The sequence below is a fragment of the Mchenga conophoros genome, linkage group LG4 (genome assembly GCF_057382185.1).
Source record: "Mchenga conophoros isolate Kocher_MC1m ecotype Shallow Benthic linkage group LG4, M_conophoros_male_GT1.1, whole genome shotgun sequence".
NCBI classification, from domain to species: domain Eukaryota; kingdom Metazoa; phylum Chordata; class Actinopteri; order Cichliformes; family Cichlidae; genus Mchenga; species Mchenga conophoros.
The window spans coordinates 21,805,245-21,877,333 of record NC_140529.1 but is presented as its reverse complement, the minus strand read 5'-3'; the positions used below and the strand labels follow the sequence as shown (position 1 = coordinate 21,877,333).

The 72,089-nt window shown below is 41.9% G+C and overlaps 2 protein-coding genes across 3 annotated transcripts in view; one reads left to right on the top strand and one right to left on the bottom strand.

Moving 5' to 3' along the window:
- The window catches only part of dhps (deoxyhypusine synthase), an 8,139-nt gene extending 2,672 nt beyond the window's left edge, over window positions 1-5,467 (top strand). Inside the window, exons 2-10 of the mRNA XM_085270968.1 lie at window positions 55-254; window positions 867-1,016; window positions 1,102-1,223; window positions 1,928-2,024; window positions 2,153-2,239; window positions 2,332-2,437; window positions 2,518-2,621; window positions 2,979-3,104; window positions 4,816-5,467. Of these exons, the coding sequence (XP_085127094.1) occupies window positions 60-254; window positions 867-1,016; window positions 1,102-1,223; window positions 1,928-2,024; window positions 2,153-2,239; window positions 2,332-2,437; window positions 2,518-2,621; window positions 2,979-3,104; window positions 4,816-4,911 (1,083 nt within the window). The 5' untranslated portion in view covers window positions 55-59 and the 3' untranslated portion in view covers window positions 4,912-5,467. The remainder of the gene's footprint in view (window positions 1-54; window positions 255-866; window positions 1,017-1,101; window positions 1,224-1,927; window positions 2,025-2,152; window positions 2,240-2,331; window positions 2,438-2,517; window positions 2,622-2,978; window positions 3,105-4,815) is intronic.
- Window positions 5,468-30,125: 24,658 nt separating this feature from the next.
- On the bottom strand, window positions 30,126-69,100 carry LOC146576003 (Na(+)/H(+) exchange regulatory cofactor NHE-RF2). Of its 2 annotated transcripts, none has more exons than XM_085270965.1 (6): window positions 68,414-69,100; window positions 67,091-67,387; window positions 41,822-42,043; window positions 35,671-35,824; window positions 34,067-34,191; window positions 30,126-33,966 (listed from the first exon to the last, which is right to left on the bottom strand). In XM_085270965.1, exons 1-6 carry the CDS (start codon window positions 68,858-68,860, stop codon window positions 33,802-33,804), a joined length of 1,410 nt encoding a protein of 469 aa, XP_085127091.1. In that variant the 5' UTR covers window positions 68,861-69,100; the 3' UTR covers window positions 30,126-33,801. The 2 variants fall into 2 exon arrangements, with proteins under 2 accessions (XP_085127091.1, XP_085127092.1); XM_085270966.1 differs by having other exon boundaries at window positions 34,073-34,191.
- Window positions 69,101-72,089: the final 2,989 nt, after the last annotated feature.

Here is a 72,089-nt window from a genome sequence, read left to right as displayed (position 1 = left end):
GCCCACCTCTGTGGAAATCTCAAAGAGCCTCTGTTTGGTGATTGTCTTTTGCAGAAAAGATGGCAGACCAGGCCCCCTCAGTTGCCATGGAGGCTGTCCTGAAGCCTAGCTGCGATCTCCCCGAGGACATGCCGAAAATCAGAGGTTACGACTTCAACCAGGGAGTCGATCTCCATGCGGTGCTGAAGTCCTACCTCACCACGGGCTTCCAGGCCAGCAGCTTAGCCCTGGCTATCCAGGAGATCAACACCATGGTGAGAGGACAGCCTTTGGGGGGGTTATTAACTTTCAGTAAACGACTACAAGGTGTCTGGACCCACACGTTCTCCTGTCTTATAGTAGTTTTGGTTTTGCTTGCCCAGGTTATGCTATGTGCATCTTTTGGCATTTCTTCTTCCACTGTAGTACAAGAGGAGTCCTATTGATGGGAATCATAGGGATCATATTGATATGAATATGTCACTATTTTAAAAAAACAAAACAAAGAACCCTAAAAGCTTTTAACTTCCTGGAGTCTTGGTCCACTGATACTGAGAGACTTTTACTCGCCCTCCTCATTCAAAAAACTTATCAGTCACTCCAGACTGGGCCCATGTGTCACACCCACAATCCAACCTGACTTTTCTCCTGCGTTCTGTTTACCTCAAAACTTGGAGATGGAGTGTAAAATTACAAATTTGTTGACTTTGATGAAGTTGACATTGAGCCAGCGGTGGTTTTGGAGCCAGCGGTGGTTTTGGAGCCAGCTGCTCGACGCTGTTGTGTTTGGCCTCACTTGTAAGGTGTGGTTGTTGCCACAGTGATCCACGTTGTATGTTTGCAATATCTGTTTATCTGTTGTTCAGCAATGATTTTGACCACCACAGATCGAGAAGCGTCTTGAACCAGTGGAGGAAGGGGAAGGAAATGAGTCGGAAACCCCAAAGTCAGGCTGCACCATCTTCCTGGGGTACACCTCCAACCTCATCAGCTCCGGAGTCAGAGAAAGCATCCGCTATTTGGCGCAGCACAAAATGGTACAAAATGACACGTCTTATGTAACGATCCACATAAGCTCTAAATCAGTCACCCGGTTTCTCAGAATCTGTTCCTCTGCGTCAGGTGGATGTTATTGTAACCACAGCAGGAGGCGTGGAGGAGGATTTGATCAAGTGCCTGGCTCACACCTACCTGGGAGACTTCAGCCTCCCTGGCAAGGAGCTCCGCCTGAGAGGCATCAACAGGTTTGTTAGCGCTGCTGTGGTTTATCTGTAAGCTAACATGTAAAATAAAAATATTAATAGTAAAATATAAAACTGTTTGTCGTGGCCACCCTTCAGCTTCTGTTTTAGCTCATCCCCCTGGCTTTCTTCTGTTTGACTTCCCCTTTTGAAACTTTTTTTAAACGGTGTAGATGAACAGCATATAAGGCAAAGCAATAATAGGTCCACTTTAAAGAAAACATGCTTATTCGCCTTAGAATCAATGCCACTGCACAGAGAGGAAGCAGTGCCAGTAAACCAAATGGATTGGACTGGTGCTTATATAACGCATGATATAATCCCACCTTTCCACAAGCCTCATTCACCCAGACACACACACACACACACACACACATACATACATACATACATACATACATACATGCAGTCCTTTTATCGATGCCTAAGCACTAATATCTACCAATCACACACTCACACTCTGATCACCCCAATGGATGCACTGAAGGCAACTCGGGGTACAGTTTCTTACCCAAGGACACAGTGTTTGACCTCATAGTCGTGGACAAGTTTCTTATTCTCTATGCTTTCATCACAAATGGCACATGTTGTGTTGGTGCAAGGATTTGACAGGCAGGTGCTGATCTGTGACCTTGGTTCACATAGACAAACCTGCTGATGTATTGATTTTGTCCTTGTCCGTCTCCCTCTGTCTTCACTGGCTGTAGAATTGGTAATCTGGTGGTGCCCAACGATAACTACTGTAAATTTGAAGACTGGCTGATGCCCATCCTGGACCAGATGTTGCTGGAGCAGAACACAGAGGTGAGTCGCTCCCTGCACCCCAAAGCCTACTGCAACAATAGTTGTTAGTCTTATGCACTTTTAGGTTTAATATGTAATATACAACTTTATAAAGAATTAGGAATAATAAGAAGTTTCTGTGATTCCAGGGCACCCGCTGGACTCCCTCCAAAATGATCCACCGACTTGGAAAGGAGATAAATAATACAGAGTCTGTCTACTACTGGGCATACAAGGTGGTTATGCACCTCGTATTCTCACTTGCTTTGCTTACTTTGAACTGTCTGTGCTGTTTGGTGGCTAAATGTGCTGTTGTGTTGCATTTCAGAATAACATCCCGGTGTTCAGCCCCGCTCTGACAGACGGCTCTCTGGGCGACATGATCTACTTCCACTCGTATAAGAACCCCGGCTTGATTCTGGACATCGTAGAAGGTTTGTAGCGGCGCCGATGTTGCTGACTAAAACGCAGGTTTTTAGTCGTTTCGTGTTGCTAATGCGCGCTTTATTTTCAGATATTCGCAGGTTGAACAGCCAGGCAGTTTTCGCCAAGAGGACTGGGATGATCATCCTGGGAGGGGGGCTGGTCAAACATCATATATCCAATGCAAATCTTATGGTAACTAAATTCTTTTATCTTTGGCTTGAACTTTTTTTTTTTTTTTTTTTCTTTTCTTTAGCTTGAACTTTTCTCACTTCTGAAAAAGTTTGATAAATTAGGTTATACCTAAGAGGTTCTACTTGAGTACAAATCTGAGGAACGTGGGCTGTCTGAGTATTTCCACTGTAGCTGCTTTAACAGTTACAGCCTGCAGTTACTTCAGATTCACTGTGATTTTCTACCTGTAAGTTGCTGTGACAATTTCATAAGAAATTGTTCTTATTTCGAGAAATATTAACAAGTTTAAACGAGTAAAGCAAACTTCCTCACAAACCTAATCAGAATCCTGTTTTGACACTCTCTCTTTCCTGCCAGAGAAATGGAGCGGACTACGTGGTGTATGTGAACACGGGGCAGGAGTTTGATGGCTCCGACTCCGGGGCCAGACCGGACGAGGCTGTATCTTGGGGCAAGATCAGAACAGATGCCAAACCTGTTAAGGTGATGATAAATGTCAACTTTACCTCCTGTTTTTACGTCAGATGGTCTTTATTCACATCAGATTTTGAGATGTCTTTGGGGGATTTTTTTTGGTGGGGTTTTTTATTTTTTTAAGCACACAAGTCTAAGGGTGTCAGTTTCAGAGGTGTTTTAAGAACTGAAAACGCCTTTGAAGACTTTTAAGAGTGCGGTACATAACACCCATACGCTTGCTGTACTGGACACATCAGCTCCATGCACTTATGGGATCATTCAGGCATCACGGAGATGTTGGTTGGTTGGGTTAGGGCAGACCTTCCCAAAGTGTGGGGCCCATGGCAGGGGGGGCGCGGTATGAAAGGGGGGGGACAAAGCAGGCGCCTACAGAAACGCAAAGCAGGAGATGAAGCATCGCTGAATATGTTTCCAAACCAACTTCATTCTAAGCCAAAGACTAGAAAATATGGTGAAGCATACGTTTTTCTTGTAAAACAAAGGGGGGCCTAGCAAAAAAAGTTTGGGAACCACTGGGTTAGAGTTGGTTGGTTAGCAGGGTTGAGATCGTATAACTGCGGGCCAGACTGATCCAAACATTTCTGTTTTCATGACTACTGAGTAATGTCTGAGAAGCTAAGCTAGTATATTAAATTACTGGGTTTTTACCTGTAGCTGTCAAAGGTTGATGGGGTATTATCAGGGGGTTTGTGAACACGGGATTTTCAAATTCATACTGTAAGTGCAGTAAGTTTGGATCTCAGTGACCTGAACCTCAAGGTCAGAGCTCGTCTTTTCTGAAAATCACCTTGAACTTTTACATTTACACCATAGGTGCTATTAAGAGGCTGGGGGGAGGTACTGGGAGCCACCAGCATTTTAATTTTTAATTCTTTTTTTTTGTCATGCTTAATATAGAGTCACGGACACTTTATTAGATAAGCCTTGGTTCTGCTGGTTTGGACCCCTTTTACCTTCAAAACTGTGTTAATTCTCCAAGGTGCTGGAAACTATCCTCACAGATTTTGATCCATATTGACAGGATAGCATCACACATTTCTGCAGATTTGTCGGCTTTCTGACGAGACTTTGCTGTTTCACCACATCCCAAAGCCGTTCCGCTGGTTTGAGATCTGGTGACTGTGGTCTGGTGATTTGAGTACAGTGAACTCATTGTCCTGTTCCGAAAACCAGTTTGAGATCACTCTCTTGTATGTAAATCCCAGTAGTTCAGCAGTGTATGAATAGATGTGCAAATTGAAGTGGTCAGTGAGTTTTTAATAACAAAGAATTTCTCTGTTTGATCTGAGCGACTTGCGTTTTTATTGCTTTCATTGTTCCATGTTTGGAGAGTTCCTTCTTTTCCAGTGAAATGTGTTTTAGGGGCATTCAAAGTGTTTAGATATATTTTCATACTGGACCAGAAATGGCAGCGAGGTAACAAAGCAGAGCAACAGATTCTTCGCACACAACGAAGGAACGAGAACAAGTCAAACAGAACGGGGGAAAATGGTGTCAATGGTGGTGCAACTAGGAGATGTGTTCCTCATTTTGGCCTCAAGGTGGCAGCGTCTGTACAGTGTTTGTACTCAGAGTGCATCCAAGGCACTGAAAAGCATAACTAGGAAAACTGTCTGGTTTCACTTTAGTGAAAAACAATAATACAGCATCATTGTTTAAAAAATATGATTTTTATCATAATAGAAAAGTGATCAGCGGCTCTGTTCTTGGTTCTCAGGTGTACGCCGATGCCTCTCTGGTCTTCCCTCTGATTGTGGCCGAGACCTTCGCTCAACACGTCGACAAGCTGGCCGCCGGCAAGAAAACGGATTAATTGGCTGCTCTGTTTAAAAACGACTGTCTTTGCTCCTCTGGTTTACGCCTTTTGTTTGTCAAATTGAACACTTCAGCCTGATCCTGGGTCAGCTTCAAGACCGTGTACTGTCATACATACAGTGCTGTAACTGAACGACTTATTGAATGGGAAACGGTGGTGATGCTTTCCTGTTTTAATGCTTTCCAGTATTTACTTGTTTGAACAAGTACAGCATTTCTATTTCTTACTGTTCAGAAAGCTGAAATGTCATAGATATCATGCTAATGCATGCACCAAAGAGACGATTATGTCTATAATGTAACTGGTTTTAGCGTGTGTGTGTGTGTGTGTGTGTGTGTGTGTGTGTGTGTGTGTGTGTGTGTGTGTGTGTGTGTGTGTGTGTGTGTGTGTGTGTGTGTGTGTATAGTTTTAATTTATTTCATTTTAGTTGTGGCGTCACACATACACCGGTCGATAATTCTTATTTTCTATTATATTAAGCAAACCTTTACTTTCTCGTCATGGTTACAGGATGAAAGATGTCCCTGTATGTCTTAATAAACCATGAACTCATCAGTTCTGTCTCTGTTTTAAAATAGGTTTATTGCACTTTTACAGAGACTTTGTGCAGTAGTCCTGTGAGAAAAGGCTGCGGAGGACCTGTCATATGACACTAAATTTCACATGACTCGATCCTTGTTGCATAAAAAGTTTGCAGAAAGAGTTTGAAGTGGCTCAGGAGCATTTCATCCAGGAACACAGAGGTGGCTATTAAGCATTGATTAGAGGTCACTTTATTAGGTACTCAAGCAATAAATGAATAAAGAAGCTCTGATTGTTAAACTTTCACATTTACATCTCTGTAAAGGCACAGATCTGAATTACTTTCCTCGTGTTTACAAGATTGACTTGAAACAATTCAAACTTACATTTGCATACCTATGAATAGAAGATATTCTGATATCCGAAACCTCTGTGACCTCGGGGCTAAAATGCATAATTAAAACCTCCATTAAAGTGAGGGAAGCGAACATTAACGGTGTCATTAAAGCTGTCTTTATGGCAGCAATACTCCATTTATAGCCTGCGGGGCCAAATCGGGCATGCCATAGTGTGCCAGCTGGCCTGCAGACTATTTTCTAATTTACTTAATATTAATAATTTAAAAGGTTTTTAGCTCTGTTTGATGCACAGACTCTAAAATGTAACTATTCACACCTGAAGAACAGCTGTTTGAATGCAGTAAAATATGCAGTTATAGGCCTGGTGTCAGTGGCCTTTTATGACCTTATAGACCTTTAAATGCTTAACAATTTATTTTCCTGATAAATATGATTGGCCCCTGGCCTGCTGTAATATTCCTTAATAGTTGTGGTGGGTTGTGTGAGACTAGAGCAGTGCTTTTAATCAAATAAACCTTCAACTTTATGACCCTCCCCCCTTTTTTTGTAGTTATGAGATTCAAAAATCCTTCATCAAACTGTTTCCAAACTGAGCAAATAAAACAAATTCTGCGCTCTGTTGGTTCGGGCAGAATTTAAGGTTTCAAGGAGAGGAAAAAAAACAAAAAACAAAGAAAATTGAAATCTGGCTCGACTTGCTCAGCGAGCGGCAAATGCTTGAATAAAGTCTGTTGAGCGAGTCTAATGGCTTTGATGCGGCTTGCGAGATCCTACCTTCAAATCCCTCAAGCGGCACGTGCACGTGGGGTTGTTTTCTCACGCGCATGCAGATGCAGCACAGTTTTCTTCCACCCGTTGGAGGTGGGACTCCCTGGCCCCTTTTCTTTGTGCCGTCAGCCGAATAAGCCGCGTAATCAAGTATCAAGGATAAAGACGTTTCCCTTCGAAATACATCAGTTTACTACTGTGGGAATGGATATTTCCTGCAGCTAATCAGTGCTCTCACATCCTCTGCACAGAGCTGCTTTTACACCAGGATGTGTGTAACATGTTCGCTGAAGCTATTTTAAAATTATTTATTTATATTATGGAGTTGTTAAAGTGTCAGTACTTTTAATGTGTTTGTGACCTTTTAATTTTTGGAGCTGAAGAAGTGGACTTGGACACGGGGTAAGGTCAGCTTTCCCAAAAACCTCAGCTCCATATGCTCTCAGAAACACACGCACACACATTAACTGGGTGTTCCTGTTCTGGTACAAGCTGCTTTTCCATTCAGGCCTTCTATCTTTTCCTATTGGTGGTGGCACTGTGTGTGTAAGTGTGTGTTTACCCAGGGCTTGACAGTTACAATTTCTTTCTTTTTTTTCTTTAAAGGCAGCGGTGTATGGATTTTTATCCCTATAGAAACCCGTGTTTGCTCTGCGCTTAGCTGAAAGATTACAGAGTCTGAGTGGGCTGAAAAAAGAAAAAACTGAGTAGAGACCCTGTCTGTGTGTATCTGTGTGTGTGGATGAGCTGTAGTCACGCTATGATAATATTGTGTGGCGTCTGCACAGAGCAGACAGTGTTTTCCTCCCCCTTTCTCCTCCTGCTCTGAGGAACAATCAGCATACTGTGTGATGTGCAGGGCCGCAGCAGTCATAATGGCAATTATGTCTTCTTCCAGCCAGATTGGCAGCTTTTTTATGGTGAGAACCAAAGAGCCAGACTGGGAGGGAGAGAGAGAGAGGGAGAGGGAGCACTGACCTGCTGCACAGCTGCAGGGTGGGGTGGATCAGTGAGGAGTGAAAGGGGAAAAGAAAAGTAATATGCAGCCATTTACATATTTACATTGGTTTCTGAGTAAAGTCGTGTCCAAGTGTATGCAAGAGCCAATTCCCATTGCTTTGTTTCTTTATTTTCACCGTTTTGGGTCTCTTTAAACTGTGTCCTCCCCCCCTTTTTTTTTCAAGTGTCCGGTCACCATATTTCCAGATAAGAGAAGGGAAGTGCTGATAAAAATGTCTGTCTGAGTCACCTTCAGTTAGCTCAACTAGCTGCTTTGCAGACTTTTTCCACATTAATTTGCCCCGAGCTTTGCTTCTCAGACCGAATCCAACCTGCAAAAGGTCCAAAAACCATCCCCTCTTTGGAATATAACACTTTTCCCTCGCTGTCTTTTAACCTCCGCCAAGGATGTATGCTTGCAGGATTACTCAAAGAGTTATGGAGTTTGGGCTCGGCCCAGATTAGAAGTAATTACCTTTTGATGTCTATCCGGATCTGTATGCAGGAATTTTTGAAAGGAGAGAGGAAGATTATCATCGTGTCTTCACAAGTAGATGTAAAATACAAAGATATCCTTCTGGATTCAGGGAGTTGAATAACGCATGACGCAGAGTGTGTTTTCACCTTGTTAATGTTTTTTTTTTTCTTACGTGTGACTGAATGGGAAAAATATGATATACACAAGACACTTTATACATGGAAAAACATATCATTGGATCATTTATTTAAAAAACAAAAAATATAAATAATTCACTTTACCACTTTACCAAATTAAATGGACTAAAATCTGATTTCACTACCAATTAATCATTAAACTAGCCTACTGAAAGTTTAAGCTAGCAGTAAGGTAGCTTTAGCAGAGCAAATAATATATGTATATATTAATATAATGTTTATGTATAACAGGCCTATAGTTCGGTTAACTTTCTAGAAAGATTCCCTCAGTTACTTTAAATCCCCGAACAGAAAAAACTCCTTTAAAAAAAAGCATGAAACCAAACCTGTGGCCTACATACGAGGGAGTATTCTGCACGTTGTTGCAAAGCCGCGGCGTCCTCGCTCCACCCATGTTTACCTGTTTGTTGTTGCCACGGGAACACCATCTCGGCAGCCTATTGGTCCACCCGGAGAGGTATCGGCAGGTGAAGGAGTGCAGCTGCGTGGGCGTGCTGAGGGAGCGAGAAAGGGGCGGCTGATAGCGACGGAAAGATAAACATTGCGATAGGGAGGGCAATAAATGTATGGAAAGGGGGGTGGAGCTGTGATAAATGGACGGACAGAGGTGAAGGTGGAAGTGGTGGAGACGGAGGGGGAGGAGGAGGGGGGGGGGGGGGGCACTGCACACACCTCGCTTGCTTTCTCAGAAACAGGAAGTCGTCAGTTGAACCGCCGTCTCCTCCAGTGACGCAGCTGGCTGAGTTTGATGACGGCCATGTGTCTGCGTTGCTCTGGCAACCGCTTGGACAAGGACAAACATCCGGATGTCATGTGTCTGTTGCTGCACCGTCATCGTTCTTCATCAGATTTGTTGTAGCAAGAAAAACCGCATTATCAACCCAGGTATCAGGACGGGCTTTGGTTTGAGCTTTCTAGTAGTCAGTTCCTTTACATCCAAATACTAATAGTGCACTATACTGCATATATATATATATATATATATATATATATATATATATATATATATATATATATATATATATATGTATGTATGTATGTATGGGAGTCGTGCACTGTTCCATTTAGTAGTTTCTAAGCTCTTATTTACTGCACTCAAACATAAGGCCTGGGGGCCAGAAATGGCCCAGCAAAGACTCCATTGTGGCCCAAATGACCATTTTGGAAAATGCAAGGGAGGACATGAATTTTGGTCCTTTTGGTCCTTTAACTGTATTTTCTTTTCTTTTCTTTCTTTCTTTCTTTCTTTTTTTTTTTTTACAGCTCCTCAACTGATAAATACCTAACCTTGGGTTATTCATGTTACACAAACATAATTAAAGCTAAACAGCTAAACAATTAAATGATAGAAAAGTTCCAGTTTTCCAGTTATTTGTTTGTTTGTTTTTAGAATGGGTTCGTGGTAAACAAAAAATACATAAATAAAAATGTGTACTTTATAATCACAGGATAGTCTGAGCAATGCCATTTTCAGTAACTCTACACATTTATTTCTTACAGAAAGATCCACGCTCACAGGTTTCTTTTGTTTTCAACAGCAGCATCTTTCTATTATGTACAAAAACCGAGACGTGTTATTGAAATTGCACATCTTTTCCTCATCTCACAGTTGTGTAGTTTAGTTTCTTTACACTGACAGAAAATAGGAGTTTGACTGATCCGACACGCTTAAGATCAAAGTAGTGAGTTTGTCATGCCTGCTCTAAATGATTACAAATTGTGTTTAATAGTATTGATGTTCTCTAAAGCTGCCGCCGTGAAACATCTTTCATGTCTGCGTGGAAAAATAACCCATAGTAACGCCGTGTTTTGAAAAGTGCCATATAAATAAAGTTAATATTAATAGCTGGTTAACATTTTCATGCACATTTGTTAAGTGTCTCTTTTGTTATTTAAAAAAAAGTATAATTTGTAAAGAAATTTGATAGGAGAGCAATAATAAATTTAACAATGTGGAAGAGTAATTAAAGGGGTACAAATTGAGAGAAACTGATATAGAAGTGAACTGATTTCTATTTAATAAAAATACTCTAGCAATACTTTAGTACTTTATTAAAAGCACCCTTTTGCTCATTTATAGTAAGACCACTTTTTATACCTTGTTTAAGGCAAAGCTCAGGAAAGGTTGAAAGCTAGCTCAAGTTAAAAATGTACAAAAAAAACTTAACCCTGCAATACAGTCATGTTTGTCACACTTCCTGCTGTATTTTTGTGTAGGCTTTCGGTGGGTGTTTTTACAAGTATTTTTATAAAATGTCTATGGGCTGAGGATGTGGTCAAAACGGTGTGAAAGAGCAACAACAAATAAATGCCTAACAGCACTGAAATAAACCTGGACTCTGCATGGAGAAGATGCATGAGGGTTTTTATATCTCTTACAGGCTCTTGTTAAAATTACCAAGGTGTAACTGCATTTAGCTAAATGAATGAATTCTGACATGTCCATGAATGAGGTAAGGGTGATGATTAAACAGTTAAAAAAAAGAGAGATGTGAAACCTTTACACTCATAGCTCTCACTGTACTTTTTTCACTTTCAGGTCGCTGTGGAAACAAAAAGTACATCCTAACTAAAGCACAAATGAAAAAATGGAAAACAGTGTAAGACTTTCCTTTGTCCTCTTCTCATAACCATTGTTTATATATATATATATATTTTTTATGGTTTTTGTGTAGAAATGTCCATTTCCCCCCCCCCCTTCTCCACATTAGTGCTTGTTTTCTTTATAATGTGGACACGGATTGATGAATTATGAGTGTAGTTTTGAGTTAGAATAGTGATGAATTTTGCACTTTTTCTTTATTTTGAAAGTTGAAACTGCTGCCTGTCAATTTCTTGATTTTGCCCCCCCCACACACACACACACAGACACACACAGACACAAATCTTTCAGTTGTGTGGTAAGCGTGACAGACTGTGCGAAATCCGTAGGAAGTAAAAGCTTATTGTTGCGTAATGGCACAGAAAGCTCTTTGGATTTAAGCAATATGAATTTCTGCACACAATAGAAACATAGCCTACAAATTAAGTTCACCGCCACACAAAAAACCAGAGCCGAGTGATTTCATTCGCTCTCTGGTTTCACAGGCGAACGTAAGCAGGCGCGGTGTAACTTTTACCTGCTGATTGGTGGCCATTTGCCGCATATCTGATTTCCTGCTTGCGACCTCAGCGTAGATAAGAAAGACAAAGAAAGTGATGGAGAGCAAGTGAGAGACGCAAAGGTTAAAGAGGTTTATTTGATAGGTGAAGGAATGAGTCACAGAACACAAATGCACAGGTCTTCTTTTTTTTCCAAAACAAGTTTTATTTTTCCAAAAAAGATTCAAATATACTTAAACAGACTTAATTAATTGATATATTTTTTCATTTTCATAGATCACGGTACAAAAAACAAAGAAAGAAACCCTAAAAATACAGTTTAAAAAATTTCTAACATTTATAATACATTATAAGCTTTTATGGTTATATGCTTTTAAAGGTCTGTGTATGTCATGAAAAAGAGCTGCATAACTAAAGTAAACACGCTGGTGTTAATGTTGTTATTAAACTGACATTAAAGTGTGTGTGTGTGTTTGTGTGTGTGTGAGAGAGAAAGAGTGTGGAAATGAGAACAGTCCCCTGTTCCTGCTGAACTGAGCCAGCCGACGTCACACACTGATTATCAGCACAGCAGGCACAGGAGACCGACCCAGCGGGGGGGGTGAGGAGGAGGGGACAGAGGTGGTCACACACACATAAACACAGACACACAACAACGAGCCAAACAGACACTGATGCTCATGCAGAAATCAACAGGTAGAAGTGAAACTAAACACACACACACACACACACACACACACACACACACACACACACACACACACACACACACACACACACACACACACACCAGAGAGAGCCTGGCAGCCAGCAATACACCCGACGACACAAGATGACATATTGCCCGCCCAACAGGAACGGGAGCAGCCTTCGACACTAATGAGACGCCTGACATTTATCAGGCTCTGACACACTGAGACCGAACAATTTCGGCTAATTCACCAGATTAGCTGTTTTTGCCAGGCACTCGCTCATAATGGAGTGCGATACCTGTTCCCATGCATCCCACTCAGCCACATCACAGTGCCGACTCGTAACACTACTGAGTCATCCATGGAGTACTCCCGCACGCGCGTGCACACACACAGCCTCCGACACATGTTGTCAATTTAGCAACGATCAGGAAAGCTCGTAAAAATAAAGTCAAAGGATCAATCTGGCTGTTGAGGAGTAGGACGTATTTGCCTCGTTACCGGCAACGTGATGCTTTCTAGTAGCGGGCAGTGGATCGATTCAAATATTGATAGTATCGATACCAATACTGGTGTTGGTATCAGATGGATACTAGCACAATTGGACCGATACTCTTCTATCCTTATGTTCAGTACGTAGCACATTTAAAGGACAGAAGCTGATCCAGAGTGCTTTAGAGACAGCCACATGAAACGCTGATTTGTTGTACTGAGTAATTATTGTGGTAATTCATCTCATAAGTCATGACACACTCCCCTACATAAGCTGCATTTATCAGTTAAAAGTAGCAGCATTGATAATTCTGGCTCTGTATTTTGGTATCGGATCGATACCAAAATTTGCAGTATGGCACAGCATTTGCTGTCATTTAGGTGAAATTGGCTTTTTTGACACTTCCTTTGATGGGTGCCGGGTTTGTGTGGCAGACTTCCTGAAAAGCTTCCTTTAAGGAAAAATAGACTCACTGAGTTTGCTGCTCAAGTTTCTATAAACCGCTTGAGTTGTTGTTGGGTTCAAGTGCCAAAGAAGGTCACAGGTTCTTAAGTAAATCATCGAACAGGCGGCTAGATCCACATTTTATATAAAAAAGCAGATTTTTGTTGGGAGGATATAGTCATGGGACGAGATCATGCTCATGTGAAGCCTGGTGTTGATGTGGAGAGTGGTGTTTTTGATGCAGTGCGGCCCCTCCCTGACCTTTACTCCTCTCCCTTGTCCCCTGCAGGCTGCAGCCCTGTGGCGGCAGAACTTAACCACTGTGAACATGGCAGACACTCACTGTTCACATGTGGGTTAAGTCCTGCTGCCGCACAGCCAGGCTTCGACGGGCATCTGTTTGTGACACAGAAAGGAGACGTTTCTATGTGTGTATGCAAATGAGTGACTGTGTATGAGTTGGCAAATTGGCGCGCGTGCGACGAAGAGGCTGCTTTCTTCGTGTCAGCCATTGGAAATCCCTGGCAATGTGATTCAGTCCTCTAGTTTAAAAAAAATCACTCTGCCAGGAATTCCCCTGGCCAACAGATAGAGCTGGACGGTCTGTGGTGGAAAGAAGACTTCAAAGCATGCGCAGTAATAAATACCACAATAAGACTTGAGCATCACTGTCACCTTTTTAAGCAGCAGCTCCCTTCTTCTTTAACCCCCCCAATACACATAGAGAGCAGTCTGGCTCTGTCACATGTTTGTCATTCGCAGGTCAGTCACTGCATTTTCTCAACCCTGTGTGCACTGTACGTGGTCCTTGTCAACTCCCAGACTTCCCGTGGCCTCTTATAAAAATAGCTTTTCAATGACAGAATGGAGAATTAGGTTAGAAGGAAGTGGCCACTCGAATGGCACTGCCTTTAACAGACGCTTACCCTGCACCCTTTATCTGTGCCCCTTGTGAACAGGGGAAAACCAAAGACAAAACAAAATGAGAAAAAGAGCACTGGAGCATGTTTCCTCTGCTGCTAAGTTACAGCAAAATCTCTTAAGAAATTGTTAGGGATTTTCATGTTGCATAGAGAACCTTTGCTTTTATACATTGTGAAAACATAAAGTCTGATCCTGCGTATTCCTTAAAAGAAAAAAAAAGGAGAAGAAGAGAAGCACACACAGCCATCCCGCCCCGGAGCACAACATAATGCTGTGAATTCCTTTTGGTTGAATTTCACTTGTCTCCAGTCTCCAGATCCCGGCTGATCCGCTCATTTTGCCGCCCTCCTTTGAGTTGCTCTTATTTTCAGCAGCTTGAATATTTTGCTGTGTACAAGGTATGAGTCAGTGGGAACTCCAGACTCTAAATAAGCTTTAGCTGGCTGTCTGTTGTCGCTTTGGGGCAGTGGCCGGGAAATGTTATCACTAAAGCGGGCACCTCTGTTTCACAAATCTAGTGTTTAGACAGAGCTTCCATAAATAGAACGCAAACTTTTTCCAGCCCAGTTGTGAGCATCGTTTTGAGCTAAAAGCAGCATCTCATGTGGAAGCTTTCCAGTTTTCACCAGGCCAAAGTGAGGTTCAGTGTTTGGGTGCTACTGGGAAGAAAACAGAATAGCATTGTCTGTTCTCGCTAACTTTCAAAATCAACTTTTTTGACTCTACAGTAAACTAAAGTGTACATTTACATTGCCTTCGGGACAGTTTTTTTAATCGCTCGGTTAACAGAAAACCAAAATGTCAACATAAAAATGTACCCAGTGCGGCCCGTTTTAGATCCCAGTTGTACGTCTTCTTAATTTCCTTTCTGTTTTACGAGTTGCGCTTTTTAAAGCCTAGGCCGGTCTCCACACGGTCACAACAAGATGCTGTCAAGAAAGAAGGTAAATTAAGGTCTTGGCATCCATCAAAGACACGACAACTGCTCCCTTTACCTCCTACCCGCCTTTAACCTTAAACCCTTTATACCGCCATCTCTTTTCATCCTGGTGTGTTATTTTCTCTGCCTTTTCATCGTTTCCATCGGTTTCTCGCTCCCCCCCCCCACTCGAACCCGCAGCCCGTTAATGTCCATGAGCTCATTCCTTCCCCTGTAATGACGGCATTCTGGTTGACGCACGCTGTCCAACACCTCACCTCAAACACTCTCTGCGAGGATCTCACATTCGCCTTGTTTTTTTGTTTTTTTTGGGGGGAGGATACAGGCGGCCCTCCTGCTACTGGCTTCTCATACTGGATGTTTATTATCATTAGAAATAACAAGTATGTGGCATATAGGCTGCATCTTACTGGTAGCTCGCAACCGTGGCAACTTGTTGCACCTCGACGGAGGCGTAGGGTTGGAAAATGAGCATCACCGAGTGACGCCTGCCAGCAGATGTACTCTAGTGAAATTAAAGTGTTTTTAGAGAGCATGTCTTCGTGGATTATGGCCTCATGTGTGGGTTCTTTGATGGTTTCGTGGTGTGTATGTGTGTTTATTGTTCATGCACACGACGTATGGCGGCCCAAGTGCAGACGTGGCCACTGGCTGTTTTCTCAGATCGTCGGCTCGAGTTCAGAATTGACATTGCCGTTTACACAAGGGCACACAGTTAAGTGGAAAAGCCTCTGCTGGGACAGCTGGATCTCAAACCCTTGTTGTTTCAACACATATCTTCTCTCTGTCCGTGTCCTTGTGTGCGCATTGCACAGAAATGCACACACGCTCCGCAGGCCAAGCGCAATCTACCAAACTCTCCACACACACACGCAATATGTTCACTATCACTGAGCAAACACAGTGATGTCAGTGGCAAACGTGTGGTTCGCGTAAGCTGGTTTTCACTCTTTCTCATAAACTGTGAATAGTAAAAATACCAAGCTGACATCATTCGCACCTCCAGGCTGTGGACCGCTTAACAGAACAAACAGTGAGCAGTACGATTCCCAGGCTCGTGCATGTCATTAAGAATTGTTTCTCAAAGCCGAGCATTTATGTTTCCACTGATTTTCACAGGGGCCAGATGAAGCTGTTTCCAGCCACAGCTTCATCTTTCTCTGTAAATGCTATAAGTTCAAGACATGAAGTCACAATTGTTACAGTAACATGTTAATTCCCTTCTTACGGTGTAAATTTGCCACGTCTGCTTTCCATAATTGCTATCTTCTCTGTTGCGCCTATTAAACTCACTCCTGGGAAGAAAAGGTGGAAAAGCCTAAAAACGGTTAAATGATGAGGAGCGAGCAGCTGACACATCAAAAGAAAAAAAAGTAACCAGATTCAAGGCTGCATTTTTAATCCGCCAGAAAATCAACCACAGGATCAACAAAACTGCAGTCGAAACGGCAAAGCCCGCCAACTAAAACACAACGCAGCACCACACCTTAACTTGCTTTCTACCAGACAGGGTCTGTCTGGGTATGTGTGCGCATGTGATTGTATTTGTTTCATGTTACGTGCGAGGGTGTAATCATTGCTGAGGCTGTGACATTTAGTGACATTCAAACAAGAGCCCAGGCCTCTACTATGGGCCTTCTATGTTGCAGTTTTCCCAAATTAAAGGCGACCGTTCATTGGCTGGCCTGGAATCAATGGAACGCGCCACATGTGGGACATTAGTCTGAGAAGTAAAAAAGAAGTATTTCCAACTCCTTTTTTTTTTTAAAGGGAAAAGCTCAAAGTCTCTTTGGGCTGTAAAGCTAGCCTCAGCAGTGAAGAGCCCAGCCCAAGCCCGTGGTCCACTCCCTGTAGCCCAGTGCGTGTAATCCTATCCTCAGCCTGATTCATTGCCAAACACCCTTACCACCACCACCAGCCCTGTACTTAGAGTACAGCTGCCCTGCTGCCACTGAACCACACATGCACAAGTGGATGCTGAAGCTGCACACACACACACACACACACACACTTTTATTCCACTACGCCACGGTTTCCTGAGCCTGGGCCCATTCCTACAGATTGCTGCCGGGCACACCCACCCACTCAAACCACCCCACCAAAGCCAAGGCTTGAGGGTTAGATCCCCACATTCTTCTGCTCCTCCCATCCTTTCTCACCATCCATCCATCACCCCATTTTTCCACCTTCTCAAAGCAGAAGGCAAAATAACAACACATTTGACCCGTGCCTTCTCTTTCCCATGTCATTTGGCATGGAGGTTATCTGAAGTCACAGCCAGACGCATACGGAGCAAAGTGATAGACGCCACTGTCGGGGCTAAATTAATACCACTTTATCTTATCCTTCTTCTTTAGGTCAACCTCACTTTTACCTCCTTCAGTTCCATTTTTGCCTTCCGCTACTCAGTTTGGTCTATACCAACACCCCCGACACACACACACACACACACACACCAGACAGGACGGCAAACAGGAAGACAGAGAGCCAGCCCTGAAATGCAGCTCAAAGTGGGTTAGCTACAGTAGCCACTGGATTCCCTTCCTTTCATGGAGGTTTGGGAGCTCGCAGACTTACGGGGCCCCTGAACAATGAGAGGAATGTTTGAGCGGCTCCGGCCTTGCTTCAACACTGCCATTACGCCTCTCAGGCTTTTTATTACCTCACTTAGCGCTCCGTGCTGCCAGCAACACCCCAAGGAGAGGCACACAGACTGACAGACATGACGACAGGCAGATGACACACATGGGCAGACAGATGACAAACATACTGTATAAGCAGAAAGCTGTATGGAAACAGGTGGAGGCGAAACAATTATGCCTGAAATCACTCAAACGGGGGGGTGGTACATAACCTTTAAATTAACAAGCGAGTTAGGCAGCGAGGAATGAAACCATCCCATTCAATGGCACTGTATTCATCTGACCTTTGTAATGGAGCCGGTCCACAGTGGCAGACCTCATAACGGGGCAATATTCCAGTGCCAACAACACAGTACATTTGAACAGCAGGCAGACTTTTACTCCGACTCTGTGTGAACGTCCCGTCCTGATCAACAGGTTGCAGGAACTGCTGAATTGCCCCTCTGTGGAAGACCAGAGGTTTAAAAAAAAAAAAAAAAGTCAGAGGAAGGTACACAGTGTTCATGGATCATAAAGTCATAAAAGTAATAATCATGTCCTGAGAAGAGGCAAACCCACTGCTGTACCTACCTGAGACAACAGTTTTTACTCCTTTTCCTCTCCCTCTTGTTCTTCACGCTCTTCAATGTCACACTCTAAAAGTTGACCTTCACAGTCCCCATCCCATCTCCCGTCTCTCTCGCAATGTCTCCGCGTCTCCCACTCTTTGTCCTTTTTTCCTTGTCAGTCCGTTCCTGCTTTGGCCGTGCAGACAGGAGTGTGTGTGAACGCGAGTGTGTCTGGGAGCCAGACGGGGTGAGAGTAAGCAAGTAGGCGGGCTCAGCCTAGCAGAGGGGATTCCTTTATGACGATGTCAGAGGAGAGGAACACTCCCCTTCTCTCTCTCTCTCTCCTCTCCTCCCCCCTTTGCCTCCCTACCTCTCCTCCCCTGTGCATGGCCGAAGCTGCTGGTAGAACACAGGAAAGGGGGCAGGGAGATAATTGGCTGCACAGCTGCTAATAAATGAGCAAGGGCTGTTTGTGTCAGTAGCAGACAGGAAGAAGCTAAATGTACACTGAGACGAGTTTGCTACTTTTGCCCATTTATGTCAATTTAGGAAAAAAGAGTGCATGTCTATACTCATCCCCATATAAGCAGATATTAACCATATTAACCGAAAAAAAGAAATTAAATATAAAGAAATAAAAGAAAGTTAAACGTGACATTAATGAGGTTAGACACACTTGTTAAAAAGTCTTTAAACTGAGTGTTTAAAAGTCAGATCAAAGCCGTGCATGTTGTGGATTTCAGATCAGAGACGTCAAAGCTGAAAAAGTGTCTGTTGAGGTCATAAAACTATTAACCCTGAGGCACTAAACAGATTTTATGGAGGATCACAGCAATCTTAGCAAATGGCAAAACATGGCTGATATTTTTCCCTCCCCTACACGCTCCATTTGGTACATAAAGATCAAACTGAGAGAGATCTTTGGATCAATTACGCCACGTCAGATAATCAATAAAGCATTGAAAAACGACTTAAATCACTCATGCTGGCTTACAATCTGTTTAAAATCATTGTCTTTGTAACTTTCGGGTCTTTGGAAGCGTTTGATTTTCATCTCCACCTGTCAAGCGTAGGACCCCCACCCCACCCAACCAACCCTCCAGGCAACACTGGGGCAGTAACATGAGCTTCTGAGAGGGGCTATTAGAAGCTTTACAACTTCCCCTGAAGCCTTTGGGTGTGTGTGCGTGAGAGTAGCAAAGTCCTGTACAGAGAGCCACGCCCCTGTGCGAGATCAGACGTCACACATTCCACACACACATACGCGTCTCTAGGCAACGCATACACTCAAGCTTAGCGAAATGACTGTGCCAGTAAGACACGTGACCGCCTGCGACACATCGTTTCTCTTCGGATGGGATAATGTTTTGTTTGCGGACCTCAGTTTCTATGTTGTCTTCGTAAGGGGATTTACAGCTTTGCACAAGAGCCAAAAGGTTTTAATGAGGGCCTTAACTTTTGATTGATAGCTATCAAAGATTACATACGGGTATGTGTAAACTTGTGTTGATGATGATGATGGAGCTCTATCTTTTTCTTCTCCTTTCCTACTCTTCTTATAAAATGATGACCTGCTTGCGTCAAGCAAGCAAAAAACCCCCAAAAAACGACCTCTCTGAGGTGGTGAACTGAGAGATGAATATTGTTAACGTGCTCTTTTAAGCGATGAGTTTCATCTTTATTTTGTGGTCTAAACCACTATGCGTGCCGTGCACACTCCTCTTTTGCTTTGCTTCACAGGCACGGCAATGAGCGCTGCCACACGCAAACCAAATACTGTAATGACTGAGATAACACAGAATTGAAACAGAGATGTGCCACTCTTAAGTTCAGGCTGGTAGCACTTCTTTCAGTCTGTCTAAAATATGAACAGAACAGAGGAAAGATATGAAACCGATGCTCTCTCAAAGCTTTTGCACACATTAATGAGAACACTCTGGTGCGTAACGTTCTCGAGCTTTTCCTGCTGACGGTGAGGATTGTGGTATTTGGAAAACGATGCGTCTTCTCCACTCCAAGGCCATACTCTGTACTTTATGGTTCTGGGAAATGGAATCCAACATTTGTACATGTTTGCATATGTCTATATTTCAACATATATCAGTCCATTTTCGAAAGATAACTGTGGCCGAGGTGGTGTGAATTCCCATTTCTGTTTTTTGTACAGTTGGAGATTACATGTTGCAAAAAAAAAAAACCTAACTTCACTGTGGCCTGGAGAAATCCTGTGAGGGTTGTGGGCACTTCTGTGGAGTCATGGTTGAGCTGTGTCATTTTTAGTTATAGTAGTCACTGAATAGTAGTTCATTGAAAAATATTCTCCACACTTTGGTTTGCTTTGGTGTCCCAGCTCAGGGGACTCAACATGGGACATGTAACATGTAACATGGGACTCAAAACATGTATTTCTGTGTGTGTTCTTGGACGGCTTGTGTGTTTTTCATATTTTTTGGCGCATTCAGTAAGCCTCTATAAAAATCACTTTTTTTTTATTGCGGATGAACAGTGTGTACTTGTGTTGATGGGTCACAGCGGACGTTCAGCTGAGCGATCATCTTCACCGGTGAGTCAGACGACAGGAAGCGACTCTAATCTGGGCCGCGGGGTCTGGGAAAAAGAAAAAAAATCAACATCCATTTGGTTGTCATGGTGAATTAGATCCAATTATGCAACAGGCAGCGGAAAATGGTTTTGGAGAGACAGATATTCAGGAGACTTGGGAGAAAAAGCCGCTTGCCGTGCCAGCTGATCTGAGAGGTATCAGCGTTACCCTTATTTAACCAGACACATTGGCTAAGGGCACATTCCTGTGAACGGCAGCAGGTTCTGCAGAAAGAGATACGCATTCACAGATTTGTTTAAGTTTTAAAACTATTCTTCTGTTCTTGGAAACTGGGCCCTGCAAATGCTTTCCCCAAGGGCATCACGACCTTGACTTTATTGCCTTTGCATGTCAAGAGCCAGCCCAAGGATTTGAAACAATCCATCCTCCCTTCACTACATGAAATAATACTTTTGTTGAGTCCTTTTTAAATCTGCCTAAACAATGCTGTCATCAAGTATAAGACAAACGACTTTCTGCCCTCTGAACAGAGATTATAAGAAGATCATATTGATATACTTTACCATAGTGATTAGCCTCTTCCAGATATTGCTTGTTGCAACAAACATTGCAATCTGATGACTGATTTTAATGATTAGCGTACCCAAGCCTAAATGTCATTCAGCCTGCCTTATTGGTGCCAAAGCCCCCCAGGCCTTTTAAATCAGTCGCTCTACCCTTGTTTTTGTTACTGCAGAACAAATAACACTGCAACGTTGCATTAAGATTTTCAAGAAAATTTTACTCCAATAAAAATGAGCGCATCTGTAAAACCTAATTGCCTCAAGTGTTTTCTGTTACGTGATTAGTAATCATAGCTTTGTCCTTTCTCCTGTATGTCCTTCAATCCTCAGTCTACCTCTTCTTCTTCTCTAACTCTGCCCAGCTTGAAGAAAAGTTGTGGCGATAAAGCTGACTGGTAATGCGAGCTAGCTGCTGGCACAGTTTTCCACAGCAGCTTTCTTTAAAACAGTGCCAACATTGCTAGTAGTAGGGCTTGCTAGAAGAGCAATGACGGCAAGCTCTCTCTCTCTCTCATGGAGCTCAGATTTTAGCCTGCTAACATACTCTCAAACAGCATAAACACAAATATTAGACGTGCCAAACATCTGCAAATTATCACTTGAGAGCATGGTAGTGTGCTACCATTATCAATTAAGTTAACAAGCAGAAGAAGGAGAAGGAGAAGCGGGTACTGTGAAGTAAGACTAAACCTACTCATTGAAAAAAAAGGTTTCTTTACCTTCCAAAGCTGTACCAAATCACTTGTCTTGATGCTTACATTTGCTATGTTGCTATATTCCCATTGCAAATACGGCTAGCATGAACCCCGCGGTGTATGAATAACTTTCACAAAGCTGAGTGTGGAAAACTGGTGTCTGTAGGTACACCCACCTGTACCTTTCACTACAATAATGAGTAGATGTGCCTCCCACTTTACAGTTAAAGCAATTATTACCTTTACTGTGTGCATGTGTCAGCACAACAACAACACAGCTGGCTGTTGATTGGCTACTTCTGGCTTATGCAGGTAATAAAAATGATAGTTGTTTTGCAGCTCCATGCTGGATTTTTACATTTGCGGTACTGCATGTAAGTGCACAAACATCTGTATCTGAGTTAAACAAGGAGTATGTGATTTTTGGAGTCGAAGAGGAGTACACAGCGGAGCGCTTTCCCCTTGCAGAGGTTAAGGGAGCATGCACTTCAAAGACTGTTTTTAACATTTTTCCTTTCACGTCAATAAAACAGTCTGGTACACTGTGAAATGCGTATAAATAGATATATTGCTTGGATCTGCAGCAGTATTGGCGTAGTTGCTAGAGAACCAGCAACCTGTCAGCTGATAGGTGGCCTCCTTAATCAACCTGTCAACTCTTTTTTTTGCTCTCATCATCATCATCATCATCATCATCATCTCCACCCTGAATTAGCGCCATTATGCATTTTCCTCCCATTCCTGGCCTCTTTTTTTTCTCTTTTTTTTTTTCCCCCATCCAACCCTGACCCAGTCCTGGGACATTTGAGGTCATAGCTTTTCTACACCTCATCCATGCTGGACCAATTCGCTGGAAACTGGTCCAGTACTCGGTCATAAAGTCCATGAACACACCAGCACATCTAAGCTGAGCTCAAAACAGTCAGTTAAGAGGCTCCGAATGTATCCACTTGACTTTGACTGGTCTGTCCTGATTTTCTCTTTCCTATGCTCTCTCTTTCTCTGTCTCTCTCTCTCCCTACTACCTCTCTGGTATTTATGTATTGGTAGTTGCCCTGGAGACAGGACACACAAACACTGTGGCGGTAGACAGGAAGTGCTGTGGAACCACAATGGCGTCACTGCGGCTCTGCGCTCGCTCTCCTCTCCTCCCCTCCTCTCTCTCCCTCTGTCTGCCTCAGCCAGCATGCATGCTATTATCCTTAGCAGAGCTATACACAGAGACCACACTTCTCTTTCTCTCCCGTCTCTCTCATTTCTCTCATTATTATTAGCATTGCTTTTTCAGCTGTCTCCCGCTCTCCCTTCAACTTTATACCACATTAGCTACCTCAGTATTTGGAAAATTGCTGTCTGATTTGCGGTGTCTGGTATGCCTTGGTGTTAGTTGATGTGCTGAAAAGCTGTTGGGCTGTTTTAAATATCTCGACCTGCCCGACTACAGGCAGGCAGGTCGAGAAACTTACTCCCGTGCTTTAAAAAACTGGGTCAAGAATGCGTGTGTTTACTGTGTGTTTTGGAGCTTGTGAGAGGACTCCAGGACGTGCGGGTTCAAGAGTGAAAAACATAAGTGAACGCCTGAAAGCGACTTACAGAGGCGGTGGCCTGCTTGCGTACTGTAAAGTGTTTCGTATACGGTGAAGAGGCAGATATGAGAAGGGCAGTGGCACAGAGAGTACAAAGGGAATGTGTGTGGTCTTATTGCAGACTCTTACATCAGGCAGGCCTTAGTGTACAGTGCACATCCCTCCTGTTCTCCCTCTGTCTTTTTACACACCCTGCCTCTAAATATACTCCTCTGGAAAAACCCCTTGAGAAGATACCGCCCTCTTCCACTCAGTGTGCTAAAAATACGCTGCCAAGACCACCTTTACAACCCCCTGCCTTCTGTGCTTGCCTTTCTTTTGGCCCTCTCCCTCCCCCCCTCCTTCGACTGCTGCTGTCCCTCTTGCTCATTGTCGTCTCTTTACTCAACACCAGTTCATTAACTTACCTAACTTTCTTGTGTGCTGTGATTTCTTTTTGCCCCTTTCTCCTGTTCTTTCTACTTCCCCATACTTTTCTGTGTGGCCCCCTTTCTGATAGACATCCATCCATCCATGCACCCAGCCAACCCCTCTGGGTTCAGCTTCTGGTGTCAAAACTCAGTCGACAGTTGAATTCTCAGGACACATAAACAGAGAAGAAGAAACAGAGGTGAATTTTATTGAAGTGAGCTCATAGCATGGGAGTGAGCGACAGAGCAAAACAAGTTGAAGGGAGAAGGAAAGATTAAATGCAGATATGGTTGAATGACCTATTTGTCGGTGGGGCCATGAAGATGGAAAACAATATTAGTGCTGGCCACAGCCACAATCATAGCTTTGGTTTCATTTATGATTAAAACACCATAAAGCATAGAAAGAGGAAGAAATTAATAAAAATCCCAAACAAACTGAAACTGCTGTATTAGACGTGTCCTAAAACGATTCAATTCAGCTTAATTTATATTGCACCAAATCCCAACAGATCACCTGAAGGCGTTTTAAAGGCCCTACAATAATACAGAGAAAAACCCAAACTTAAAAAAACCCACCCTATGAGCAAGCACTTGGGAACAGTGGGAGGGAGATAAGGCATAAGACATGCTGTGGAAGAGAGCCAGAGATTAATAATAACTAATGATTAAATGCAGAGTGGTCCATAAACAGACAGAGTTAAAAGAGGTGAGTAGTGAAGAAACACTGAATCATGGGAAGCCCCCAGCAGCCAGGACTATTGCACCGTAACTAAGGGAGGATTCAGTGTCACACGATCCAGCTGTAACTATATGCTTATTCAAAAAGGAAAGTTTTAAGCCCAATCTTAAAAGCAGAGAGGGTTTCTGGCTCCAAACTAGGTGCTGGTTCCACAGAACAAGGCCCTGAAAACTGAAGGCTCTTCCTCCCATACTACTTTAAAATACTAAGGAACCACAAATAAATCAGCAGAGTGAGAACGAAATGCTATAATCGGGTTATAACATCCTATGAGTCATTTTATATGATTTCATGATTTCTTGTTTGATTAAGTCAGCTCGATCGTGTCAATATTAGCTGACAAAAACATAGACTGATAACCTGTGAAACCAAGAGGTGACCTTTGAGCAGCCTCAGAAGAGAAACCAGGGCCCCAAAAACTCACAGGGGAATTTCTGCGACTCTTACTTTGAGTGTGACTACCAGAACTTTAATCAACCGTTAACAGGACAAGCCGCCACAGAGACTTGATTGAGAAAATCAAGACAGAAATAACGAAAGCCCACTGTGGCTGCAAAAAGGAGGAAGCCGAAACTGCTTCAAGGCAGGAATAATTATAGAGAATAAAGTAAACCTGTGAACCTTCCTCATGGATGTGCTGTTCCTTCTCTGTATGAGGAACTGATGAAATGTGGCGTACTGTATGTGTAACGCATAATTTTTCAGCGCAGGAGAGAGGAAGCCTGTCTGTAGCAACGGGGTTGTTTCTGTTCCTCTGCTCAACCGTTGACATCATCTGGAGTGACACACACGGGCCGACTGGCTTCCTCCGTCTCATTAATCACTTGTGCGTTAACAGGCGTGCACATTCTCCTGCGCCCTTTCACAGCTCCACAACACATTTTACCCTCCCTCGTTAGCTCCCAGATACCCTGCCCACTCAGCAGTGACCTCTGACCCCCACCCTTTCTACAAGTACAGCACTTACATTTTACGTTCTCCACCTGCTGCTCACCTGCAATAGAAGCACAGGAAATTAATTTTAAACATACGTGAGAATATAGTTTAGGCTTTGCTGTTTTTTGACCTTCTTGTACTCACACTATATTTCCCAAAATATTCCCCCACATTAAAATCATTGAAGTCAGGTGTTCCAGTCACTTCCGTGGCTGTCTGAGTGCATTGTGCAAAGTGTAAAGCTTCGTTGAGGGAGGATTATGGTGTGGAGATATTTTTCAGGAGTTGGGCTCAGCCCCTTAGTTCCAGTGAAAAGAACCTTTAATGCTCCAGCATACCAAGACATTTTGGACAATTTCATGCTCACAACTTTGTGGGAACAGTTTGGGGATGGCCCCTTCTTCTTCCAACATGACTGCGCACCAATACACAAAGCTTTGTGTATTGGTGTGAGTCTGGTGTAGAAGAACTTGACTGGCCTGCACGGAGTCCTGACCTCAACCCAAAAGAACACCATTGGGTTGAAGTAGAGCCGAGTCGATGAGCCAGCATCAGTGTCTGAACTCACAAATATGCTTCTGAAAGAATGGTGAAAAATTCCCATAAACACACTCCTTAAATTGTTGAAAGCTTTCCCAGAAGAGTTGAAGCTGTTATAGCTCCAGAGGGCTGAAATCATATTAAGCCCTATGAATTAAGAATGGGATGTCACTCAAGCTCATATGCGTGTGAAGGCAGATGAGTGAATACTTTTGACAATATTGTGTACATTGTGAAAAAATGAAAAACCCCATGGCAGTTGGAGGACAGTTGAAATATCTAGTGCCTTATCTCTGCTGTTATAAAGCTGACATGACAGGTTATCAACACGAGCTCTGATAGAGTGCTTCGAGCTGAACTTCAGTCAAAGACTAGAGCAGAGAGAAAGAAGGGAAAAGTTGCATTTTTTTCCCTCCCTTCACCCGGTTTGTTTTAAAGAGTTTAAATGATCACACATGTTCCTTTTAAATACTACTAAATGCAGTCATTCATTCACTATTTACACAAAAGCTCCAGTAGTATATCACACCATTAAAAGTCGGGGAACTGAACTGAGAGGACAAAAAAAGCCCGTGAGTGGAAGATGGTAGTCAGCTTTGTGAAGCAACTAGGTCTTCCAGTGTGTGAACGTTTATGACAGCTTATAAACACGCGCACACATCAGTGCAGAAAGAAGAAAAAAAAAAGAGATCTGTGTGCGTTTGTGTGCGGTCTACTTTCTGTTACTCAGCAGGGGTCAATAGTAGTCAAAACACACATTTTATACGGGGGTGAGCCACGCTCTGCTACTGCCTACACAAACACCTTCTTTGTGTAAATAATTTTTAGTCACGTTTACCACCCAAAGGACCATACGGCTATAAAAAATCGCAACAGGCCGTGGGAACGTCGACTGGTCGCAGAGGACAGAAGATGATGAAACACGGGTTTAATCACTCATTTTCATTACACGACGAGATCTGAAGTCAAAAGCTTTGCTAAACGTGTCGCTTTTTTCAGTTTGTTAGGAAAAAATAATAAAAGTGTACATTGACCTGCAGATTATGCAAAGTTTGTTGTGCATAACCAGGTGGCCTTCCTCGGTGTGTAGCCGTGAGACAATAAATGGGTGGTTTAGCAAGTTAAGCCAAGGTGTGCACAAACTGGGTGTGTCTGTATGTGTGTTTCCGCTGCCTCCGCCCATGTGAAGGGTGCTCTGGGGAGAGGTTATGTGCCTGCAGCTCATGCCCTTTGGCTTTTAGTTATTTATTTTTTTGCTTCTCTCCACTTTTGTGCACTCTTCTATCCTCGTTCTCCTCGTATTTTCTTCATTTACCTGGACCCGCTTGTAGCTTTTTATCAATTTTTTTATTTTCTTTCTCTTGATTATTTCTGGATTTGAGCAATTTATTCGTCTCGTTCCCCTCTCTTTTTTCTTTTCTTTTTTTTTGCCTTCTCAGTCTCCTTCTCTGTGCATGTAGCTGTCCTTATTTGGCTTCTCTCTGAGTGAGTGGGAGTGTATGAATGTGACTGTGTGTGTGTGTGTGTTTCCTCCTGACTGTGACTCACTGCTTGTCTGACTCACGAGCGCTAACAAAAACACAGTTGCCATGGGAACGCACCCTCCACCCCTCCCTTCCATCTCTCTCTCTCTCTGTGCACCTCCCTGTCAGTCTCTGGTTTCTCTCTCTCCTTGCAGGCATCCCGGGCAGCCCTGGCACTGTGAAATGGTTGGCATAGTTGGGTGGGATGATGGTGGCACTAAGGTGCATGCAAACAGGATCAAAGGACACACACACACACACACACACACACACACACACACACACACACACACACACACACACACACTGAACAGAATATAAACTAAGGGTGGAAAAGAACAGGCTGCAAATAGGTGAAAATAACTGTTTACACTGAGGTATTACAGTGCAGGAGAACAGAAAACTAGGGTGCAAGACAGGCAATCATCTATCATCAGTAGTAGGTAAAAATGCTTGCATCGGCTAAACAGAAAGTGCCCACCTGTGGCTCTATTCTCTGCTTCTGTTCTCCTGCTTCTTTTTCCTTTCTTTTTTTTTACTGTTCTGAAATTGCAGAGTGCTTTGAACGGCGCCTGTCCTTTGATGTGCTGGCGTCACTGCTCGGCCTTGCCATAACCTCCAGGGAGTTTGATAATGTGCCCACGTGTAGCACTGCCTTTTCACAAAGATCAGGTAGGGCACTGGATGTACTAGCAGACTGAAGCAAGTAAGGTTTGGCCTACTTCCTGGATTCCTAAATCCTGGTTGTGCCCCCTAGTGGACTACCCTTTATTTATTTTTTCTTTTTCATTATAAAGGGAATTTACATACACCCACAATAATATACAGTGACTGGACGCTTTATTACTGTTCAACTGCTTGTTAATGTAAATATCTAATTATATGGCAGCAACTCAATGCATTTATATGTGTATACATAGTCAGGAGGAACTGCTGAGGTTAAAATTGAGCTTCAGAATTAAGAAGATAGGTGATTTAAGTAACTTTGAATATTGGTGCCAGACAGGCTTTCTAAGTAGATCAGAAACTGCCGATCTACTGGGATTCCCCAACACAAGCATCTCTAGGGTTTAAATGGTCTAAATAAAAAAGAGAAAATATCCAGTTCCCTGGATGAAAATGCCTTGCTTATGTCATTGTTCATATCAAGCTGATAGGAAAGCAACAGTAACTCAAATAGCCACTCATCACAACTGATGTACGCAGAAGAGCATCTTTGAACACACAACAGATGGGCTAAAGCAGCAGAAGATCAAACTAGGGGCTGTTTTTGTTGGCCAAGAACAGGAAAGTCTGGAAAGTCTGTAAAAATGTTGGATGGTCAGATGAGCCTCAAATTCTGCTTTGATTATAGAATTTGGCATAAACAGCATCAAAGCATGAATCCATCCTGCCTTGTAAAGTGGTTCAGTCTGCTGCTGGTGATATAATTGTGTGGGGGATATTTTCTTACTAAACTTTGAGTGTCTCAGTACCAATTGATCATCTTTTAAATGCCATGCTGCCATGTCCATCCCTTTAGGACCACAGTTTACCATCCTCTGGTGGCTCCTTCCTGTGAGCTAATGCTCCGTGTTATAAAGCTCAAGTCTCTAATTGGTTTCATGAACACGATAATGAGTTCACTGCACTCAAATGGTCTCCACAGTCACCAGATCTCAATTGAGCATCGCTGGGATGTGGTGGAATGGTCGGATCTACATTAGTAGATTAGTAGCTGGGAAATCTGCTGCTACTTTGTGACGCTACCATGTTATTATGAACCAAAATCTCTGAGCATCTTGTTGAATCTATGCTAAGAAGAATTAAGAGACTTCTGAAGGCAAAAGGGGATCCAACTCCGTACTACCAAGGTGTACCTAATGCAGTGGCTGTGACTGTTTATGTTGAAGTTTGAGTGTTGCATGTATTACCAAACTTTTTACATATAAAGCCAAGATTAGAGAAAAGCCAAATGTGATTTATATTAGTTTTGTTATTTCATATACAATTAATATTCTCGTGTCCCTCCAGATTTATTTTGGGGGTCCAGACCTCCAGGTTCTGAACTGTTGCAATACCCTAAAAAAGGCTATTTCTCACTAATACAAAAAGTAGCTTATCATGAACCTGTGCTTTGCTTACGTGGCGAAATAGTCATAGAAGAAGACTTTGTGGGGAATGAGTGAAGAAAGAGCGAAAACAATTACAGCCAAAGGTCGTTCTCTTCAAGGCAGACGATAGCGGTGCACACAAAAGCCTCAAATTCGCCATGCACGCTCACATGTGCACGCAAGCGCACTTTTGACCTCGGTTTCACCTTTGTCAGCCCAAAGAGCTCAAAGCAGCTGGGTGGAGGAGAATTCTGACAACACGCTGAAACTGAAACTGTATGCCCACATAATCCTGGGCCACAGAGGGTCGAGTGGGTTCAGGGGGAAAGAGAGGAATGAGGAGCAAATGAGAGATACTGTGACTATAAAAAAAAACACCAATAGAGAGAAGAAATGTTTCAGTGATACAACGTAGGTCAAAACAAAGCTCAAATCCATCTTAGAGAGAGTGATGGAAACACCATTGTCACACTTTATTGAAAAAAAAATGCAACCTGCCACATATACCGTATTCTTTTACTGTACAAACATGAGCCGCAATAACAAGAGACTGCTTTGCTGATTGTCAGAACATACAGAGCGAGCCCTACAGCGCACACAGACAGACACTGAAGATGAATCATGACACTGTGTGGAAAGACTGTGGTCGTGAATGAGAACAGAAATCCACTTGCTGTCATACATTATATCAATATTGGTTGGATTATGGCATGTATAACTCCTCTCCACACACATTGTGCACCCAACGTGTGTGAGCATGTGTATGACAGCTGTCCCTGTATGTGTAATAATCCTCGGTAAGCTCCATGGCTCCCACAGTCTCTTCCACTAGATCCTCCAGAGCATCTCTGACCTCAATGTGTGCTTCTCTGACACTCCCTACAACCTACAATACACCACACAAACTGCTCAAGCTGTAGGTGAGAGATACCATGACTCCAACTACTGTCTTCTTGCAGTGGTCAAGCAGGGCTGTCACTTACAGAATACATACATACAGATATTTAGCTTCATATGCAATCTCTACGAGTGTACTTGCATGGATCCTCTTATATTGAAAAGCTGAACATTAAATAGTTCAATGTTATGGTAAATACGCATACTTTTAGTTTTTGTATTGTGAGAGGATAGATGCCATTCTGTTGTTTGTAAGTAAAATAGAAAGCTATAGGGAGTAGCTGGCTAACTTAGCTTAGCACAAATACATTAACAGCTAGCCTAGTGATGTGCAGTTAAAGAGATAAAAACAAAAGCGTTTTGGCTCTCATCTTTTGTCCAGTTTGTCTCAAAAGCTCATTAAAAAGAAAACATATCATTAAAATAGACCACACAAGTTAATTAGTGGGCTTTCTAGGTGAATTTGTTCCTTCCGGACACAGTTGCTTTATATCTGGCCGGAAGCAGGAAAATGTACAGAGTTGCGCAACAGACTTGAGCCACCCTTCATTTTTTCACATTTTGTTTTCATAGACCCAATTTTCTTGTAATTTTTCTCTCTTCTTTTGAAATTGGCTGCTTTTTCAATCATTTTCAGTCCAGTCTTTGTACCTTCTTTTTTTTGTTAAGCACTTAAAACTGACCTATGACTCATTCAAGCTTAAAAAAGGCATCTAACTCAAGGGATAAACCAATCTTGTATGTAGACATGACAGACAACTTAGCAAAGAACCAGTTTAAAATGATATCTTTAGACACTTTGTTACTTTCAACCTATCGAGAAAAAAAAGAAAAGAAGAAAGAAATGACAAGAAAGCTATCCAGTCGTTAAGTGATGACGTGATGAATCCTACTTCCGGGCCTAAAGTAGTCTGCGTTTAATATGGCTTTTGTGTTGTTAACATGTTTAATGTTTTGTATTTTCTTCTATTTAATCTCAAAAAGCTCCTAAAACAGTCAGTGATCACTGTTGGGATCCCTCGGCTTTTATTACCGCTAATTATTTATCTAAGCTCAGTTTTTAAAACCTTACGATGTAACTACAGCCCAGCCCATGCAGCAGTATATGAATGACTAACTTTGTATTGTGGATGGATTATCTCAGTTGTTCTCCTGGCTGAAGTTTGGTCCGTTTACAGCATCCTGCCATGTGATTACATTTGTTCCTGACCACCGAGAACACTCACGTTAACTTTTATCGAGTGGACAAACGTTAGTGTGTGCTCACATAGCTGTGTCGCTAGCGGTCACGTAGCACATCATTATATACCAGCTAGCCAAACTTCAGTAACCCTACAAACGTCACTGCTGTTTAGTTTTCTGTCTTCATTTATGTTGGAAGTGATAACAGAGCTGTACGTTTTAATTTGTTTCCAAAGTCCCGCAGTCAGGACATGCTATATTGTATTTAGATGGAAGCTAGCGAGCTAACTTCCTGCTAATTTCTACTCCGTTAAATTTCATAAATTCCGTTTTCATGGATGCTTGGATGATAAACTCAATGTTACACCTGGTAGAGCAGAACGCTGATCATTTTATTACAGATGAAAGACTTTAGACAGTTTTTCAACTCTCAGTGATGCCATAGTGATCATTTGACTTTGGGACCTGCAGCGAAGTTTGAGCCCAGTGACGTCAGACTTAAAGACCGGATTAAAAGAATTCAGGCTATGTTGAAAAATAAAGGTGGTCATACAAAATACTGACTTACAATCTCATCAGAATTTTTGCCTTACATACTGTATTTACAAGTATATTTGCATGTTTTGTTAAATCACTGCATACATTTCCTATTTTCCTAGCAAAATGTAGAAAAAAATGAAAGGTGGCTCAGGGGTTTCTCCCAGCACTGTCACAAAATATTGACCTTCCTTGAGCACAAATCAACTTGATAAACTTCACATTTACAAGACAATACTATAGTTAATACTGACTGATTATTAGCACGTGGCCAGCAATTACATTTCCCTTCCAAAGCTACTTATAAAATGATGCTGAGCTTCATACCTTCATATTTAACAACTTACCTTTGAATCAAAGTCCAACAAAACATAACTAGCTCATAAAGTGTAGGCCACTTCACATTAAATCTGAATAATGCTGTCTAATACAAATACATCTTCAAATTATCTAAAGTTTATTTTCTCCACTTCATCTGAATTATTTAATGTTTCTGGGACATTTTAAGATGATGAATGAAGTCTGGATAAACATCTATTCCGTTTAGTGTCAAAAGGGGGTATCTATTCATGGTGTAAGTTCGCCCCCTGCTGTACACATCGAGCCTTCAATAACAACAACAAAACTCATCCCTCACACTATTTCCCCTGAGAAACTCCCTCACTTTTCATGCCTATTATTTCCTTCAATAACACAATTAATAATAGTGGTGCCTCCCTTTGTTATGCAAGTGTGCACTGGAGCACTTTGTAAATAGAGGTTAGTGGTGATACACTTATTACGACTAATGGTTAAATAACAAGTAGGGGATTCGTAAATCAAAGTAATCGACTCAAAGTAAAGGTACGAATACACGTAGGATACACTATGCTCAACTATCATTTTCTTTATCAGTGGTTACAATCAAACATGGGATCAATGGGCTGAAGGTGGAGGGTCTCAACTCTTTCACAGTGATCTTCTGTCAAACTTTGGGCTTCTTATGACTTCTGTGGGACAAAATCCCCACATTATCCACAATCATTCATGTCACAGTGTCCTCAAAAATCTCTCAAACGCAGTCCACGATAATGGGATACTGTTTAATCATAGTCGCTTATACTTTTTAAATATAAAAATAGCTGTCAAAAAGAGTCTCTAGGAGTAGGGAGAATGGGATAATCAAGTAAAGACAAAGGCAAATTTGTGAATATTTGACTGCACTTTCCCCAAGGACAGCAGTACATGTAAGGACAAAGTTCCCTTCTGAGCATATTTTTTGCAGTCACAAAGTCATATAGCACTTCCTTTATGCTGGACTTGAACGAAAAGGAACTATTAAGTCACTTAAGAAGTAAAATCCTTCGAACAGTTCTGTCACATTAAATCCCAGGATGAAAATATCTTCTGTTTGAAGGGTTATTTTGGTTCTTTGTCTAAGAAGAAGAGAATCTGTATATCAAGAGGATAAGTCTCCCATTCAGGGATCTGCATAAATCTCTGTCCTTTGTCGTGTCCTTAGAGCAGAATGTCTCAGAAATTGCTGAAGAGCTCATGCTTCTTCGTCCAGTCCATCTGCGGGGCCTTCCTCTTTTCTTTACCACGGACCTTCCTCTTTTCTTCTGCCGCCGTAGCACTGAGACTCAGGCCCATCTCGGCAAAGGGGTCAGACAGCTGGCCACCTTCATCATCTGCCAGCTAGAAATGATGAGACAGACAGATGCAAACAAAGGATTAGGGTAGAGGCTTTTATGTGGAGGTACAAAGCCCAAACATGTCACTGTGCACGAATGCTCACATCCACCTGCGTGCTGTTGCCCTGGCTGCTGAGGTCAGAATGCGTGGACCGGATGGACTGAGTGGTAGAGCTGCCATTGATCTGAGGACTGGGGGAGCCATTGGATATGGATGGACCGTCATAGTCTGCGAAAACATTCACATATGAAGGAAGTGTTTTCCAAGCCCACGGCTTATTTGACATAGTGCTTGTCTTTACTTTTGTCATTATTTGATAATAATTGTTCAAAAAAAAAATAACTTTACATAGGAAGATACCCCAAATTATTTGTTTGTGTATGCTAGACTTTTTAGTCAGTGCTAAGCAGATGACCTGAACAAATTAAAGCCAAATTAGTCTGGCTGTAAAAAGCAGCGCTCCACTGCCACCACTCTTTTAAAGGTGTATAATGATCTTTTTATGGCGTCTTATGGATTTTACTTCAGTGCAGTTTTTAATACCATTAACTGTAACATTTTACTTTATAGGCTTAAGGTTTTAGCTGGTATCGCTGGCTCTGCGTTAGATTGGGTTTCCTCTTACTTATCTGATAGGTCTTTCTCTGTTAGGGTTGGCAAGTGCACCTCTAACATTGCCTCCCTAAACTGTGGGACTCCACAAGGTTTAGTCATGGGGTAATTAGTATTTTTCTTTCTAAATCCTAAATACTTTAGCTGGCATCCTTCAATCTTTTATTGATTTTTCTTATCAAATGTTTTTACATCGATGACATTCAGCTTTATATCCCTTTAAAACCTCACCAGCTGGACAGGTGAGGTTCCCCTAGTCCACTGTTTAACACAGATTAGTCATTAGCTCTCTACCAATTGCTTTGTTTTAAATATCACCAAGACCAAGACCAAGATCATAAAATATGCCAGGCTCAACAATTCTTCCCTGGGCTTTAACTTGGATGAAAAATCTTTATCTTTATTGCCTTTTTCATTTAAAGAACATTTCTAAATTGCAACATATGGTCTCCTCAGGTGAACGGGAGAAAAATATTCATCCATCTGTGCCATTGTGTTTAGATTACTGTAATGCCATGTTTACATTCTTGGACAAATCATCTCTTTCACCTCTCCAAGCGATATAAAATACTGTGGCCATCCTGTTAAAAGGTTCTAGTAAGCTCACATTACTCCCATTTTATCCTCTTTACATTGGCTCCCAAGAGATTTTAAAATTCTTATATTTACAAACAGAGCACTAAATGGCCAGGCTCCAGATTATTTATGTCATCTACCTACAAATTGCACTGCTGCTTGATGTCTTCATTCACAGGCTCTGAATTTGTTAGTTTTCCCTGTACATGACTAAATAGATGAGAGGGGATGACAAAGCCTTTCAGCCTGTGGCACCAAAACCGTGGAACAATCTATTACTACAAGTTGACTCCGTGGAGTCTTTTAATAAGTAGTTAAAGCTTTTTTGTTTAAACAGGCTATCTTTGTGACTGTCTTCTAACAAAGAAGAAAGCTCTATCTAGTTTATAAAAACTATAAACATCTTTTTTGAAAAAATGTTCACCAAAATAATGCAATAAAATATCTGCCATGTGCTTCCTCAACAGGGCTTCTTGGAAATTCAAGCCCATCAAATAGCCCGATGTAGCACAATCCCACCTTTTACATGGCTGACTGTGGGGATCAATCCCCTCCTCTTGAAGTGCTCGTCTGTTTCTGGATCCACCACCAACAGCCAGGTTTCATCTCCCCCTTTCTTGATGAAGGCCACCACCTCTGCATGCCGCATGCCCTCGATGTTAACGCCATTAACCTGGAAAACACACACACACACACAAAAGAAAGGTTGCTTTTGTTTAAAAGAATCATGCTTTTACATGTTATTCTTTTTAACTTTTCCATCCAGGCTTATGACAGCTTTAAACTGAATTTCTTAATAGTTAGCTATACAGTGAATAGTACTCTCTATTTTGGACTGAACACCTGCTAACCTTCTGACCCTTGAGTAAGTTACTATTCATGCTATTATGAAGACCTGTTTTGTAAACAGCTAATGCTCAGTCACAGTCCCAGCTACACGAGTAACTGTAACTATAACCAGCAACATGAAGTTATCTACACTCCCATGAAGTGTCTTTTGGGCAATCTGGGCAAATGGGATGGGAACACGGACAGCCCTCATTACAGTGTTGAGATCCTTATTCAACTTTGTCATCACTGTCCCATAAAAAAAAATACACACAGACATGGCATGTATAGTTTGATGATTCAAGACTCCCTCAAAACATGACTTTCCTTGATTCGACCCAGGGTCATTTTGGGTCACTTTAGGAATAGTCATAAAATTTTAGCCTAAAGGAATGACATTTAGGGTATTTTGACTTCTGCTGAAATGTCAGTTTTTAAGGGACAGTACAGTATAGAAGTCTGTGCTACCTCATTCAAACAGCAGGGGGAGCCATGCAGCCACAAACTAATTGCACAGAGTTTATTTTTCAGGGGGCCTGAAAAATGCAACAATTCTACTACCTCTTGAATTTCTGCAACAGCGATTAAGCAAAGCTTTTTTCTTTACATCTGTACGTACATGTGGCCATGGATGCAGCGTGACGTAACAGTGTGGAAAGCACACATCCACATCTACTCTTGTGTGACGTCGCCCTTGCTTTCTACACTTCACTTGCATAACACAACAGTCTGTTGTTGCCTCATCTTATCTAGATGCTGTGTTTTGAAAACTTTGAGTAGACCGTGGCTTCTCAAAAGGCAGCAGTCGCGGCATGCCGAGTTAGTGTCGGTACACAATCAATTATTGATGGCTCTCCTTGGCTCTGGCTATAGTGCAAGTTTCAGGTGTCAGTGTACTGAAGGGAAATTTGTGTAAAATTTCACTGCTTATGATAGAGGAGGATGGAAAATTTGAGCTTTAAAAAATAAAACTGTAGACAAAAAGGTACAATATGACAGACCAGGAAACAGAAAATGAAGGGAAGGGCAAAGAGAGTAGATGGAAATGAAATGTAGAGAGAGCAGGATCAACAGATGGAAAAATGTGAACCTCTCTACATCAAAAAATCACAAATGCAGGACTTATGTCAGCCAGAGGGACAGACAGACAGTTTGAATCCGAGAGAACAAACATCTTTGTATTTGGCCAAACAACAGGTGTTGTGTCATGTTTCACAGACTTCATTAACAGTCCATCCCACACAAGACAATACACTCTGTTCTTTGCCCACTGAGCTCATTAATACAGGCTGTAGAAACGTGCAGAAGCTTATTTCTCATGGGACAAACCCTTGTGGGACCTCTTGATACTCTGACTGTGCGTTTCTGAGGTCCTGCCACCTGCAGTTCACGTTTTTCATGCTATTTGCACATGTGGGTCTAACCTTGGACTGATCGAAACAAACAATTTTAAATGCATCCACACATCTGAGAATATGACGCATGTGATACTGTGAGTGACTTTTAACACTTCTGTCCACGCAGAGTCCCAGGAGGGGATGCCGGACAAACAAACAAAGCATGAAATGTGATTTAGATGAATGTTTGCAAGTATTTTGCCTCAGATTAAGTCATGCTTGTAACAGATGTTAATGTAATTTACATAGAACAACAATTTTTAAAGTTTACCAGCTAAACAATCATTTCAATTGTTCCGTTCAACTCAGTTTTGTTTATATAGCTGCAAACCATAGAAAAACACTTGCCTCAAGGTGTTTTACATCTACAATATTAGAACGAAAAGAAAACCTCCACAATCAGACGACCTCCTTTGAAGAAGCACTTGGTGACAGTGGAAAGAAAAAACTCCCTTTGAACAGGAAGAAACCTCCAGCAGTTCCAGACTCAGAGAGGGAGGATAAGGGGAAAGAGAAGAAACATACGAAGAGTGAAGTCTAAGCCTTAGTGGAACATAACTGAAACTAAGTTTGATCTAAAAGGAAGTTTTTAAGCCTTACTGGTCTGCCTTCTGAAACCAAACTGGGAGCTGCTTCTACAGGAAAGGGCCTGAAAGCTGAAGGATCTGACTAGGAGCAAAGTGCAAAGTGCTCTGTTAGGATAGTAGTGTAAGCGTTCCTTACAGCAACTTGAATCACATTTAAAATACCTTTACTTTTATTTTCAACATAGAAAACTCCAATGCCTTCATCAGGGAATTTAACAGGTTCCATGGACACAAGTTTGTAGTGATGTTACACCAATAGAAATCTTCTACCAGGAATTAGAGCGTAAGATTCCACCAGTGATCTTCACATCAAACTTGCACATGGTGTGGGAGTCAAGAAGGCACACATAGCTGCGTTTCCATTTTAAATGAGTAACTATAGGCAAACTAGGAGGTCCATGAGGCTGCACCGATCTATATGCAGCAAAAAACTGAGTGAGGCAGTTGGCACAGAGACTGATGAGGCGTTCACTGGTGTCAGGGCTTCTGCCAGACATGGGCAGAAAGCTGAGCTCTCATCATAGTCTTAACACGCGTCCTGTGTAATGGGGCGTAGTGAGAGAAAAAGACGCCGGGAGATGGAGAAAGAGAGATCTGTCATGGTCTCTAACAAGCTGCTGACAGATAACACAAGCGCATCTTGACGCATGGTCAGAGACGGCTGTAATTATCAGGGTGCTCTCCCACACTAACTCACACAGCAGCCAACTAACTTCACAAAGACTCAGATTTGCTGATCCACAAACAACTCATACACTGAATTTGACAGGAAATTAAAAATAACTTTTTCTCTGCTCTAAATAAGCACACAATACTGGGCGTGTTATTTCTATGCCAATTAACCCTGCTCTTTACTCTGCATATGCATACGTATTCATAATTTCACTCAAGCGCTTTAAATTAGTAAGGTTGAGTACCATTCAACTTCATCTGTATATGAATGTTCATGTCTGTGAGTGTCCCTCGGTTTCTGTCTCCATGGAGAAGGGAGGTGGAGGACAGTCAGTGCCTTCGTTGACCTGCTACAGGATGTTCCCACACTCTCTCTCCAGCCATCTAATTTTCCAGTGAAGCATCAGCGCACTTTATTTTCTAATGATAAGCACGTTGCCAGCACAAACTCGCCTCTTGCTAACTTTGGTGAACAGCAACTCTGCTCTGCTCGTTTAGGTTTGCATAAAGACTGGAGAAAAAGGGCAAAACTCACTTTAAGCATTCCGGAATATCCATGCATTTCCTTAAACTCCAACTAAGGTTGTGGAAGGGCTCGATTGAGAGAGACATGGGTTGTCAGTCTGTGGTAAGGTTAACGCAGAATAGCAGACCCCCCCATTCACGCTGACGCCTACACCCAATTTAGAATCACTAATGAACCCAACATGGATGTCTTTGGGTTGTGGGAGGAAGTCAGAGCATTTGGAGGAAACCCACGCAGGCACTGGAAGAACATACAAACTCCATAAACAAAGGTCCCAGCTGACCAAGAACTTTCTTACTATGAGGCGACAGTGCTAAAAAACTGCACCACCGAATCTGCTCTAATGGCATATTGTGATTTTTATGCTTAGGATTGCCAGTACATTCAAATTAAATATGTGTCATAACTGCTAACTGGCTGATGGGGCTCTCTTCATCTAACTCTTCTACCCATCGTAATACACCACCTTATTTACTTAGGAGGAAGTATATCTGCGAGCTATCAACTGAAACCAGGAGCTACAAAAGCATCAGTATGTTTCGCTAGATTTTAGCTTCGTTTAACTTTTCTATCAGAGCCTGTTGGAGTCCTGTTTGATGTAATGTGCTGCACTCTAGTCTCAACCCTGATATAGAGCCGGAGAGGTCAAAGGTCATGAGAATCGAGGGTGAATGCTGTGTGAGTGTGTACACTCCGATGAAGAACGACTTATAATGATGATGATGTTTCAGTAGCGTGGATTTTGGTTAATCTAGGGGAAAGTTCACCAAACATCCGTGAACTTTCTAACCAGTTTCCTCACTCCGGTGGAAATCTGAAATAATTATGTTGTTTTTCTTTTTTGCACATGCATCTTCATTTTCTGCTGCATTCTTTCTTTGCTATCCACCTCACTCAGTCTCTTTCTACATGTTATTGAGGGAGCACGTATACGCTCCGTATTGTTTCGTGTCTCAGCTCAAAGTGATTTATAGCAGATCCTCCTCTCCCCTGAGACCACCCTGCTCTGCCTCACCAGTTTGACACAGTAAAGCTCGAGTTCAGGCTGCAGGTCCTGTTATCCTTAGAAACACAAACGTGTAACGCCCGCCGTTTTAATTACAGCCAGGGTCACATCTGTATTTGATCACATGTGTGAGACTGCTCTCAAATCCTGAAGCCTTTGTTTAAAAATAACAACTAATGAAAAATCTCCATTTTATACCATTTAAAATGGTTTATTGCTGAATTTTGAATGTTTCCAATAAGGTGGCGAATGTCTTGTGTACAAATACTCTAAATCAAATGGATTTTTTCAAATGCAAACATAATGTAAAGTCACCCATCAGCTTCTAGTGATGAGGGAACAGCTACGAAGAAAGTCATGCGAAGTGTTTTGGTATGATTTTCTTACGAAAGAGGCCTTTTGGGGTTCTTATAATCTTCCGTGACGGGAATGCAGTATGCATCACCAGTAATCAACTCATCAGTGCGCGTCTACGTGCTTTAAAATATCCTCACTTGTTTTTCTGGTCTGCTGTGCCCACGCCAAAAAACCTCTCACACAATAATTACTTAATATGTTGTTCTGGAAATTTTGCACCTTAGATTGCTTAAGGACACTTCTTTGACCTGCTAAACTTTACTAACTTCACTCATTCAGCATGCAAGTCTATCAATGTCCTAAAAGTATCTGTTTGGGGACTGTGCACAACCTTCAACTTAGGCTATATCCAGTTAACCAATTTCAAAATCTCACATGGTCAGGGATGTTGTCATCATACTGTTCATGTCTGAATAACTTAATTTTACATCACAAACACATACACCTGTAAAAACTGGACTTTCCTACCTTTAAAGAGGAAAAATTTACTGGACAATGTGATTTTTCTGGATTGCACTGAATTGTATATAATATTCAGTGCCGTGTGTAGTGCGTTCCCAAGTCACAAATTACTGTAATCACATTACACTTTTCAGTAACACGTTGTTGTAGTAAATTAAGTAATTACATTACAATAATACTTATGTGTTTTTCTTGTGTTACTTGGTTCTTCAGTCATCTACATGTTGGGCTTGGAGGAGGTAAATGGTGGAGAGGTCTACAGCTTTTGAGGAATGAAGATTAACTTTATTTTTATTGCACGAAAGGACAAGATGTTGAAATGCAAAGTGAGTCCAGGACAGACAAACTGGATGATGCTACTAACACAGATAGAACCCAGAGTGATGTTAAAGCTGAACGTATGGCAACTCCAAACCAGCAAACCAGGCCCTGAACTTCAACGGGCGTCAGTCGGAGCTGCAGCCTCCATTTCTACCTGTACATCTACAGTAGAATCACCATGACGATCGCTTTGAAGTCTAAAGGGAGGGGCGGCAAAACCACCAACACAAAGAAAAGATTTGCTTTGTGTTTCTGGTTTTTATGGTCATGCATTCAAAACTGAAAGAAAGACTGTGTGTGCATCTTGTTTAGAATAGTTACTTGCGTGGTCTGTGGAACTGGTAACTACTAACTATACAACATTGCATTTCAGGTCATTTATAGAGTAATGTAACAGATTACTTCATATAGTGAGTAATTAAGTAACATTACTGCATTGCTTTCAAGAACAGTTACAAGTAATATGTTGCACTTTACATTTCTGAGTAATATTACAGATACAAAGACTCCACACCTCTATGAGTCTGTCTTGAGGCTGGAGCCCGGCACGGTCTGCAGGTGACCCGGGGTCCAGGGAGCGGATGTACTGTCCGGGCCGCGACCGATCACTGTGAAGGTTGAAGCCGTAGCCCATCTCTGACCGCACCAGGTGGCAGAGACGTGGAGCGAGCTCGGATGGGTTGACCTGGGGCCTCGACTGGGACTCGGGCTGGGTTTGAGCTTCAGCCTGGGCCTCCTGCAAGTGAATGGGAAAAAGATGTTTGTTCGCCTGCTTTGCATAACACACAATACAATTAATCTACACTGTCAGTTAAGGGAAACCCTCAACAGAGACTAGAAAAAGAACTGGTGACTTGACACTTGACACATCACTCATTTTAAAAGGCCATGCTTTGACAAGTTGTGTTGCCTGAGGACATGGCTATTGCAGTAGTGCTGGTACAATCAAATAGTGTGCATGAATATTTGTAACTGTACGCCATTCTTTGTGGCCCTTCTATTACAGATGTGTTAGCAACAACTGTAGGAACTTAATACTGTACTCAACCAGCACAATTCACTTGACATAGTCAGCCACACACACACATTTTAAGCTAATGACTCACAGCCATATTCCTAACAGCCAAACCACATCCATAGCTACAGTTAGAGTCATAATCACAGCTACAGTCACGGAGGCAGCAGTTGGTAATAAGCTGGCAAACTAGTTTGTTAACTTTCAAACTTCAATGACACAGCTAAAGGATCAGACAGTGGTTACAACCAGCAACGGTCTGCTGTATCGTAACGCAGCTTTCTTCATGCAGGAAATACAACATCAGCTATGGCTTTCTTTCTGTGAAGCAACTATCGAACCAATTTGAGGTGATTCGAGCTTTGTTACATGGAGTGTTATCCTGCTGGAAGCAGCCGTCAAAAGATGTGTACACTGTGGTCATAAATGGATGGACACGGTCAGCTATAATGCTCATATAGGCTGTGGTGTTTAACAAATGGACAGTTGGTACTAAGGGGTCCCAAAGTGGGCCAAGAAAATATCCACAACGCTATTACACCACCATCACCAGCGTGAGAATAAATCCATGTTTTCATGTTATTCAGGCCAAACTGGCCCTACTGTCAGAGTGTCACAAAGGAAATTGAAACTTATCAGACCAGGTAACATTTTTTCAATCCTCTATTGTCCAGTTTTGGTGAGTCTGTGTGAACTTTCCTGTTCTTAGCTTCTGGTGTGGACTTCTGCTGCTGTACTTAGTTTTACAGAATGACCTGCTATTCATTCAAAGATGCTCTTCTGCAAAGCGTGGCTTGTTTCTGTTGCCTTGAAGCAGTCTGGCCATAATCCTCTGACCTCTGACATCAACACGGCATTTTTTCCCAGGGCTCCCTGATGCAACCATTGTCTGTAAATGGTCTGTTTTGTGTGGTAAAATCCCAGTTATCAGCAAGTTACTTACTGCAAATTACCTTTCTTCCCCATTCTTAACTTTAGCAGGCCACTGAATTGCTGCCATGTGATTGGCTAATTATTATGCATTTGTGTTAACACACAGTTGAACAGGTGTACCTGAAAAAATGGCTGGTGAGTGTATATACCATAGGAATAGAAATAAAAGTGAAAAAATATAAATTGCCAACAGCTATCAGTTCATGATGTCAGAAAACAATAAAAAGTGTGAACAATAAAACATGTGAGCATCAGAGAGAGAGATGAGATCAAGCGCAGCTGATGTTTGGTCTGCAGAGAAGTTACATCACAGCAGTGGTATTTATGTAGGGATATATGTACAGTGGTTCATATGTAAATGTAAAAAAAGATGTAATCCATCAAAGTAACACGCTCCTTTCTGCAGACCATGTGATGATTTTCAGAAGCCGGTAACTAAACACGCTCCACCAACTTCCCTCTCCACTGTGTGAATATTTTATACATAAAAAGTGATGCTTAAATTCAGTGGTAATTTAATCATACTCACCGCGTTACGTTTTGAATAGTTCCGGCTGATTTTTTTGTTGGATAACAATAACCTCCTTTTCATGTACCACCATTCACTCATTTAATAGGATGTCTGATTTTATTATAAGATTTCAATCTGGACTGAAAATGTCCATTTGCAGCATATCTCTGACTAATAGCCTGGGTGAAGACATTTATAGAACCTGTATAATTGTGCCTTGAGTTCTACAGTGTGATCATGCTGATTTACCCTCCTACACACCCAGGAGAGAAATGTGCTGCGAGAGGGATGGCCAGCTCCATAACCCCTGCTGATATTAGCGTTGAGATAACAGACAGGCTGAGCTGGAGTCCACATAATGTACACACGCTGTGTTCACATGATGTAGCTCCAGCCACATTACGCAACTTGAGAAGCCTTTTGCTTTCGCTGCATATGCAAAAACTAAGATCACGGTCCAGCTTGCGCCGGCTATAAATACATATGGAGCATGTGGGCAGGGTGAGAGAGAAAAGAGACAAAGGTAGTATGGTGTGTTAACAGGAGATGATGGTTGATGACAGCTTCTTCTTTTCTTTTTTTTCCCTATTTTCTAACTCGTCACTCATTTCCATTCAACTTCCTGGACATTAACGCAAACGGCTCCCGAGAACATGAATCTCCACAGCAGTTCTCACCAAGAAAGACCTCAAAAATAACAAAGATGGCAACATATAATTTCAGTTCAGGCGCAGAATTCTTTAGGGCAGCAGTGATCTGGGCAGCTTGCCATTAGATGGAGGGAGAGAGAGAAGAGAAGGGAGTAAGAACTGACAAACAATGGAATAATTCACAGTCCTCTGTTTCCTGGCTGGAGAGGAAGTGCCTGGGTTGGGCAGCTGGGGCGGACTGTCCAAGGGAGAGAAAAAATATTTGCAATATCGAATGCATTACTATCCTGGGATGTAGGCAAAGGGAATTAACAAGAAAATGACAGAACGGAGGAGAGGAGGAAGGCTGAGAGAGAAGTGAATGAGTGAGCGTGCATGTGTGGGAGGGATAGAAAATTAGATGCAGTGAGAGGGCTGGGAAATAAAGTTCAAGAAAAAAGAGAGACAGGCAACTTAAGAATATGCAGAGCTAACACATAAACACAGAGTGCTAAGAGAAATCATGATGACAGAAGTTTCCAGTAAGACACGATGGCGAGGTCTGCAGTGGAACTCCTCTAACATAAACACTGAGAGGAGCACAGCTGGGAGTTATTAGGTCGGGGGAGACGTAAGCGCCTGCCAATCTAACCTCCAACCGCCTCCCAGTGCCTGTCTGCACCCCACTAATCACCCCCTGGGGTCTGTGCCATCTCTTGAACTCCGTGTCCTCAGCATAGTGTGCATTCAGGACACTTTATTTTGGCGCTGTGGGTTTCTTCTGCATAAAACTAAGAGCACAGGTTAGCTGCACGCCTCACTCACGTGTATGTGTGTGTACTCCGCTCCACATCGAGGAAGATTAATTTGGGCAAGAGGAAATTGTAAAGGACGGAGGCGCTGATTTGAAAGATTCGAAGGGTGACAGCCAAAAGGCTCGGAGGGCTTTAAGTTACCACACAACCTTGCCAAAATCGCAGGCAAACAAATGAAATGTAGCCACTGTGTTTGTTTGAACTGTGGGTGCTGAAAACTTGATGGTTTTTGGAGAAAATATTTTGATGAGAGAGAGAAAAATGAGATGTAATTTTCTTATTTTTGTCAGCAAACTAGCTTGTCATCAGGAAAGTTATCAGCATTGGACATTTTGTTTTTCAAAACAGAGGAGGAGAAGCGATAGGAAATGCTGGAAAAAAGCAGAGAGACCATGTAACTACAAGTTCATGGAAAATGACCAGGCTGCTTTTCTATAAGGAATATGGAATATTCCACTCTTACTGCTGTACATTAAACATGACATGCAAACGCATACTGACCCGAGCATCCTGACTGTGACTTCCTGAGACGATTTGCTGTCAAAGGGACGAGTGCCCTCCAAAGGATTGCATTAGTTTCCAGCCACAATGACATTTTGCTGGTCTCAGTAGATGCATGTGTGGGTGAATACCCAAGTCATTTCTTTAACTCTGTAATTGGGATTATTTTGATTGCACTAAAAGTTTGAGGGCTGAACTCTCTTTTGTTTAATGTATGAGATGACATGCCAGAGCTGGTTCACTTTATTTTCTTATGCATATTTTTTCCATTAGCAGCTTTTGCCCAGTTAGTTCCATATTTTGTACAATAGATTTATTTACTGGTGAACAGATTCATTAGCCATCGGTAGCTCAGTTTGTCCTTCGAGACAAATTGTGTCACTTGGGAGCCGTCTTAGTAGCTCAAAATGGATAGTGACATATAAACTGCATATACAAAAACACTTGTCAAGTCTAATTAAAAACACTTTAACCTAAAATCTGGTCATTTTATTGCAGGTTATACTTAATGCATGTGCAAGTTATGTAACATACGATGGTTGTCCATGACTTGGCAGGGCTGAGTTTGATTCATGGCTCTCCCATGACTTCCAGCCCATGTTTCCTCAGGCTAGAAAACTGCCACTTTGTGTCTTTGAGACGCCTGCAGTTTAACTATTTGGTGTGTGTCTTCTGGCTTCCTTGACAGACATAGTTGTGTATCATTTGCATAGCAATAAAAATGTATGCATTGCCTGATACTGATGATACTGCCTGGGGGAAGCATAATAATGTAGAGTGAACTGGTCCTAGCACAGAACCTTGTGGAACTCCATAATTAACCTGTGTGTGTAAGGACTCCTCATTTACATGAACAAATTAGAGCTCGTTAGATAGACATGATTCAAACCATTGCAGTGCAGTTGCTTTAATTCTTATGACATGAATCTCTGTAATAAACTATTGCGGTCGACAGTACTGAACACAGCACTGAGGTCTAGCAGGACAAGTGCAGAGACGAGTCCAACGTCAGAGCACTAAATCAGTGGAAGGTCTGAGAAATCAGAGAGAAACGCTGAGTAACTGTAACTTCCTGGATTCTTGCTGCCTGCCTGGCCTCAGCTCCTTGCAGTTAATTGTAATTTTTACATAAGGAGGATTTGTTTTTTTAAAACCTTGGGTTAGATTGAGGCCCCTATGTTAGCAGTCTTCACAAATAAAGCTCTATTTCTCTACCTGAAAGTAGATATTTTTTTTCTCCCCAGAAAATGACTGAAGTCAAGACAAAATTAGCCAAAAAAAGGCAGCACTAAGCTGTGTTCTGGGGTCTTCTCACCATTTCATATGTATATGTGGAAAGCTGTAGATGGTGAGAACAGCTGCAAGACCCAACACAGAACAGAGGATGCATCAGTGATAACAGACACTGTCACTGATACAGCCGGAAAGGTGAAGCTGGGGTGGAGGTGGGTTGCAAAACAGCTTGCAGGTTCACAAGTAACTGTGCAGCTTAAAGCAGCTTAAATATCACGCAAGATATGCGATTTGCCAGAGGGATGCACGGAAGGATATCAGATGAACTATCAGCTCATGTGGGCTTGCAATGAAAGCAACTAATCTGTCTGGATTGTGCATGAGCTTGAATTTATGGCCAGCCTGAACAATGCTACGATTTTAAGGTTAAACCATTATCACTTATATTGGTCTTCACAACACAGGTTATATCGCAAAACGTTATCACTGATCTCCAAAACAGTGTGCACTTTAATGGGAGCAGTTTGAAGTTTGGCAGACTAAGAAAGAAGACACACCAGTTTACATGTTTAACTGGTTTATGTGCACAGATGCTTCTCCATATTTTCCTCCTTGCAGTGACTACTGAAAGTGGCATTGGCAGGTGATGAAACTAGATCGCAGCTTGTTGAATAATTGAGCAGCGGCCTGCTGCGATGGATGGATCATGACCGGTTGTTAACCCTTTCACAGCCAGGGTGTGTGTTTGGGTCATGCCTACGTGTGTGCACTGCTATACCTGCCCTAGATTTCCTACAAAGAAACTTTAGATCCCCTGTGTGTGTGCATCAAGTGGCTTCCGTAGAGATTATTGTAAACTTAATAGCCTCTTTATGAGTCAGTCAGCCCTTTGAACCGTGAGACAAAAGAATGCAGTCTTTCATGCTGAATTTGTATTTCTAAAACAGATGTGGGAAGCTCTAAAATATGACAAGTGTCATGAAATTAAATAATAACGATATTCAGCTTATCATGTTTGTAAAACAAGCACACCCACTATTGTTGATAAATAGGGTGTCTACTGACCAAAGACATTACAATTGCATTTGGAAAAGAAAATTTCCACATGAATCTGTGCAAACCTGTTAGAAACTAACTGCACTGCCAGATGCTGCTAATCAAATTAACTTGATTAACTGATCATCAGCAAATGCGAGCACCTCTTTTAAAGCACAGGCTTTGCAGTTTGCAGGTCTGGAAGATTCAGGGGTGTGTTAATATGATGGCACAATCTTCTTAGGCGTGGACATCCCAACAAATTCACCCCAAGGTGAAACTGTGCAATGCTGAAGGAAACTGCAAAAAAAGAAGCTGTATCTAAGGCTTTACGTTTCCCAATTTTGCTTTAAGTTATAAAGTTATTTACATATGGCCTAATTATGATCCTTATTGCTTCTTTTAGAGAGGAGAGGTGCTTCAAAGGATAGTTGCAGATTTCTGTCAGAATCTGCAGATTTTACAGTACAAATAAAATGTTCAAATTTCTCCAACGTTGTCTTCCCAACAGTTTCACGGGATGGCCAGGAAGCATTCGCGATGTCTTCTCTGGCGTCTGTCTTGTGTCAGTGACGTAAAAGACTGATTTAATGCAACATGAACATTCAAACAGCAGTCGCTTTCTACAACATCAGATATGTATCGGTACCACATACGAAAGTGACCCAGATCGGATTTGAAAATATCGGATTTGTGCCGTTCACACTGTCATACCATGATCGGATATGGGTCACATAGGGTCAAAAAAGTCGGATTTGATGCGCTTTCGCCTGCAGTGTGAACGTAGCCTAAGACTCTACTGACCTCGACTAGTATGCTACATGTTAAAGTTTATGACAGTTCAAAAAGATAGAAAAAGACTGAACAAGTACAACTTGTTTGGGAAGGCTGGCAGGCAAATGCTTCTTCTTGCTTAAAAAAAACATGGCAGCATGGCTTAGCTTTGCAAAGCTGCATCTGAACAAACCACAACTCTGAAACAATGTCGTTTAGACAGAGCATACCAAAGTGGAGATGTTTGGCTGTAATGCACACCGCCATGTTTGGTGAAAACCAAACACAGCATATCAGCACAAACACCTAATGCCAACTGTCAACCTGGTGGTGGAGGTGTGATGATTTGGGCTTGTTTTGCAGCCAGACAACCTGGGAACCTTTGAGTCACTGATTAAACCATGAACTCCTCTGTGTGCCAAAGCACTGTAGAGTGAAATCAGCCAACTAAAACTGGGCCAATCTTTGGACATGCACCAGGACAATGATCCCAAGTACAGCAGCAGATCTACAGCAGAATGGCTGAAAAAGAAAAGAATCAAGGTGTTGCATGGCCTAGTCAAAGATCAGACCTCAACCTGACTGATATTCGGTTGCAGGATCTAAAGAGAACTGTGAATAAACAATACCTGCAAACCTCAGTGAACTGAAGCAACACTGAATTAAAGAGTGGGCCAAAATTCCTCCACAATGATGTGAGAGAATGATAAAAGTAATACACAAAACAATGACTTCAAGTTACGGCTGCTGAAAGTGGTTCTACAAGGTTTTACAGAACTGCACAGAATCCCGTGAAAACGTTTAATTTTTTAATGACTGCACTTGTGCATCTATCAAATGTCAGTAATGGTTCAAATAAAACTTAACTTTAGAACAAGTTTATGGAAAAAATTGACATTCCGACAAAAAATACAATCTGGAACTAAACTAAATGTGCAGCTTATTTTTTCTTTTCCGTGGCCTTGGTGTAATTTATTTTATGACTTTCCATAACCCGACCAGAGTTCTTTCATGACCTAAAAAACTGTATCCCAGTTTGTTGTTGTTACTCCTCAGCTTGGAAACATTTTCACTGGAGTCGACAGTCTGTTTTCCAGCTGGGCATGCAATGCAGAAAATACCATAAGTGTTCAAAACACAAGAAAGCACCTCTGCTGTAATCATGTAGCAGCTGACCACTTAAAAAAAAGAAAAAGTTTGCATGTTTTCATACATAAGTATCTATGAGATTACATCAAAAAATACTCTAGTATAAGCAGCAATGTGCACAGCACAAGGAAGGAGCTGCTGCTCTTGTTTCCATGCATGCTTGTCCTTCGTCATCTGGGGAGGATCCTCACTTTTTTTTTTTTTTTTTTAGCATGGAAAGATTTTTATCAGGGGTGTTTTGGAGACATCAATCATGCAATGAATTTGACACCCGTTGGAGCCGTGGAAAGAAATGCCTGCCTTTGTTTGTTCACTTTACTCGATAATAGCCACAATGATCTTTGTGTGCCACTGAGCATTTAACTATTTATTGTTCATCTTGATCCTGTCCTTGTTTTAATAGGCCTGCAGACATATTTACTTGACAAGTAGGAAAAGCCCCAGAGTTCCTGATAACCCTGTTCTGTTTAACTGCAGAAGTAATTAATTGCATTGTTGTACCGTGACATGGCATAATATGCCTGCGGTGAGAAAAAGAGGCCCTGCTGGGGCAGATAAAGTTTTCTTTAATGAATTGCGTTAGCGGGAAAGAGGTTAGTGGACAGCCATTTAGCTCAGGCTTGGCTTTCACTCTGACCTTTGTGGCCGACACCAAAACCTGCCTGTTTTATACCACGTGTTACAGTCTTGTTGACAATACATGTGTTGCTGAGGTCTTCTTCATTAAACCGAATCATGATTTACACACTTAGTTACATGGGTTAATAAATAAATGACATCATCGCTGAGTGAAATCCCCTCGAGTGGACACTGAAGCCAGAGTTGACCCAAATCTAACTTAAAATAATGTTCCACGACATTACATGCAAACACATGGGACTGATGCCATGGTTGACAAACAGGGACATAGAGACGGCAGAGGAACTAGTGGAGGCAATTCCTTCAATCAGGGCGCCTCAGTAACATGTTAAGTAACCTCACAGGACTAGATACAAGACTAACTATTGTGGACACACAGGTATAGAATCGAATATATATATATATATATATATATATATATATATATATATATATGTGCCTGTCATGGAAGGACAGGCCCCTGCACGGTATGTACCACCGGCAGATAGAGGAGGTGGCTGATATCCAGAAATCCTACCAGTGGCTGGACAAAGCTGGACTGAAAGACAGCACAGAGGCACTAATCATGGCAGCACAAGAACAAGCTCTGAGCACAAGATCCATAGAGGCTGGGGTCTATCACACCAGGAAAGACCCCAGGTGCAGGCTGTGTAAAGATGCCCCAGAGACAATCCAGCACATAACAGCAGGGTGCAAGATGCTAGCAAGCAAGGCATACATGGAACGCCATAACCAAGTGGCCGGCATAGTAAATGGCCTGTAAATGGCCTGTATTTATATAGCGCCTTACTAGTCCCTATGGACCCCAAAGCGCTTTACATATCCAGTCATCCACACATTCACACACTGGTGATGGCAAGCTACATTGTAGCCACAGCCACCCTGGGGCGCACTGACAGAGGCGAGGCTGCCGGACACTGGCGCCACCGGGCCCTCTGACCACCACCAGTAGGCAACGGGTGAAGTGTCTTGCCCAAGGACACAACGACCGAGACTGTCCAAGCTGGGGCTCGAACCGGCAACCTTCCGATTACAAGGCGAACTCCCAACTCTTGAGCCACGATCGCCCTTCCCTCTCTTTGTTACCATCCGACTACACTTCTCCAGTCCGAACGACATTCCAATGTCATTGCTGTATAGCCTGGTAGTGTGGATCAGTGAATCGATGTCTCGTTCACTCTTGGCATACAGCTTGATGTCATCCATGTACAGGAGGTGGCTGACAACTGCTCCGTTCCGTAGTCGGTATCCGTAGCCAGCCTTGTTAATGATCTCACTGAGGGGGTTCAGGCCTATGCCTGAATATATATATATATATATATATATATATATATATATATATATAAGGGGTGCAACGATACACAAAATTCACGGTTCGGTTCGATACTTTGGTGTCACGGTTCGATATTTTTTCGATACAAAAAAATGTTCATGCATTTTTAATTTGTCATTTATTAAAATTATAAATATATATTTTAACTCAAAAGTACAGTTTTTAAATTTAACCCTAACCCTTGTGCGTGTTTTTTATTTTGACAGCGAATGCGCACCTGCGGACCACTTATGTGCAGCCCTGGTTATTTAGCTCGTCATATTGCAGCCACAGAAATTCTTTTGTCCATGAAACCATAAAGCTGCACTTTCTTTTTGCCTTATAGTGGAGTAACCAGTGGAGTGGGTGCTATCTGCCCAGAATATGTCACCATGGTTGATTTGTCATAACTTCTCCGTTTTGTGGTAAGCTTTTCTTTGGCTGTCACTTCTTCACCCCGACCTGTCTTATTTGGCTCAGCAGAACTGAAATGCTTTTACACATGCACTCACATAAGCTCAGCGATTCTCTGCGCGATCAACCTCTCACATGTTTAAGCTTGCTGCGGGAGATTTCACTTGTCATGTTTGCATAGTAAGCTAACGATTAATAAGACCATGTCAGAGGAATTGGTGCACAAATTATCATCACTCACAGATCAGTGCTGTCGCTCTCTATACACAGTTCGCACGATTGCAAAGTGAAAGCAAAAAAACAAGCGCAAATTCAAACGCGACTTCAATATGTCACATATTGACAGTGGCTCACCGATGCCAATGACATAATTACCCAGCTACATTTCTGAAAGAATGCAAAAGCATTGACATATATTTTTCCTACAATAGCCCAACGGGCAGGGAAGAGATAGATTTTGGTAGCCCGACTGAAAAAAATTGCTAGCTCCAGGACGTCGGGCTAGCGATATTGCAAGCCCTGTATCTGATTGAGGAATCACTCATCTTTGGAAAAGAGAGTTTATTACAGAGAAATGGCTCTTTCCAAAATAAAAGCTATACTATCCGCTTCTTCTGGGCTATATTCTCAGCAGCATAAGGAGAATCATGTGCTAACAGCTGTCTAAATGACTCGGCTAAAGTTAGTAGCATGCTTGCTTTTTTTTGTCTGCTTCCACTTGTCTTTGCACTAGGATGATGTCGGCGTAAATGTGCAGTCATATTCGTTGTGTTCCCACTAGTGCTTTCAGGTTAATCTCGTTGAAATGACCTTAACGCCACAACACGGCAAATCTCCGTTAATGAGCTACCGCCGATCGCTCCGTGCATGGGGCTAGACGGCCAACAGTTAACGAGCTAACTGCGCTAACACACTAGTTCACACCAATGTAATTGAGCATTGCATGGCACATCCAACATACTGTTTTACTTTAGTCCATGACTCGCTTACCTTCAGGGTCATACGTCACATGAAAACCAAAATAATTCCAAACGCCAGATCTGAATGAGGGTGGGGGAGGTCCATGTTGCAAGGAGAGCTTAACTTCTGTCTCGCTAGCTTGCCCTGCGCTCTTCCTTCTGACTATGCTGTCTGTGTTGAGCGCTCAGTGGATCTGTGCTCGACAGTGCAGCCTAGGCGGAGTAGTCGAACACAGATTCACTGAGCGCTCAACACAGACAGCATCGTCAGAAGGAAAATTGATAAAATAAATTACAAATGTTGTATTGTTCGATACATATGCGTACCGAACCGAAAGCACTGTATCGAACGGTTCAATATCGATATGAGTATCGTTGCACCCCTAATAAATAAATATATATATATATATATATATATATATATATATATATATATATATATATGTATATATATATATATATATATATATATATATGTATAATGTGAAAACACGGCTTCACATCTGAGAGTGTAAAGGAAAGACTTGAAATCTTCAGAAACCCATCTGAGGATAGTTTAATGGGACTTTACCAAATTAAGAAAATTGCTGTGTCTCCGACTTGCAGACCACAACGACTCTGCCTTCAAATTGTGTGTGTGTGTATATATATATGTGTGTGTGCCCTACGTGCAGCTGCTTCAAGTGTTGCTCAAGCAGAGAGGGAAAGAGCAACTCAGGCCAGTTTACAGTGGGTGAGAAAGACAGGAGTGAGGAGGGGAATGAGAGAAAAGAGAATTGAAGGCCAACTGAAGGGAAGCAGAGGCAGGGTTTGTGGCTTGTAAAAATGAAACTGGAGGAAAGTGGGTTAGAAAAATAAGCAACAGAAGAGAGCACTGGTCAAAGAGATGATGCACAGGACATCGAGGGCAGGGAGAAAGGCAGCGCTAGAGACAGAGAGAAAAGAGAAAGAGTGAAGACTGGCCAGAGATTTAAATAGCTGATGGGTTTTCCTGCTGATTTTGGTGTTGTTATTGTGTAACAGCAGCGGAAGTGTTTGGTTTGTGTGTCCAGTGCTGCTTTACCAGGACAGAGCTGCTTAGATCTGTTTACAAAATCCTTTGCTCAGCTTCACTGCATGTGTGTGTGTGTGTGTGTGTGTGTGTGTGTAGGTGAGTAATACGTGCAGCACCTGCTCTTTAAGTGTTTCCTGAGAACATAACTCCTGACTCCCGAGCAGCGTGATTAGACTGGAAAATTGTAACCTGGAAAAACTGCATCAGTCATAGATGAAGTTTTCCACAGGCTTTATCATTGGTGACTGCTTGGACTCTTTGGAGGGATTTTGGGGAGATGAATACTAACTGTTAAAGGTTCATATTTTTTAACACTAATTGTTTAAACCATCCTGAGAATACAGTGGGAAGATTAATAACACTCTCTTATCAGAACAGCAGATATGAGGAAAGCCAGTAAGTCTGCATACCACCAAATTAAAGCTAGGAAAAGGACACACTTTATATTATTTATTGTCACCGTGTCCAATAATCAGGAAAAAACTTTGTTTGCTATTTCTCTGGAGGTTATGCTCTGCGTTATTTCTTGGCTTTGAGAAATTAATAGTTTCCCCTCGTTGTTTGTCTGCTGGCCAAGAAAGACAAAGAAAAGTTAACATGCTAATTAGTGGTGATGGTAGGCAAGTAGAGATGGGAACCAAGAACCTTGAAGTTCCAGTAGAGAACTGGTTCCCAGCAGTCCAGTTCCTTGAAATTGTCAGTCTGTTTTACTATTGATTTCACCTATTAGTTCTGCTTGCACTTGCACTACATATTCAGTTGATTTCAGCTCCCGTGTTGCAGGAGGACGATAGTGGCCGGTCTGCAGAGTGGATATGGACATAACTTTTATTTTTATTGCACAAAAGGATGACAGCGTGATGCTAAAGTGGAAACTGCATCCAGAACATAAACAACTGCATTATGCCGCTAAAACAACTTCAGCTCTTTCCATTCACCTGCACAGACAGCATGCTAATTTAGATAACATGCTAACTCTAAGCTAGCCGAGAACCCAGAGCGATGCTAAAGCTATTGCTGTTCTAACAATGCTAAGCTATGCTGGCTGGCTGCTGGTTCCACATTTACTAGCATGAGAGTGGTCTCGAGCTCCTCAGCAAGAAAGCAACAACTATTTAAAAATCAGAACTTCATTTCAGGGACAACAACAGCATACATGCTAAACAAAATCACGAGTTATAATTTTAAAAAGCCACAGCTGATGACTCCACATGCCTGCTGTCACATGGCTGCACAGTCAGAATTTCATGTCAAATGTAAGTCATTAGCACAAATGAATTCAGGCTCTAAATGACCATTTGAAATTCATGAACTCGCATGCACCCACACATGACTTCCATCTGACTGAGACTCTGTGATTGTGTCTGGTTTCCACTGGTAACAGCTCCTTCTAAGTATCTGTAGGGCTTGAGAGGTTACAGTAGTGCTTTCATTTAACGATCTTTAAATATGTACTGCAGTGATTTATTACTTTTTCCATAAAAAATGTATTCACTCCCTAGAATTCAAGCTATGAGTACAACAGATGAATAGAAAAGCATTTATTAGCCTGGAATTACACCGCAATGCAGAAAAAAACACTTACATATGAGCTTCCTGTGATTTTTTTTGTCATGCTGACTTAAATAGGTGATTAAGCAAGCATGGATGCTGATATCTGTTGTCATTTAACACCTGCTGAAGATGCCTGCAGTTCAACTGTCAGACTGAAGCTGTAATTAGGTGCAAAACTCCTGTGAGTGCTAACATATTGTGCAGTAATTTTGTAGCTGGGGGCCTTTGCTGTCACCAAGCCCAGACGAGAGCATGATGGATATGAAGGCACTCAGCTTGACTCTTCTTAATAAGCACAGAAATAGCTTTGATGCAGAGGCAATTAAACAACCCTCTGAAATGTCATTGCAGGCTGGAAAAAAGGCAAACTACCAAAACATTTGACAAGAAATACAGTTCTCTGACAACCTTACAGAGTTTTAGAAAGCTACTGAAATAATAACATTATTATATTATATATTATATCAGACTGTTGCATATTATTCTTTTGTAATGCTGATCTAAATCAGATCAAATTGATGTAAATTTCTCTTTTGACGGGCATAAAATAGCATTTTATTTGCTGCATATCTCCGCACGGCATGCAGTGTGTGCTTAAAGAAACTGGGGAAAAGAACAAGTGGAATGTTTACAGAGCTACCTACAGCAGATGAACAGTATCTGGAAGTCATGTTCTTTAAAAATAGGAAAAAATCTCAGCCGTCAGCTGATCCATCTGCTGTTCACTAAAGCCTCATCAGAAACTGTCTCAGTGGAAGGTTGGCTCTCAAGAAACCATTTTTAAGGAAGGGAAACAGGGAGAGAAAGCTGAAGTATGTCAAATTACACAAGAGCTGGACTGAAAATTAGGGGCAACAGGTCTGATGGAGCCATGAATCCAAATCTAAAACGCACAAAGACTGTGCTGAATAAAGGTATTCACACCATATATTGACTTTCAAGCTTGTTAGAATTGTACAGACTCCATTTTTGCCCTAAATGTTGTATTTCCAAGTACGTTTGCACATGTTTCAATAAATCACTGCACCTTTTTCCCATTTCCTGAGGAAATGATAACAAACTGAGTGGTGGCTCAAGACTTTTGCACAGCACTGTATGTGATGGGCCGGCTGTGTTTCCTGATGTTGTGATTTCATTGGAAACAAATGTGACCTTCGGAGCAAATCATCCATGAGAGCCGCTGTATGTAGCTGATGGGATTCTCACTGCCCGATTTCACTACAGAAGGAAAAACATCAAACACACTGACTGTCCAAAAGGATTTTCCAGAGAGCAGACTCTTTGCCTCAGTGATTTCAGCGTCCTGAATCCTAACAGTGATCTGTCGTTGTTTCATTTTCACAGTCATGCATGAGGTTAGTGAAACTATGCAAAGCCAGAAAGCACAACAGGTGGTTTAAGCCCCCCTTACAGAGTTTCGCTATCTCTCACTATCTTTCTTCACCTCATTCTTCCTTAATCTCCTGTTTGCTTTGCATTTCACCCTCCATGCCATGATAACTTATGCCAGCTTTCTGCTCAAGTATCACATCCAGCATGAAGAAACTGGCAGAAAAACAAAAAGCTTGCTTCTACATACATTTAAATGCCATTTCAAATTATGGGCCAATGTTGACGCATTTGGTGGTAATGTGATGATGTATGTGTTAGAAAGAAGCAGCGATGTTTTAAAGGTTGGGGCAGTTATTTTCTCTACCCTCTGGTTGTTTTCCCACCTTCAAATTCATGTAAAAAATTCTCTCCATTTTGTGTTTTTGCTGTGTGATGGGACGGCCGTGAGTGATGTAACGTTTGGATGAGTGCGTCCACACCCCTGTTATCAGTGCGTGGCAGATATCCCTCAACTCTCAGAGGTGACGGTTGTGGTTTTGCGTGTGTTTTTCACAGTGTCCAAGAAACCGTTTGAATGAGCAGAGCTTAAACAAGTAGTTTATCTATTGATTACAAAATAGAACGTTTATCAGTTTAAGTCATTTTCAAGCAAAAAAGTAACAAAAATTCTTTGAAATTGAATTCGTGATTTAATTTAACATTTTATGTGTATTTTATTTTTAAACAAAACAAGACATTCGACCAGGTTTTGGATAATTATCAGTCATCCAAAAATAGAAAGAAGTTCTACAAGTTACCGACCTATATATGTGCATGTATTACAACAGTCATATCATGGAGATACAAGCATGATCCGTGCTGGATGCCTCAACACAGACTTTGAACATGGCGTGGTTGTTGGTATGGCACGGGCTAATCTGGGTGTTTCAGAAACTGCTGACCTACTGGGATTTTTCTCCACAACCATCTCTAGGGTTTACAGAGAACACACAACAAATTGAAGCAGATGGGGTAGAGTAGCAGAAGACCACACCGGATGCCACTCCTGTCAGCTAAGAACAGGAAACAGAGGATACAGTTCACATGGGCTCACCAAAAGGGGACAATAGACGATTGGAAAAAACATTGCTTGGTCTGATGAATCTCAATTTCTCCTGTGATATTCTGATATTAACATAGGCTTGACCTCACCTCACATGCAGGTGAGGTCAAGCCTCCTCCTCTTGTTTGTCACTACTCAAGCATCCTTAGAATTCCCAGTTGATCCATAAGGAAGCAAAACCTCTCTCCCATTACTTGACTCCCACAGACAGAGCAAAAGATGGCTTCAATTAAACAGGTCTGAGATGTGTAAGCTGAGTAAAACAGAGCAAGGCCAGTGGGACGTCAGATGTGTTTTTCAAAGTGTGTGTGTGTGACCTCTGTGAGGATCGATGTATGGGAATAGATGCTGGCCTGCAGCTGTGAGTGTAGCAGATATAAAGAGGAGTGTTTCAGGGAAGCAGCAGAGATGTGACAGCAAGTCTGCATCAAACAAAAAGCTCTCTTTACTACTTTCAAGGACTTCTCACTCAACAGAATAATTTCTTGCTGCTTGCTTTTTGAGTTCTCTGTATGTTACAATGTTTCTGTCTCTTTCTCTCATATTTTTTGCCAGCACTTTGCGTGGGCAGTGCACTGTTCGATCCTCACCCTGGCTGCGGCTGACCTACTGTACATTCCAACATCCAACAACTGACATTTAAAAGATGACATTAAGAAAACTGAGACAGAGAAGCAGAACAGAGTGTTCATTACCCAAACAGAAAAGATTTATCTGTGAGAGAACTCAAAATCGCAAATTAAATATCAGAGTTAATGGTTTCAGGAAAAGCTTTTGGATGCTAGTCCCCGATGATTCAAAGATGGCATCGGATCACAGGTCTGTTTTTAACATTCAGGCCAGTAAGGGCTACACAAAAGTAGTACAATCTATAAATAAAGCTGAGGATTTGGGTCAAGCATCTTAATTGCCACAGATATGATTTTTAGATAGCAAGAGTTCAGTTCTTTCATAATCCATCCACGTATGGCTTTGGTAATTTGTTAAGTCATTAAAAAGAGCTACAAAGTGCTCCACAGAGAAAAGGCACAATATATTAAAAAACACATGGGAATCAGTTAATGCAGATACTTTATATAAACAATATTTTGTTTTAGTGGAGACTTCAAGGAAGTTGCTGAATAGGAAAAACAGATGTTGGACAGATTTAAGCTTGTAGAAAAGGGACAACAAGCAGAGATTTGCTGCAGGATCTGAAGTTCAGTTAGCCACATACCGCATCAAGAGCTCACCATCAGTGACCTTAATATAGTGCTGAAATCAGGCCATAAAGTGGTTTCAATATTGTTCTAAAATAAACTGAAACCAATGAAAAAAAGAAAAAAAAACACATAAGATATATGTTACTAACTTTATGAGCCATGAAGGCCAGAGACCAAAAGCTCTGCCCCCTTTAGTTTTTAGCCAGACAAAATCCCTCTGCCCAAGGATCTAAAGGTACTGGTATGTGCATATGGTATTAAAAGGTCACAGGGGGACCTAACAAGTAAATGGACAAGTAAAAAGTCTATTTCAGTAATCTAGATGTTATGAAATACTACTCTTTGTTTAGCAATATGGTGCTCAAAATAGTAGGACTTCACTACACCAGCACTGCACCAATAACATCAGATTTAGACATAAAATGCCAAAAAAGAGAAAAGTCCGTAAAATTCAACCTGCATGTCCTGCTGGATTAGTTTATACAGCTGATCTCAGTTCTAGTCAGCCTCAGCTGAACATTATTTATCTATCCAACTGGAAAACCCCATATAAATTTAAGTTACTTCAGCCTCTCTACAGTTGCTGCAAGCCACTATGCAACCCATCTCCAGTCCAGGTCGCCGTTTCTAGGCTTTTCCTGCTTTAAGTTAATCAGTGTCAAGTCTGCTGTCCGCTATGGCCGCGCTGTTCTGTACCAGAGAACCACATGCATATGCTTTCTACTTTTGTGTATGCAGAAGCAGGGAGTGCCCAGAGCAGTCTTACTGCCAAATGTACATAACTGCGATCTTCTTTTGATTCAAAGCGTTCTTAACAATAAAGAGCAGTGTCAAAACACCTTTTAAGGTTTTCTAGGTGACAAATTCAGAAAAGAGCATCTACTATATAAAATGCATAACCAGACATTTTTGTATCTAATTCATTTTAGGTAACTCTACATCGCTTAAACTGTCCATCTGGCGAAGTGTTCAGGTCAACATCCACTGGTTTAACTGGGAAACAATTTGAATACATTATCAGCTCTGCATAGGGAGAGATAATACAAGAAGCACACAGCTGTGCTCACTCTCACATACCCACCCACACACATTTAACACAGTACTCTCAGTTGTTCATGTCTCTCTGGCATTACCCACCTTCAATTTCTGTGTTGCAATTCCCCAAAATACATAGCCTACACATACCATCGTTCCCCACTAGTGACCCTTCCACATCCTACGTGATCCCACTCCAGGAATTAAGTTTACTCTCTCTCTCACACACACAGAATCAGGACCCTTGATGTAACAACATTGGTATTCAAAGCAGGGGGTGGAGGGTCTTGTACACTAGCTCCAGATGTTGGTAAGAGTCACTCACTCTCGCCAACTTACAGTAAAAAGTAAATTAGTTTCAAACTCTTCATAAGCATGAAACATCTGTTTAGAAGACGTCAGTTTAAGGGAGATTAAACAAAAAAACGCCATAAAAGAAAACTCTGCAGAGTACCTCACACAAACTGCTGCCTCTGTGCAGCCCTTTGCAGTAACAGACACCCCCAAATGGCTCGCCTTGTCAGAGCAACAACTTCTCATCTGTTTGCCCCTCACAGTACACCTTAGAGGAGGGCAATCCTGCAGGTTATGACACGGGCTGAAGTGGCGACTGCAGGACCCCCAGACAAATCCTGTGCTCTGTGCTGTTACATTGGAGCTGACAGGAAACATCTTTTTCCTATTATCCCGGGCAAAATGAGAGGCTGAACCAGAGAACAGGACATGTGACTCCCACTGAGTCAGAGCTGAGCCGTGGTCTCATTTTCTGTTGTTAAACTAATGGCCAGAAATAATCATTTTTAGGAGGCAGAGACCAAGAAGCAAAAGGGGCATTTAAAATACAACATGTCAAACAAGGAAAGAGACAAGCCTGCCTTGTCGTGACGGTTTACAACATCTGCAGAGAGACAGAGGAAAAGCAGATGTTTTTCTTGCCTTTGCGGATCTGTTTAAGGTTAAATACACAGAGATGTACATTACTGCTAAAAGCACCTCTACTGTTTTCGTCTGTTTTATCCATACAGAGAACACTGATGGCAGATTTCTTTTACACTCCTCACCCCTCTGACCTCAAGCCCTGACTTTTAAACATCGTGATGTCTGTCCATAATTATCTCACAAAATGGTTTTCACTCAAACGACTACAACAATCTGCATTTTCTAAAACGGTTTAGTGTATTTCTAGCGACCGGTCCCAAGCCTGGATACATGGGTCTGTTTAAGTTCGTTTAAGAGGATTTTTAGTCTAAGTTGTTGTTGTGGTTTTCTCACTATAATATAGAGTCTTTACAATGGTCATAATGGTTTGATGGAAGTCAGAATTTAGGGCGATGCAACTGCCTGTTGAACAAATATGCACATGTGCATGTTTGTCCTTGCACCATCATCATCATCATCATCATCAAATCGTTAATATGACAAACTTGATCATGCAAATGTTTCACGATCAGATGCAGAATACCCTCACATACCACGCCCCTCCTCTCTGTAACTGTTTTGACAGATGCATCTCCACAGGGAACAGGTGATCTCTACAAGACGTCTGCAAATCTTTTACATTTTTATTTAAAAACAAGCTTCTCAGTGGGCTAGAAGCAGGATCAGTCATCTGTTGTTGCACTGTTTCATACTGATCAGTATCTGAATGGGACATGTTGTTAAGTATCAAATCACCTGGAAACAGAACTATTAAAGTTACAGCTCAGATGTTGCATCATGTACCGGGAAAGCTGTAAAACTTCTCTCCTCCTTTTCTTTGTTTTCCACATATAGACTTTTTGTGCCAAATTTAGCCGTGTGTATGTTTCCTGCACGCTAAGTGGTGTCACTGTGACCGTCACCATAGCAATGACTTTCTCTGTGTTTCCTAACAAGCCTGGTGTCAAACCACCCCGGAGTCCAGCGGGACTGGAAAGACCAACAAAAGGCTGCAATATATTTATGTGTGTCGGAGGCTTCACCATGAACAAAAGAGGAAAATTCCAGCCAGGGAAAGGTGAACAACAGAAACAATATCCACTCTGAAATGCAGCAGTTTCCACAGATGAGGTAATGCAAGCAGTCCTCTCCCCCCAAACTTTCTATATTACACTTAAAAAACAAACAAACAACTTAGTATGCAATCCCAGTACACCACGGGTTAATTCCTAATCTCAGTGCCAACAAACACCAGCTAGCTCTACTCTATGTATACATGCTGCTTTCTCTGCAAGCTCTTTTGCAACCCACCTCCAACCACAGCTCCTCATTCAAGTCTTGTCTGCTGTCACTTTTCTTTGTAGCAGGGTGCTGCTGCAACCATACAGTCCCTGGCCACTTTATTAGATACATTTATCTAGCTGCTTTTTAATAATGTAATTATCTAAACAGTCAACCACATTTCAGTGCATTTAGGGATGAATAACATGACCAACTCTTTATGATCACAGTGTAGTCATCTTCTGTTAGCTGCTTCCAAAATGCACTATGTTACAAAGCTCAGACCATCTAAACCTGGTTTCTTGAACACGACAATGATTTCACTGTCACCAGATCTCAGTCCAATAGAGCACCTTTGATATGATGGAGCTAGAGATTCCTGTCATGGATGTACAGCCGATGTACAACTCTGCAGCAACTGTGTGACGCTCTCATCTGAATATGGACCAAAATCTCAGAGGAAGGTTTCCAGCACCTTGTTGAATCTGTGCCATGAAGAATTAAAGGCAGCACTGAAGGCAAAAGTCCAACCCAGTACTAGCAAGGTGTAACTAATGAACTGGGAAGTGATATCCTTCACTGGCTGTTCTAGGTAAATGTGTACGTGAGCATGCATGTCTGTGTGTGTGCTTGTTTCAAAACAGGTTCTGGAGAGAAAGTGAAACCCAATGCTTCATCTTTAAGGTTTAGTGTTAATGACACACACATAACACACCTCACCGCATGTGTGTGTCTGCAAAGGAGGGAAAGAGGAGCTCGTGGACGGAGCACAGACACCTCAGGTGTGTGCTGAGGTAAGACGACGCAGCTTAACCTAAACTGCTGATGCTGCTGTCCTTGAAGCCTTTCTTCTGCTCTCCCAGGAGCAGGCACAGGCAGTAGGATCACTGTTTCTGCTAGAGGCTTTCTACACAGTCTAGTGGCTGCTATTGTGCCAACAGGCCAAAGATTTTAGGAGAGATGGAAACGAATATTGTTTCAGAGACCAAAAATAAGCTACTTTCTTCTGATCTTCAATCAAAGAGGTAGAAAAACAAAATGCCTTTAATGTGGTTCTGTAATTCAGTTACTCACTTTAAGTGGGCAAAAGTAGCTGAAAGCTGAGAACGGTGCTCAGTGATAGTGACACTTCTCTCTAATGCTGAAAAGGGCAACAAAACAGCCGTTACCAGGCAAAGGTGTCATGATCTACTTATGTTAGGAGAGATTTGATGAACACAAAAAAATTGTCTGCTTCTTCATTTTTTTTTGTTTTTGGTCATATATATATATATATATATATATATATATATATATATATATATATATATATATATATATATATATATATATATATATATATATATATATATATATATATAGAGGATATTGATTTAGAATGCATGCACACACACAGCCAGTCCATCCATCGCTCAGCCGTCGCCCTCTCGACTCCTTCTGCTGTACCACAAATCAAGAGAGAAGTAAACATGAGAGGAATGCAAAGGAAAAAAGCAACCTGGGGGATGAGCGGCCATAAAACAGAGGGAAAATACAGACAGTGTCATGTAACCTGGGGAACACATGCACAAACACACAAATCCCTCTCATGGGGATATTTATTGGGGAAATGTGAAAGTAATTACAGTTGCAGAAAAAAGTTTATGTCATGTTTCTTACGCATGTAGCGATTTTAGGCTATTAGACCTGCATGATCTGTGGCTGTCGAAGCTTCTATTCGTTCAGCAGACAAGGGGATATTAAAAAAAACACAAGCTGTAATAAAAGTTTGGCATTTGACGGACATAGTTTGAAACTGAACTGATCATGGCCCAGATTTTCCCTTTGCAGCTGACACACTGGGACCTCCTACACCTCCCCTCCCATCCCCTAACAATAATTTTGTGATTTTTGTTGCTGTAAATAAAAAGTACAGTGCTCTCACTGAGTTAGTTAGCAGTAGGTTCCAACTTTGAAACCCATTTTGAGCCATACTTGTCTACGTTTAGGAAAACTGGCACCATTGAACAGGCATGAAGTGAATTCCTGTTCTTTTTGGATAATTTTCGTATTGAAGAAAACATAGGATCTTTCTCAAGTCCTTTTATGTTAATATGTTATTTTAAAGGTGTTTTTTTCGTGGATTCAGAGGTAAGTCTATCTATTTTAGGTCACAATGCAGCTCTGACGTCGCCTCATCTGCCCTTTCTCCCATCGTACAGCAGGAGGAAACTGTCTGTGGCAGAGTTCTGAAAACTAGAAGGTGTGTTTGTTGGTGAGGGGCAGCGCATGGGTTCAGGAGCCAGGGCACTCTTTTCTTACATGTGCTCATTTGGACATTACACTGAATTTTCATTGGGAAGCTAGCATGGTATTATTCCTGAAATCTGGTACGTACCCAGCTTCACCAGGTAATAGCTCGAAAATGAACAATGTACGTGTGCAAAACCGGCTATAGCTTGAAATTTGTGATTTTCACTGAATATACAAACATAATCTGCACAAAGTGAACTGAAAGTGCAAATTAAAAACACCAGTAACATAAAACAGCTTGGGGGTCAGGTATCCAATTAAAAAAAAACATCCCCAGCAGGAGGCTAGACCCTGGAAACACACTGTGTACATGCACAACCACCCTCACTGCTATACTGGTACATGCACAACCCATCTTTCTCCCTCATTGTGTGACTCCTTTGCACTGCAAAGAGGAGAGAGCACTTCCTGAAACTTCTTCTTCCAAAGCTCAAGGTTAGCACTGGGTGTGGTTCCTTCTATCTGCTCTGTCTCTAGTTCCCTCTCCTACCTTCTCTTAAAAAAGTGAAACCTATGAGGAAATTTGCTTAGCTCAGCGGTCTGGCTCTCCTGCTTTGATGAGCAAAAAGAAACTTTTACAAGAATCAAAAACAAAGAATTGGGAGGAGTATTTTACTATGTATTTTTATAGTTTATTCTTGTCTCGGTTATTCTGTGTTTCTTCGGTGGTCTGTGTGTTTTTCCCCTCCACTTTCATTGTTGTAAACACCAAACAAGGGGACGTGCTGCATCAGCAGGCTGTGCCAATAGTCTGCATATGTGTGAGGGAACAGCTTCCTTTGAGAAGTCCGATTCTTTGGAGGCTCACAGGAATCAGTCAGGCCACAGAGGAACTCTTCATTGCGCCAGTAAAAATAGAAAGAAGCTGATTATCTGTCACGGTGCCTGAGCAAATGTGAACTGTTGATACATCAACAGGTTTCCTTCGTTTTTTATTCGGAACCACAGATGCCTTTTTTTGGCTCATCTTGCTGAGCTTTTCTTCAATTCTTTCATTAGACTCATTAAGACAGAAAAGAGAAACGAGAGACCGCTGAGCAATTCCTGAACCGAGTACTAGGATTTCTCCCCACAGGTCAAAGCCAGAGCTGGACAAAAGACACACACACGCAAACACACGCATCCAAGATTTAACTGATTGGGCCTGTCACTGCTCTGGTAGAAGGACTGCCTCAGTGCTGCTCACATATTGGCAAGGCAAGCCTAAGTGAAAACACATGTTGTGTAAATGCAGAGAATAGAAGTTGAGCCTCGGCCTCCCCCCAATAAAGACCATTTGAAACCAAATCCGATCAGATCTCAGAGCGTTCCAGGAGAGACAGAGCGGGCGGAAACGCTTCCTGTTTTTCAGGACAAAGGGGAGTAATAATAAGCAGTGAATCCAAAAAAAAGAGAAAATAAAAAGTATCGAATGCTTACTACAGGTTAGGCAACCAACTGTGACAGCGATCCTGTAACTGTCCTGTAAAAACACTCGATCTACAACCTTTCAAAATATAGGCAGGTCATTATTTTTCATGTATTGCAACTTTTTTATTTTCAAGATTTCTGTGGATTTTCTTTTTGCAGAGTTACTACGTTGCCTGGTGCCAGATTCCTAACCTCTGACCTTTCACATCCTCTTTGACCTCTAACACAACATCTGGAATGCTTCACCCGCATTCATTGCATTCACACGTAACAACGCAGACTGTGGAACCTGAATGTTATCTACGTATCTGATCAAAAACTGGCAAAGCGACAAGAAAACAAGTCTAGGGTGAAAGCATGCTGAGGAGAGTCTGTTCAAAGTGATGACTCAGTCACTACCTTCCATCTGTTCTAATGCAAAGTGCGTATTTTTAACTCTCGGGTGTGTTCAAGCAGACAAATCTCTAAGAATTTTCTATGATGACTGGCTCGAGAAGCTTGACAGTTATTTGTGGGTTTACTGGGGAGCTGGTTCACACTGAAAAAAAGAAAACACACTCTTTCTGTAAGTTTTAAATTCTTTTGTTGTTAGACAGATATCTCCTTAACAAGCCTGGAAACACACATATTAGTGCTTTAGTAAGCGTGTAGTGTGACCATTGTGATGATCCAGCACGTCCTTACCTTCTTTGCAGCCTTAGACGGTGACCTCCTAGTGGGCTTCTGCACCTGGTCGCTCACTGTGACGGGCTGCTTAGACAGAGAGCCGTTCTCCCGCTTCTTGGAGGGGGAAGATGGTGTTGACGATGGTGCTGGAGAAGGAGACACAGGTGGAGAGGAAGAGGAGGAAGGATTTCCAATTCTAAGGACGGCCATATCCTCTGTTGCTGTGAGGCGCAGGCTGCGTAGGCTTTCATAGGTCTCAGAGTCAACCACCAGCAACCTGGTCTTGTTGTCCATGGCCTTAATCCTCTGTACCACCTGAGGAATGGAACATCGAACGTTTGGTTTGAATACATTAAATTCTCTACAGTTTGGCAGCAGATAATTAAATGCTACTCCTATGAAGGATTAGTCCCAATCCATCCATCAAGGACTTGTTTAATATATAATTACTGACCATTATATTAGGCTGTAGACACCTTTTAACATGCAGGCCTGTGATTTGCATCTTTATTTTAGGAAAAATGCTGTATAAGCAACGTTTTGAAAAAGGCGATGGCTCTAGGTTTTTGGGGTATGTGTGTTCCTTTAACTGAATTTCTTAACATAACTTTGTATTTATTTGGTTCTTACTGTTTGACAAAGCAACTGTATCAACTGATCCATCAGTTTTTCTAACCATTTATTCCCATACATCTGTAGTGGGAATATAGTGGGAAGCGATGTTTTCAAAACTGACAATTATCATTGTCGTTGTTATAGATCACTGTCATATGAGCAGGAATATGAGGCTCCTTAGAAACACCTGGGTGGCAGATTTGTTCCCTGAACTTCAAACACAATAGTCAGAGGGTTTGTTTTCGTCTTTCAAGCTGCAACAAACCTAATATACAGCACACAGAGAGGAGGCTGGTGCTGATCTTCCCCCGTGTGCATGCAAACTTGTGAAAATAATTATCTGAGCCTGCTGACTCTATCTGACCACCAGCCAGGCCTTGCAAATAGAGGAGCACACAGTTTGTTAAGATCTTATTTACAGGGACCGGTTTATATTTAAGCTCAGGCCACTGACTAGAGACTTGCTGATTTGTTGAATTTCACTAGGAAAAAAACTGCAAGGGAAGGAATACAGCCTGCGTAAAGTTCTTGCTCAGCGCGCCCCTTGTTTCCAAACAAAATGTTTTGTAATTCAATAACCTGCAGACCTCTGGTCTGTGACGCCGAGTGGAGGAGGAGGCTATGCGCCACCGTGTCAGGATGTCTGCATCAGCCAGTGTCACCTGTTGATGTAGCCCCTGCTCAGCCAGCTAAGACACAAGTTAAATAATAAACACATCTACTTGCCTGATGGTGCGTCTCCTTCTCCACGTTTACTCCGTTCACTGCGACCAGCCTGTCACCGGCACGCAGCCCTGACGCTTCTGCGGGGGAGCCAGCCTCCACTTTGCGGATGAACTGGCCGCTCTTTCCTTTCTCGCCATGCAAGTGAAATCCATACCCGTTCTCCCCTTTTGTCATGACACAAAGCCGCGGTTTCCCCACTTTGGCCATTTCCCCCTTTGTCAGTTTAAAGCTTCTGAAGTGTTCAAGTAAAATATAACAACAACAGCAACAACAACAATAATAACAATAAATGGAAATATTGGAGTTTAGGAGAGCGACTGCAGGGCTGCTAAACTTCTTGGAGAAAACATATCTGGCTGACACGCGCGCTCTCCCAGTACAAAAACACAAAGTGGAACAGCCACAGATGCGCTTCAGAACAAGAAGAAAAAGAAAAAAATAGTGCATGCAAGAAGCAGCAAAGTGTAAAACTTCAGGTAACGAAGCAACAGCAGCAGATCCTGTGTCTTGTATCCAAGCTGAAGCGCACGGCTCAAAGACTCCAACAAAAACCCGACGGGCGCGCACAGACTTCAGAGCCCCCGACAGCGCACCATTACTGTTACTGCAGACGTCGAATAGACTGCCGGGTCCTCTCCTCTCACTGGAAATTTCTCCATAACAACAGTTCGGAGAGCATACGCTGAGTACAGTTTGCTCTGGGTTAGAGCCGCGTGCGCAATAGCACCACCTCTTCCCAGACCGCTTACCTGCTCTCACTGTTTTGGGCAGGGAAGGAGGACTAAAAATGATACAACATTGCCCCTGGGTGGCAGGAAATGGTTTTGAACGGTGTCCTAAAAATAATGAAAACACCCAGCTATTTGGATTCTCACTCTCAATACATCCAACTGGTAGCCTAATTGTAATGGGTCCAGACAACAGTTCATCTAAAGTTTCGGAGCCGTTTCATAACATATTATTATTCAAATAAATGTCATAACTGTGCTACTAAAATACCCACTAAAATCTAACTGATGAGCCCAAAGCTTTTAGTAAGTAGGCCGTTTCAAATACAGTATCCTTATACTATCCTTAATTAAGTATCCTCATTAATGCAGACCAGGGATGTCAAACTCATTGTACATTGAGAGTCTTGTCTAACGACTCTAACTGCACATTCATTAACTTAATATAAAACATAAGAAAGTGGAATTTCAACAGAATGCCTCAGTTTTTCTACATGTTAAAGAGATTCTGATGTTATAAATCAAATACATCTGTCAGCACGACTCTTTGGACTTTACAGACAAATTACTGGTGACTCATTGGCCAGACTATCCTGTAGCTGTAAAACAAAACAGCCCTTGTTATTACACAGATAAATTTCTATTTATTTATTTGTTAATTAATTTAACAGTGGAGATGTATAATAGTCACGGAGGAGATCTTTATTGGAAGGAAACGCTATAAAAATTATAAAAAGACAGTTGAAAGTCTACAATTGACCTCGGGCCTTATGTTTGCCACCCCTGATGCAGACCATCAAAAACGCCAATGGTATTGCTGTTTGAGATCTTTGCTAAAAAAATGAACTTAACACATTCATAATTACAGCCGTTGATTGAATTTATGTTGCGTTGGAGGGCGCAACTGTACTTCCTGTTGAAACCTTCACAATAAAGCAACCCAGTGAACGTTGGAACAAAAGCAAAACAAAAAGGATACAAGAAAAGAAGAAAGGCCATTTAAGTAAAAAATAAAAAAAGACAGAGAAAATATCCAGTGAGCAGCAGTTCTCTGAAGAAGGCAAGTAAAACAGTTAAGTAAATAAAATAGCACTTGTTACAACAAAGGTATGCAGAAGACAGCACTTTGTACCTTGATACAGATGGGCTACAGAAGCAGAAGACCACACTGACTGTCACTCCCGTCAGTTAAGAACAGAAAACTTGGGCTACAGTTTGCATGAGCTCAACAATACTGGACAATGAAATTTTGCCAGGTCCAATGAGTGTCAATTTCTGGAGGGTAGTGTCAGAATTTGGAATAAGCAACATGAAAACATCCATCCATCCTACCTTGTAGGCCCTATTGGGCCCCTTAGCACTAACTGAGCATCATTTAAATGCCACAGCCAACCTGAATATTGACGCTAACCATGTCCATCCCTTTACCACAGTGTGCCCATCTTGTGTTGGCTGATTCCAGCAGAATATTACGCTATGTCACGAAGCTCAGGTGATCTCACATGGCCACCAGAGTCGTTGGGTCTCAGTCCAATAGAGCAAGCTCGGGATGTGGTGAAACAGGAGGTTCACATCATGGATGTGCAGCTGACACATCTGCAGCAATGTTACAGTGCTATCATGTGAATATGGATCAAAATCTCTAAAGAATGTTTCCTGCACTGTGTCAGTCTACGCAATGAAGAATTAAAGCAGCTACAAAAGGAAAATTGGCACAACATAGTACTAACAAAGTGTATCTAATAAAGTGATTGGTAAATGTAAATACTGTAATTGAATGGCGACGTGTGTGGGGAACACACCCTGTCATATCAAAAACTCCACTGACTTCACGAACGAGGTCCAGAAACTTACCCTGGATCTACATGAAACCATCGTGTCCTTTGATGTGGTCTCACTCTTCATTTGTATACATGCAACTGAGGCAGTCAGAAAACAACTACAGCATCAGATTTGCACATGGTTAGACCTCTGCCTTATCACCACATATTTTAAATACAACAAGCACTTCTACAGGCAAAAGCTTGTACCATGGGCTCCCCAGTGTCACGTATTGTAGCCAACCTTTGCATGGAGGAAGTGGAAATTAAAGCTCTTGGCTCTTTCACAGAGACAGCGCCTAGCCCCTTAGAGATGGTGGCATGACAAAAAGACTGAAAGCTGATAGAAGTATTAAATAATTTCCCCTAGGGATCAATAAAGTATTCTGATTCTGAAGTAGAAGAAGATCTGTATTTTTAGGATGAATGATTTTAATAAATAATGTATATATACAACCCCAGTTGCAAAATAGTTGGGATGGTGGGAAAATGTAAATAAAAACAGAATGCAGTGACATAAAAATCTCATAACCGTTACTGATACCAACGACCTTCCCACTAACCAGGTGCTGTAGTTCATACTATGACAAAACGAGGGCGCTAAACACTCACATTTCAGTAATCGTTTAGCACTTGTCAAAGTAGAAACAACACCATAGTTACAGTTCCGGTCACCCTTTAAAAAATAAATGCATGTTTTCAAAGGCTTAAAAACACAAAAGCAGACAAATATAAAAAAGGCGGTATGTTACTGAAACGAATCACACGGATAAATAAAGCAGTCTGTGATAAATACTGAGCAAACAAAATACTCACTGTGAACCTTTAAAAAAAAAAATAATTTTAGCCTATAACAAGTATTTATTTCAGCAGGAAATGTTTCTTTAGTGTGATTTCTAACCTGATGCTGACATGAACACCAGCAGGTTAGACTGATTTCCAGAACTAAAGAGTTTATCCCGTTTATTTACTTTTTTTCTCATCAGAAAGTACGCAGGTGATTAACTTTCACCTTTAATGGACTAATACTCATCCAGCTGGATCCAGTCTGAGCCCGCGGCCTTGAGTAATGAAAAACAGATGGTCAATCTCAGTTTATTACTCTTTGTATTGCCGTGGCACAACTGC

What these genes read in the sequence shown, in the direction of transcription:
- LOC146576003 (XM_085270965.1), bottom strand. Translation starts at nt 68,860, where the DNA reads ATGCACTATTTTTTTCTTTTTCTTCTTGTTCTGAAGCGCATCTGTGGC. An exon ending in CGTCTAAGGCTGCAAAGAAG is followed by an intron (nt 42,044 to 67,090) that starts GTAAGGACGTGC and finishes ATTCACTTGCAG; the next exon opens with GAGGCCCAGGCTGAAGCTCA. An exon ending in GCAACAGCACGCAGGTGGAT is followed by an intron (nt 33,967 to 34,066) that starts GTGAGCATTCGT and finishes CATCATTTCTAG; the next exon opens with CTGGCAGATGATGAAGGTGG.